Source organism: Schistocerca nitens, chromosome 6, assembly GCF_023898315.1.
Source record: "Schistocerca nitens isolate TAMUIC-IGC-003100 chromosome 6, iqSchNite1.1, whole genome shotgun sequence".
Taxonomy (NCBI): domain Eukaryota; kingdom Metazoa; phylum Arthropoda; class Insecta; order Orthoptera; family Acrididae; genus Schistocerca; species Schistocerca nitens.
The window spans coordinates 671,384,680-671,456,768 of NC_064619.1; positions in this window are offsets into that span (position 1 = coordinate 671,384,680).

Below are 72,089 nucleotides of genomic sequence, written 5' to 3' on the forward strand. Positions count from 1 at the left end.
CATTTTACCACAGTCACATCTACAAGCTTACTCTGGCTAGTTCACCAGAAGCGATACGCCATTATTTGTTGACCTTAAGACTTTCACAGTACTCCTGCTGGGAGCTCCTCGAGTTTGCCGTTGGAATTCGCCTGTTGACGAGGCATTTGGCTACCTTAAGAGAGTCATAGTTACTCCTGCCACTTGCTCCTCGTTTTACCACAGTCGCATCTACAAGCTTACTCTGGCTAGTTCACCAGAAGCGATACGCCATTATTTGTTGATCTTAAGACTTTCACAGTACTCCTTCCGGGAGCTCCTCGAGTTTGCCGTTGGAATTCGCCTTTTGACGAGTCATTTGGCAACCTTAAGGGAGTCATAGTTACTCCTGCCACTTGCTCCCCATTTTACCACAGTCACATCTACAAGCTTACTCTGGCTAGTTCACCAGAAGCGATACGCCATTATTTGTTGACCTTAAGACTTTCACAGTACTCCTGCTGGGAGCTCCTCGAGTTTGCCGTTGGAATTCGCCTGTTGACGAGGCATTTGGCTACCTTAAGAGAGTCATAGTTACTCCTGCCACTTGCTCCTCGTTTTACCACAGTCGCATCTACAAGCTTACTCTGGCTAGTTCACCAGAAGCGATACGCCATTATTTGTTGTCCTTAAGACTTTCACAGTACTCCTGCCGGGAGCTCCTCGAGTTTGCCGTTGGAATTCGCCTGTTGACGAGGCATTTGGCTACCTTAAGAGAGTCATAGTTACTCCTGCCACTTGCTCCTCGTTTTACCACAGTCGCATCTACAAGCTTACTCTGGCCAGTTCACCAGAAGCGATACGCCATTATTTGTTGACCTTAAGACTTTCACAGTACTCCTGCCGGGAGCTCCTCGAGTTTGCCGTTGGAATTCGCCTGTTGACGAGGCATTTGGCTACCTTAAGAGAGTCATAGTTACTCCTGCCACTTGCTCCTCGTTTTACCACAGTCGCATCTACAAGCTTACTCTGGCTAGTTCACCAGAAGCGATACGCCAATATTTGTTGATCTTAAGACTTTCACAGTACTCCTGCCGGGAGCTCCTCGAGTTTCCCGTTGGAATTCGCCTTTTGACGAGTTATTTGGCAACCGTAAGGGAGTCATAGTTACTCCTGCCACTTGCTCCCCATTTTACCACAGTCGCATCTACAAGCTTACTCTGGCCAGTTCACCAGAAGCGATACGCCATTATTTGTTGACCTTAAGACTTTCACAGTACTCCTGCCGGGAGCTCCTCGAGTTTGCCGTTGGAATTCGCCTGTTGACGAGGCATTTGGCTACCTTAAGAGAGTCATAGTTACTCCTGCCACTTGCTCCTCGTTTTACCACAGTCGCATCTACAAGCTTACTCTGGCCAGTTCACCAGAGCGATACGCCATTATTTGTTGACCTTAAGACTTTCACAGTACTCCTTCCGGGAGCTCCTCGGGTTTGCCGATGTAATTCGCCTTTTGACGAGTTATTTGGCAACCCTAAGAGAGTCATAGTTACTCCTGCCACTTGCTCCCCATTTTACCACAGTCGCATCTACAAGCTTACTCTGGCCAGTTCACCAGAAGCGATACGCCATTATTTGTTGACCTTAAGACTTTCACAGTACTCCTGCCGGGAGCTCCTCGAGTTTGCCGTTGGAATTCGCCTGTTGACGAGGCATTTGGCTACCTTAAGAGAGTCATAGTTACTCCTGCCACTTGCTCCTCGTTTTACCACAGTCGCATCTACAAGCTTACTCTGGCCAGTTCACCAGAGCGATACGCCATTATTTGTTGACCTTAAGACTTTCACAGTACTCCTTCCGGGAGCTCCTCGGGTTTGCCGATGTAATTCGCCTTTTGACGAGTTATTTGGCAACCCTAAGAGAGTCATAGTTACTCCTGCCACTTGCTCCCCATTTTACCACAGTCGCATCTACAAGCTTACTCTGGCCAGTTCACCAGAAGCGATACGCCATTATTTGTTGACCTTAAGACTTTCACAGTACTCCTGCCGGGAGCTCCTCGAGTTTGCCGTTGGAATTCGCCTGTTGACGAGGCATTTGGCTACCTTAAGAGAGTCATAGTTACTCCTGCCACTTGCTCCTCGTTTTACCACAGTCGCATCTACAAGCTTACTCTGGCCAGTTCACCAGAGCGATACGCCATTATTTGTTGACCTTAAGACTTTCACAGTACTCCTTCCGGGAGCTCCTCGGTTTTGCCGATGTAATTCGCCTTTTGACGAGTCATTTGGCAACCCTAAGAGAGTCATAGTTTTTCCTGCCACTTGCTCCCCATTTTACCACAGTCACATCTACAAGCTTACTCTGGCTAGTTCACCAGAAGCGATACGCCATTATTTGTTGACCTTAAGGCTTTCACAGTACTCCTTCCGGGAGCTCCTCGAGTTTGCCGTTGGAATTCGCCTGTTGACGAGGCATTTGGCTACCTTAAGAGAGTCATAGTTACTCCTGCCACTTGCTCCTCGTTTTACCACAGTCGCATCTACAAGCTTACTCTGGCTAGTTCACCAGAAGCGATACGCCATTATTTGTTGTCCTTAAGACTTTCACAGTACTTCTGCCGGGAGCTCCTCGAGTTTGCCGTTGGAATTCTCCTGTTGACGAGGCATTTGGCTACCTTAAGAGAGTCATAGTTACTCCTGCCACTTGCTCCCCATTTTACCACAGTCACATCTACAAGCTTACTCTGGCTAGTTCACCAGAAGCGATACGCCATTATTTGTTGACCTTAAGACTTTCACAGTACTCCTGCTGGGAGCTCCTCGAGTTTGCCGTTGGAATTCGCCTGTTGACGAGGCATTTGGCTACCTTAAGAGAGTCATAGTTACTCCTGCCACTTGCTCCTCGTTTTACCACAGTCGCATCTACAAGCTTACTCTGGCTAGTTCACCAGAAGCGATACGCCATTATTTGTTGATCTTAAGACTTTCACAGTACTCCTTCCGGGAGCTCCTCGAGTTTGCCGTTGGAATTCGCCTTTTGACGAGTCATTTGGCAACCTTAAGGGAGTCATAGTTACTCCTGCCACTTGCTCCCCATTTTACCACAGTCACATCTACAAGCTTACTATGGCTAGTTCACCAGAAGCGATACGCCATTATTTGTTGACCTTAAGACTTTCACAGTACTCCTGCTGGGAGCTCCTCGAGTTTGCCGTTGGAATTCGCCTGTTGACGAGGCATTTGGCTACCTTAAGAGAGTCATAGTTACTCCTGCCACTTGCTCCCCATTTTACCACAGTCGCATCTACAAGCTTACTCTGGCCAGTTCACCAGAAGCGATACGCCATTATTTGTTGACCTTAAGACTTTCACAGTACTCCTGCCGGGAGCTCCTCGAGTTTGCCGTTGGAATTCGCCTGTTGACGAGGCATTTGGCTACCTTAAGAGAGTCATAGTTACTCCTGCCACTTGCTCCTCGTTTTACCACAGTCGCATCTACAAGCTTACTCTGGCCAGTTCACCAGAGCGATACGCCATTATTTGTTGACCTTAAGACTTTCACAGTACTCCTTCCGGGAGCTCCTCGGGTTTGCCGATGTAATTCGCCTTTTGACGAGTTATTTGGCAACCCTAAGAGAGTCATAGTTACTCCTGCCACTTGCTCCCCATTTTACCACAGTCGCATCTACAAGCTTACTCTGGCCAGTTCACCAGAAGCGATACGCCATTATTTGTTGACCTTAAGACTTTCACAGTACTCCTGCCGGGAGCTCCTCGAGTTTGCCGTTGGAATTCGCCTGTTGACGAGGCATTTGGCTACCTTAAGAGAGTCATAGTTACTCCTGCCACTTGCTCCTCGTTTTACCACAGTCGCATCTACAAGCTTACTCTGGCCAGTTCACCAGAGCGATACGCCATTATTTGTTGACCTTAAGACTTTCACAGTACTCCTTCCGGGAGCTCCTCGGGTTTGCCGATGTAATTCGCCTTTTGACGAGTTATTTGGCAACCCTAAGAGAGTCATAGTTACTCCTGCCACTTGCTCCCCATTTTACCACAGTCGCATCTACAAGCTTACTCTGGCCAGTTCACCAGAAGCGATACGCCATTATTTGTTGACCTTAAGACTTTCACAGTACTCCTGCCGGGAGCTCCTCGAGTTTGCCGTTGGAATTCGCCTGTTGACGAGGCATTTGGCTACCTTAAGAGAGTCATAGTTACTCCTGCCACTTGCTCCTCGTTTTACCACAGTCGCATCTACAAGCTTACTCTGGCCAGTTCACCAGAGCGATACGCCATTATTTGTTGACCTTAAGACTTTCACAGTACTCCTTCCGGGAGCTCCTCGGTTTTGCCGATGTAATTCGCCTTTTGACGAGTCATTTGGCAACCCTAAGAGAGTCATAGTTTTTCCTGCCACTTGCTCCCCATTTTACCACAGTCACATCTACAAGCTTACTCTGGCTAGTTCACCAGAAGCGATACGCCATTATTTGTTGACCTTAAGGCTTTCACAGTACTCCTTCCGGGAGCTCCTCGAGTTTGCCGTTGGAATTCGCCTGTTGACGAGGCATTTGGCTACCTTAAGAGAGTCATAGTTACTCCTGCCACTTGCTCCTCGTTTTACCACAGTCGCATCTACAAGCTTACTCTGGCTAGTTCACCAGAAGCGATACGCCATTATTTGTTGTCCTTAAGACTTTCACAGTACTTCTGCCGGGAGCTCCTCGAGTTTGCCGTTGGAATTCTCCTGTTGACGAGGCATTTGGCTACCTTAAGAGAGTCATAGTTACTCCTGCCACTTGCTCCCCATTTTACCACAGTCACATCTACAAGCTTACTCTGGCTAGTTCACCAGAAGCGATACGCCATTATTTGTTGACCTTAAGACTTTCACAGTACTCCTGCTGGGAGCTCCTCGAGTTTGCCGTTGGAATTCGCCTGTTGACGAGGCATTTGGCTACCTTAAGAGAGTCATAGTTACTCCTGCCACTTGCTCCTCGTTTTACCACAGTCGCATCTACAAGCTTACTCTGGCTAGTTCACCAGAAGCGATACGCCATTATTTGTTGATCTTAAGACTTTCACAGTACTCCTTCCGGGAGCTCCTCGAGTTTGCCGTTGGAATTCGCCTTTTGACGAGTCATTTGGCAACCTTAAGGGAGTCATAGTTACTCCTGCCACTTGCTCCCCATTTTACCACAGTCACATCTACAAGCTTACTATGGCTAGTTCACCAGAAGCGATACGCCATTATTTGTTGACCTTAAGACTTTCACAGTACTCCTGCTGGGAGCTCCTCGAGTTTGCCGTTGGAATTCGCCTGTTGACGAGGCATTTGGCTACCTTAAGAGAGTCATAGTTACTCCTGCCACTTGCTCCTCGTTTTACCACAGTCGCATCTACAAGCTTACTCTGGCTAGTTCACCAGAAGCGATACGCCATTATTTGTTGACCTTAAGACTTTCACAGTACTCCTGCCGGGAGCTCCTCGAGTTTGCCGTTGGAATTCGCCTGTTGACGAGGCATTTGGCTACCTTAAGAGAGTCATAGTTACTCCTGCCACTTGCTCCTCGTTTTACCACAGTCGCATCTACAAGCTTACTCTGGCCAGTTCACCAGAGCGATACGCCATTATTTGTTGACCTTAAGACTTTCACAGTACTCCTTCCGGGAGCTCCTCGGGTTTGCCGATGTAATTCGCCTTTTGACGAGTTATTTGGCAACCCTAAGAGAGTCATAGTTACTCCTGCCACTTGCTCCCCATTTTACCACAGTCGCATCTACAAGCTTACTCTGGCCAGTTCACCAGAAGCGATACGCCATTATTTGTTGACCTTAAGACTTTCACAGTACTCCTGCCGGGAGCTCCTCGAGTTTGCCGTTGGAATTCGCCTGTTGACGAGGCATTTGGCTACCTTAAGAGAGTCATAGTTACTCCTGCCACTTGCTCCTCGTTTTACCACAGTCGCATCTACAAGCTTACTCTGGCCAGTTCACCAGAGCGATACGCCATTATTTGTTGACCTTAAGACTTTCACAGTACTCCTTCCGGGAGCTCCTCGGGTTTGCCGATGTAATTCGCCTTTTGACGAGTTATTTGGCAACCCTAAGAGAGTCATAGTTACTCCTGCCACTTGCTCCCCATTTTACCACAGTCGCATCTACAAGCTTACTCTGGCCAGTTCACCAGAAGCGATACGCCATTATTTGTTGACCTTAAGACTTTCACAGTACTCCTGCCGGGAGCTCCTCGAGTTTGCCGTTGGAATTCGCCTGTTGACGAGGCATTTGGCTACCTTAAGAGAGTCATAGTTACTCCTGCCACTTGCTCCTCGTTTTACCACAGTCGCATCTACAAGCTTACTCTGGCCAGTTCACCAGAGCGATACGCCATTATTTGTTGACCTTAAGACTTTCACAGTACTCCTTCCGGGAGCTCCTCGGTTTTGCCGATGTAATTCGCCTTTTGACGAGTCATTTGGCAACCCTAAGAGAGTCATAGTTTTTCCTGCCACTTGCTCCCCATTTTACCACAGTCACATCTACAAGCTTACTCTGGCTAGTTCACCAGAAGCGATACGCCATTATTTGTTGACCTTAAGGCTTTCACAGTACTCCTTCCGGGAGCTCCTCGAGTTTGCCGTTGGAATTCGCCTGTTGACGAGGCATTTGGCTACCTTAAGAGAGTCATAGTTACTCCTGCCACTTGCTCCTCGTTTTACCACAGTCGCATCTACAAGCTTACTCTGGCTAGTTCACCAGAAGCGATACGCCATTATTTGTTGTCCTTAAGACTTTCACAGTACTTCTGCCGGGAGCTCCTCGAGTTTGCCGTTGGAATTCTCCTGTTGACGAGGCATTTGGCTACCTTAAGAGAGTCATAGTTACTCCTGCCACTTGCTCCCCATTTTACCACAGTCACATCTACAAGCCTACTCTGGCTAGTTCACCAGAAGCGATACGCCATTATTTGTTGACCTTAAGACTTTCACAGTACTCCTGCTGGGAGCTCCTCGAGTTTGCCGTTGGAATTCGCCTGTTGACGAGGCATTTGGCTACCTTAAGAGAGTCATAGTTACTCCTGCCACTTGCTCCTCGTTTTACCACAGTCGCATCTACAAGCTTACTCTGGCTAGTTCACCAGAAGCGATACGCCATTATTTGTTGATCTTAAGACTTTCACAGTACTCCTTCCGGGAGCTCCTCGAGTTTGCCGTTGGAATTCGCCTTTTGACGAGTCATTTGGCAACCTTAAGGGAGTCATAGTTACTCCTGCCACTTGCTCCCCATTTTACCACAGTCACATCTACAAGCTTACTATGGCTAGTTCACCAGAAGCGATACGCCATTATTTGTTGACCTTAAGACTTTCACAGTACTCCTGCTGGGAGCTCCTCGAGTTTGCCGTTGGAATTCGCCTGTTGACGAGGCATTTGGCTACCTTAAGAGAGTCATAGTTACTCCTGCCACTTGCTCCTCGTTTTACCACAGTCGCATCTACAAGCTTACTCTGGCTAGTTCACCAGAAGCGATACGCCATTATTTGTTGTCCTTAAGACTTTCACAGTACTCCTGCCGGGAGCTCCTCGAGTTTGCCGTTGGAATTCGCCTGTTGACGAGGCATTTGGCTACCTTAAGAGAGTCATAGTTACTCCTGCCACTTGCTCCTCGTTTTACCACAGTCGCATCTACAAGCTTACTCTGGCCAGTTCACCAGAGCGATACGCCATTATTTGTTGACCTTAAGACTTTCACAGTACTCCTTCCGGGAGCTCCTCGGGTTTGCCGATGTAATTCGCCTTTTGACGAGTTATTTGGCAACCCTAAGAGAGTCATAGTTACTCCTGCCACTTGCTCCCCATTTTACCACAGTCGCATCTACAAGCTTACTCTGGCCAGTTCACCAGAAGCGATACGCCATTATTTGTTGACCTTAAGACTTTCACAGTACTCCTGCCGGGAGCTCCTCGAGTTTGCAGTTGGAATTCGCCTGTTGACGAGGCATTTGGCTACCTTAAGAGAGTCATAGTTACTCCTGCCACTTGCTCCTCGTTTTACCACAGTCGCATCTACAAGCTTACTCTGGCCAGTTCACCAGAGCGATACGCCATTATTTGTTGACCTTAAGACTTTCACAGTACTCCTTCCGGGAGCTCCTCGGGTTTGCCGATGTAATTCGCCTTTTGACGAGTTATTTGGCAACCCTAAGAGAGTCATAGTTACTCCTGCCACTTGCTCCCCATTTTACCACAGTCGCATCTACAAGCTTACTCTGGCCAGTTCACCAGAAGCGATACGCCATTATTTGTTGACCTTAAGACTTTCACAGTACTCCTGCCGGGAGCTCCTCGAGTTTGCCGTTGGAATTCGCCTGTTGACGAGGCATTTGGCTACCTTAAGAGAGTCATAGTTACTCCTGCCACTTGCTCCTCGTTTTACCACAGTCGCATCTACAAGCTTACTCTGGCCAGTTCACCAGAGCGATACGCCATTATTTGTTGACCTTAAGACTTTCACAGTACTCCTTCCGGGAGCTCCTCGGGTTTGCCGATGTAATTCGCCTTTTGACGAGTCATTTGGCAACCCTAAGAGAGTCATAGTTACTCCTGCCACTTGCTCCCCATTTTACCACAGTCACATCTACAAGCTTACTCTGGCTAGTTCACCAGAAGCGATACGCCATTATTTGTTGACCTTAAGGCTTTCACAGTACTCCTTCCGGGAGCTCCTCGAGTTTGCCGTTGGAATTCGCCTGTTGACGAGGCATTTGGCTACCTTAAGAGAGTCATAGTTACTCCTGCCACTTGCTCCTCGTTTTACCACAGTCGCATCTACAAGCTTACTCTGGCTAGTTCACCAGAAGCGATACGCCATTATTTGTTGTCCTTAAGACTTTCACAGTACTTCTGCCGGGAGCTCCTCGAGTTTGCCGTTGGAATTCTCCTGTTGACGAGGCATTTGGCTACCTTAAGAGAGTCATAGTTACTCCTGCCACTTGCTCCCCATTTTACCACAGTCACATCTACAAGCTTACTCTGGCTAGTTCACCAGAAGCGATACGCCATTATTTGTTGACCTTAAGACTTTCACAGTACTCCTGCTGGGAGCTCCTCGAGTTTGCCGTTGGAATTCGCCTGTTGACGAGGCATTTGGCTACCTTAAGAGAGTCATAGTTACTCCTGCCACTTGCTCCTCGTTTTACCACAGTCGCATCTACAAGCTTACTCTGGCTAGTTCACCAGAAGCGATACGCCATTATTTGTTGATCTTAAGACTTTCACAGTACTCCTTCCGGGAGCTCCTCGAGTTTGCCGTTGGAATTCGCCTTTTGACGAGTCATTTGGCAACCTTAAGGGAGTCATAGTTACTCCTGCCACTTGCTCCCCATTTTACCACAGTCACATCTACAAGCTTACTATGGCTAGTTCACCAGAAGCGATACGCCATTATTTGTTGACCTTAAGACTTTCACAGTACTCCTGCTGGGAGCTCCTCGAGTTTGCCGTTGGAATTCGCCTGTTGACGAGGCATTTGGCTACCTTAAGAGAGTCATAGTTACTCCTGCCACTTGCTCCTCGTTTTACCACAGTCGCATCTACAAGCTTACTCTGGCTAGTTCACCAGAAGCGATACGCCATTATTTGTTGTCCTTAAGACTTTCACAGTACTCCTGCCGGGAGCTCCTCGAGTTTGCCGTTGGAATTCGCCTGTTGACGAGGCATTTGGCTACCTTAAGAGAGTCATAGTTACTCCTGCCACTTGCTCCTCGTTTTACCACAGTCGCATCTACAAGCTTACTCTGGCCAGTTCACCAGAGCGATACGCCATTATTTGTTGACCTTAAGACTTTCACAGTACTCCTTCCGGGAGCTCCTCGGGTTTGCCGATGTAATTCGCCTTTTGACGAGTTATTTGGCAACCCTAAGAGAGTCATAGTTACTCCTGCCACTTGCTCCCCATTTTACCACAGTCGCATCTACAAGCTTACTCTGGCCAGTTCACCAGAAGCGATACGCCATTATTTGTTGACCTTAAGACTTTCACAGTACTCCTGCCGGGAGCTCCTCGAGTTTGCCGTTGGAATTCGCCTGTTGACGAGGCATTTGGCTACCTTAAGAGAGTCATAGTTACTCCTGCCACTTGCTCCTCGTTTTACCACAGTCGCATCTACAAGCTTACTCTGGCCAGTTCACCAGAGCGATACGCCATTATTTGTTGACCTTAAGACTTTCACAGTACTCCTTCCGGGAGCTCCTCGGGTTTGCCGATGTAATTCGCCTTTTGACGAGTTATTTGGCAACCCTAAGAGAGTCATAGTTACTCCTGCCACTTGCTCCCCATTTTACCACAGTCGCATCTACAAGCTTACTCTGGCCAGTTCACCAGAAGCGATACGCCATTATTTGTTGACCTTAAGACTTTCACAGTACTCCTGCCGGGAGCTCCTCGAGTTTGCCGTTGGAATTCGCCTGTTGACGAGGCATTTGGCTACCTTAAGAGAGTCATAGTTACTCCTGCCACTTGCTCCTCGTTTTACCACAGTCGCATCTACAAGCTTACTCTGGCCAGTTCACCAGAGCGATACGCCATTATTTGTTGACCTTAAGACTTTCACAGTACTCCTTCCGGGAGCTCCTCGGGTTTGCCGATGTAATTCGCCTTTTGACGAGTCATTTGGCAACCCTAAGAGAGTCATAGTTACTCCTGCCACTTGCTCCCCATTTTACCACAGTCACATCTACAAGCTTACTCTGGCTAGTTCACCAGAAGCGATACGCCATTATTTGTTGACCTTAAGGCTTTCACAGTACTCCTTCCGGGAGCTCCTCGAGTTTGCCGTTGGAATTCGCCTGTTGACGAGGCATTTGGCTACCTTAAGAGAGTCATAGTTACTCCTGCCACTTGCTCCTCGTTTTACCACAGTCGCATCTACAAGCTTACTCTGGCTAGTTCACCAGAAGCGATACGCCATTATTTGTTGTCCTTAAGACTTTCACAGTACTTCTGCCGGGAGCTCCTCGAGTTTGCCGTTGGAATTCTCCTGTTGACGAGGCATTTGGCTACCTTAAGAGAGTCATAGTTACTCCTGCCACTTGCTCCCCATTTTACCACAGTCACATCTACAAGCTTACTCTGGCTAGTTCACCAGAAGCGATACGCCATTATTTGTTGACCTTAAGACTTTCACAGTACTCCTGCTGGGAGCTCCTCGAGTTTGCCGTTGGAATTCGCCTGTTGACGAGGCATTTGGCTACCTTAAGAGAGTCATAGTTACTCCTGCCACTTGCTCCTCGTTTTACCACAGTCGCATCTACAAGCTTACTCTGGCTAGTTCACCAGAAGCGATACGCCATTATTTGTTGATCTTAAGACTTTCACAGTACTCCTTCCGGGAGCTCCTCGAGTTTGCCGTTGGAATTCGCCTGTTGACGAGGCATTTGGCAACCTTAAGGGAGTCATAGTTACTCCTGCCACTTGCTCCCCATTTTACCACAGTCACATCTACAAGCTTACTATGGCTAGTTCACCAGAAGCGATACGCCATTATTTGTTGATCTTAAGACTTTCACAGTACTCCTTCCGGGAGCTCCTCGAGTTTGCCGTTGGAATTCGCCTTTTGACGAGTCATTTGGCAACCTTAAGGGAGTCATAGTTACTCCTGCCACTTGCTCCCCATTTTACCACAGTCACATCTACAAGCTTACTATGGCTAGTTCACCAGAAGCGATACGCCATTATTTGTTGACCTTAAGACTTTCACAGTACTCCTGCTGGGAGCTCCTCGAGTTTGCCGTTGGAATTCGCCTGTTGACGAGGCATTTGGCTACCTTAAGAGAGTCATAGTTACTCCTGCCACTTGCTCCTCGTTTTACCACAGTCGCATCTACAAGCTTACTCTGGCTAGTTCACCAGAAGCGATACGCCATTATTTGTTGTCCTTAAGACTTTCACAGTACTCCTGCCGGGAGCTCCTCGAGTTTGCCGTTGGAATTCGCCTGTTGACGAGGCATTTGGCTACCTTAAGAGAGTCATAGTTACTCCTGCCACTTGCTCCTCGTTTTACCACAGTCGCATCTACAAGCTTACTCTGGCCAGTTCACCAGAGCGATACGCCATTATTTGTTGACCTTAAGACTTTCACAGTACTCCTTCCGGGAGCTCCTCGGGTTTGCCGATGTAATTCGCCTTTTGACGAGTTATTTGGCAACCCTAAGAGAGTCATAGTTACTCCTGCCACTTGCTCCCCATTTTACCACAGTCGCATCTACAAGCTTACTCTGGCCAGTTCACCAGAAGCGATACGCCATTATTTGTTGACCTTAAGACTTTCACAGTACTCCTGCCGGGAGCTCCTCGAGTTTGCCGTTGGAATTCGCCTGTTGACGAGGCATTTGGCTACCTTAAGAGAGTCATAGTTACTCCTGCCACTTGCTCCTCGTTTTACCACAGTCGCATCTACAAGCTTACTCTGGCCAGTTCACCAGAGCGATACGCCATTATTTGTTGACCTTAAGACTTTCACAGTACTCCTTCCGGGAGCTCCTCGGGTTTGCCGATGTAATTCGCCTTTTGACGAGTTATTTGGCAACCCTAAGAGAGTCATAGTTACTCCTGCCACTTGCTCCCCATTTTACCACAGTCGCATCTACAAGCTTACTCTGGCCAGTTCACCAGAAGCGATACGCCATTATTTGTTGACCTTAAGACTTTCACAGTACTCCTGCCGGGAGCTCCTCGAGTTTGCCGTTGGAATTCGCCTGTTGACGAGGCATTTGGCTACCTTAAGAGAGTCATAGTTACTCCTGCCACTTGCTCCTCGTTTTACCACAGTCGCATCTACAAGCTTACTCTGGCCAGTTCACCAGAGCGATACGCCATTATTTGTTGACCTTAAGACTTTCACAGTACTCCTTCCGGGAGCTCCTCGGGTTTGCCGATGTAATTCGCCTTTTGACGAGTCATTTGGCAACCCTAAGAGAGTCATAGTTACTCCCGCCACTTGCTCCCCATTTTACCACAGTCACATCTACAAGCTTACTCTGGCTAGTTCACCAGAAGCGATACGCCATTATTTGTTGACCTTAAGGCTTTCACAGTACTCCTTCCGGGAGCTCCTCGAGTTTGCCGTTGGAATTCGCCTGTTGACGAGGCATTTGGCTACCTTAAGAGAGTCATAGTTACTCCTGCCACTTGCTCCTCGTTTTACCACAGTCGCATCTACAAGCTTACTCTGGCTAGTTCACCAGAAGCGATACGCCATTATTTGTTGTCCTTAAGACTTTCACAGTACTTCTGCCGGGAGCTCCTCGAGTTTGCCGTTGGAATTCTCCTGTTGACGAGGCATTTGGCTACCTTAAGAGAGTCATAGTTACTCCTGCCACTTGCTCCCCATTTTACCACAGTCACATCTACAAGCTTACTCTGGCTAGTTCACCAGAAGCGATACGCCATTATTTGTTGACCTTAAGACTTTCACAGTACTCCTGCTGGGAGCTCCTCGAGTTTGCCGTTGGAATTCGCCTGTTGACGAGGCATTTGGCTACCTTAAGAGAGTCATAGTTACTCCTGCCACTTGCTCCTCGTTTTACCACAGTCGCATCTACAAGCTTACTCTGGCTAGTTCACCAGAAGCGATACGCCATTATTTGTTGATCTTAAGACTTTCACAGTACTCCTTCCGGGAGCTCCTCGAGTTTGCCGTTGGAATTCGCCTTTTGACGAGTCATTTGGCAACCTTAAGGGAGTCATAGTTACTCCTGCCACTTGCTCCCCATTTTACCACAGTCACATCTACAAGCTTACTATGGCTAGTTCACCAGAAGCGATACGCCATTATTTGTTGACCTTAAGACTTTCACAGTACTCCTGCTGGGAGCTCCTCGAGTTTGCCGTTGGAATTCGCCTGTTGACGAGGCATTTGGCTACCTTAAGAGAGTCATAGTTACTCCTGCCACTTGCTCCTCGTTTTACCACAGTCGCATCTACAAGCTTACTCTGGCTAGTTCACCAGAAGCGATACGCCATTATTTGTTGTCCTTAAGACTTTCACAGTACTCCTGCCGGGAGCTCCTCGAGTTTGCCGTTGGAATTCGCCTGTTGACGAGGCATTTGGCTACCTTAAGAGAGTCATAGTTACTCCTGCCACTTGCTCCTCGTTTTACCACAGTCGCATCTACAAGCTTACTCTGGCCAGTTCACCAGAAGCGATACGCCATTATTTGTTGACCTTAAGACTTTCACAGTACTCCTGCCGGGAGCTCCTCGAGTTTGCCGTTGGAATTCGCCTGTTGACGAGGCATTTGGCTACCTTAAGAGAGTCATAGTTACTCCTGCCACTTGCTCCTCGTTTTACCACAGTCGCATCTACAAGCTTACTCTGGCCAGTTCACCAGAGCGATACGCCATTATTTGTTGACCTTAAGACTTTCACAGTACTCCTTCCGGGAGCTCCTCGGGTTTGCCGATGTAATTCGCCTTTTGACGAGTTATTTGGCAACCCTAAGAGAGTCATAGTTACTCCTGCCACTTGCTCCCCATTTTACCACAGTCGCATCTACAAGCTTACTCTGGCCAGTTCACCAGAAGCGATACGCCATTATTTGTTGACCTTAAGACTTTCACAGTACTCCTGCCGGGAGCTCCTCGAGTTTGCCGTTGGAATTCGCCTGTTGACGAGGCATTTGGCTACCTTAAGAGAGTCATAGTTACTCCTGCCACTTGCTCCTCGTTTTACCACAGTCGCATCTACAAGCTTACTCTGGCCAGTTCACCAGAGCGATACGCCATTATTTGTTGACCTTAAGACTTTCACAGTACTCCTTCCGGGAGCTCCTCGGGTTTGCCGATGTAATTCGCCTTTTGACGAGTCATTTGGCAACCCTAAGAGAGTCATAGTTACTCCTGCCACTTGCTCCCCATTTTACCACAGTCACATCTACAAGCTTACTCTGGCTAGTTCACCAGAAGCGATACGCCATTATTTGTTGACCTTAAGGCTTTCACAGTACTCCTTCCGGGAGCTCCTCGAGTTTGCCGTTGGAATTCGCCTGTTGACGAGGCATTTGGCTACCTTAAGAGAGTCATAGTTACTCCTGCCACTTGCTCCTCGTTTTACCACAGTCGCATCTACAAGCTTACTCTGGCTAGTTCACCAGAAGCGATACGCCATTATTTGTTGTCCTTAAGACTTTCACAGTACTTCTGCCGGGAGCTCCTCGAGTTTGCCGTTGGAATTCTCCTGTTGACGAGGCATTTGGCTACCTTAAGAGAGTCATAGTTACTCCTGCCACTTGCTCCCCATTTTACCACAGTCACATCTACAAGCTTACTCTGGCTAGTTCACCAGAAGCGATACGCCATTATTTGTTGACCTTAAGACTTTCACAATACTCCTGCTGGGAGCTCCTCGAGTTTGCCGTTGGAATTCGCCTGTTGACGAGGCATTTGGCTACCTTAAGAGAGTCATAGTTACTCCTGCCACTTGCTCCTCGTTTTACCACAGTCGCATCTACAAGCTTACTCTGGCTAGTTCACCAGAAGCGATACGCCATTATTTGTTGATCTTAAGACTTTCACAGTACTCCTTCCGGGAGCTCCTCGAGTTTGCCGTTGGAATTCGCCTTTTGACGAGTCATTTGGCAACCTTAAGGGAGTCATAGTTACTCCTGCCACTTGCTCCCCATTTTACCACAGTCACATCTACAAGCTTACTATGGCTAGTTCACCAGAAGCGATACGCCATTATTTGTTGACCTTAAGACTTTCACAGTACTCCTGCTGGGAGCTCCTCGAGTTTGCCGTTGGAATTCGCCTGTTGACGAGGCATTTGGCTACCTTAAGAGAGTCATAGTTACTCCTGCCACTTGCTCCTCGTTTTACCACAGTCGCATCTACAAGCTTACTCTGGCTAGTTCACCAGAAGCGATACGCCATTATTTGTTGTCCTTAAGACTTTCACAGTACTCCTGCCGGGAGCTCCTCGAGTTTGCCGTTGGAATTCGCCTGTTGACGAGGCATTTGGCTACCTTAAGAGAGTCATAGTTACTCCTGCCACTTGCTCCTCGTTTTACCACAGTCGCATCTACAAGCTTACTCTGGCCAGTTCACCAGAGCGATACGCCATTATTTGTTGACCTTAAGACTTTCACAGTACTCCTTCCGGGAGCTCCTCGGGTTTGCCGATGTAATTCGCCTTTTGACGAGTTATTTGGCAACCCTAAGAGAGTCATAGTTACTCCTGCCACTTGCTCCCCATTTTACCACAGTCGCATCTACAAGCTTACTCTGGCCAGTTCACCAGAAGCGATACGCCATTATTTGTTGACCTTAAGACTTTCACAGTACTCCTGCCGGGAGCTCCTCGAGTTTGCCGTTGGAATTCGCCTGTTGACGAGGCATTTGGCTACCTTAAGAGAGTCATAGTTACTCCTGCCACTTGCTCCTCGTTTTACCACAGTCGCATCTACAAGCTTACTCTGGCCAGTTCACCAGAGCGATACGCCATTATTTGTTGACCTTAAGACTTTCACAGTACTCCTTCCGGGAGCTCCTCGGGTTTGCCGATGTAATTCGCCTTTTGACGAGTTATTTGGCAACCCTAAGAGAGTCATAGTTACTCCTGCCACTTGCTCCCCATTTTACCACAGTCACATCTACAAGCTTACTCTGGCTAGTTCACCAGAAGCGATACGCCATTATTTGTTGACCTTAAGACTTTCACAGTACTCCTGCTGGGAGCTCCTCGAGTTTGCCGTTGGAATTCGCCTGTTGACGAGGCATTTGGCTACCTTAAGAGAGTCATAGTTACTCCTGCCACTTGCTCCTCGTTTTACCACAGTCGCATCTACAAGCTTACTCTGGCTAGTTCACCAGAAGCGATACGCCATTATTTGTTGATCTTAAGACTTTCACAGTACTCCTTCCGGGAGCTCCTCGAGTTTGCCGTTGGAATTCGCCTTTTGACGAGTCATTTGGCAACCTTAAGGGAGTCATAGTTACTCCTGCCACTTGCTCCCCATTTTACCACAGTCACATCTACAAGCTTACTATGGCTAGTTCACCAGAAGCGATACGCCATTATTTGTTGACCTTAAGACTTTCACAGTACTCCTGCTGGGAGCTCCTCGAGTTTGCCGTTGGAATTCGCCTGTTGACGAGGCATTTGGCTACCTTAAGAGAGTCATAGTTACTCCTGCCACTTGCTCCTCGTTTTACCACAGTCGCATCTACAAGCTTACTCTGGCTAGTTCACCAGAAGCGATACGCCATTATTTGTTGTCCTTAAGACTTTCACAGTACTCCTGCCGGGAGCTCCTCGAGTTTGCCGTTGGAATTCGCCTGTTGACGAGGCATTTGGCTACCTTAAGAGAGTCATAGTTACTCCTGCCACTTGCTCCTCGTTTTACCACAGTCGCATCTACAAGCTTACTCTGGCCAGTTCACCAGAGCGATACCCCATTATTTGTTGACCTTAAGACTTTCACAGTACTCCTTCCGGGAGCTCCTCGGGTTTGCCGATGTAATTCGCCTTTTGACGAGTTATTTGGCAACCCTAAGAGAGTCATAGTTACTCCTGCCACTTGCTCCCCATTTTACCACAGTCGCATCTACAAGCTTACTCTGGCCAGTTCACCAGAAGCGATACGCCATTATTTGTTGACCTTAAGACTTTCACAGTACTCCTGCCGGGAGCTCCTCGAGTTTGCCGTTGGAATTCGCCTGTTGACGAGGCATTTGGCTACCTTAAGAGAGTCATAGTTACTCCTGCCACTTGCTCCTCGTTTTACCACAGTCGCATCTACAAGCTTACTCTGGCCAGTTCACCAGAGCGATACGCCATTATTTGTTGACCTTAAGACTTTCACAGTACTCCTTCCGGGAGCTCCTCGGGTTTGCCGATGTAATTCGCCTTTTGACGAGTTATTTGGCAACCCTAAGAGAGTCATAGTTACTCCTGCCACTTGCTCCCCATTTTACCACAGTCGCATCTACAAGCTTACTCTGGCCAGTTCACCAGAAGCGATACGCCATTATTTGTTGACCTTAAGACTTTCACAGTACTCCTGCCGGGAGCTCCTCGAGTTTGCCGTTGGAATTCGCCTGTTGACGAGGCATTTGGCTACCTTAAGAGAGTCATAGTTACTCCTGCCACTTGCTCCTCGTTTTACCACAGTCGCATCTACAAGCTTACTCTGGCCAGTTCACCAGAGCGATACGCCATTATTTGTTGACCTTAAGACTTTCACAGTACTCCTTCCGGGAGCTCCTCGGGTTTGCCGATGTAATTCGCCTTTTGACGAGTCATTTGGCAACCCTAAGAGAGTCATAGTTACTCCTGCCACTTGCTCCCCATTTTACCACAGTCACATCTACAAGCTTACTCTGGCTAGTTCACCAGAAGCGATACGCCATTATTTGTTGACCTTAAGGCTTTCACAGTACTCCTTCCGGGAGCTCCTCGAGTTTGCCGTTGGAATTCGCCTGTTGACGAGGCATTTGGCTACCTTAAGAGAGTCATAGTTACTCCTGCCACTTGCTCCTCGTTTTACCACAGTCGCATCTACAAGCTTACTCTGGCTAGTTCACCAGAAGCGATACGCCATTATTTGTTGTCCTTAAGACTTTCACAGTACTTCTGCCGGGAGCTCCTCGAGTTTGCCGTTGGAATTCTCCTGTTGACGAGGCATTTGGCTACCTTAAGAGAGTCATAGTTACTCCTGCCACTTGCTCCTCGTTTTACCACAGTCGCATCTACAAGCTTACTCTGGCCAGTTCACCAGAGCGATACGCCATTATTTGTTGACCTTAAGACTTTCACAGTACTCCTTCCGGGAGCTCCTCGGGTTTGCCGATGTAATTCGCCTTTTGACGAGTTATTTGGCAACCCTAAGAGAGTCATAGTTACTCCTGCCACTTGCTCCCCATTTTACCACAGTCGCATCTACAAGCTTACTCTGGCCAGTTCACCAGAAGCGATACGCCATTATTTGTTGACCTTAAGACTTTCACAGTACTCCTGCCGGGAGCTCCTCGAGTTTGCCGTTGGAATTCGCCTGTTGACGAGGCATTTGGCTACCTTAAGAGAGTCATAGTTACTCCTGCCACTTGCTCCTCGTTTTACCACAGTCGCATCTACAAGCTTACTCTGGCCAGTTCACCAGAGCGATACGCCATTATTTGTTGACCTTAAGACTTTCACAGTACTCCTTCCGGGAGCTCCTCGGGTTTGCCGATGTAATTCGCCTTTTGACGAGTCATTTGGCAACCCTAAGAGAGTCATAGTTACTCCTGCCACTTGCTCCCCATTTTACCACAGTCACATCTACAAGCTTACTCTGGCTAGTTCACCAGAAGCGATACGCCATTATTTGTTGACCTTAAGGCTTTCACAGTACTCCTTCCGGGAGCTCCTCGAGTTTGCCGTTGGAATTCGCCTGTTGACGAGGCATTTGGCTACCTTAAGAGAGTCATAGTTACTCCTGCCACTTGCTCCTCGTTTTACCACAGTCGCATCTACAAGCTTACTCTGGCCAGTTCACCAGAGCGATACGCCATTATTTGTTGACCTTAAGACTTTCACAGTACTCCTTCCGGGAGCTCCTCGGGTTTGCCGATGTAATTCGCCTTTTGACGAGTTATTTGGCAACCCTAAGAGAGTCATAGTTACTCCTGCCACTTGCTCCCCATTTTACCACAGTCGCATCTACAAGCTTACTCTGGCCAGTTCACCAGAAGCGATACGCCATTATTTGTTGACCTTAAGACTTTCACAGTACTCCTGCCGGGAGCTCCTCGAGTTTGCCGTTGGAATTCGCCTGTTGACGAGGCATTTGGCTACCTTAAGAGAGTCATAGTTACTCCTGCCACTTGCTCCTCGTTTTACCACAGTCGCATCTACAAGCTTACTCTGGCCAGTTCACCAGAGCGATACGCCATTATTTGTTGACCTTAAGACTTTCACAGTACTCCTTCCGGGAGCTCCTCGGGTTTGCCGATGTAATTCGCCTTTTGACGAGTCATTTGGCAACCCTAAGAGAGTCATAGTTACTCCTGCCACTTGCTCCCCATTTTACCACAGTCACATCTACAAGCTTACTCTGGCTAGTTCACCAGAAGCGATACGCCATTATTTGTTGACCTTAAGGCTTTCACAGTACTCCTTCCGGGAGCTCCTCGAGTTTGCCGTTGGAATTCGCCTGTTGACGAGGCATTTGGCTACCTTAAGAGAGTCATAGTTACTCCTGCCACTTGCTCCTCGTTTTACCACAGTCGCATCTACAAGCTTACTCTGGCTAGTTCACCAGAAGCGATACGCCATTATTTGTTGTCCTTAAGACTTTCACAGTACTTCTGCCGGGAGCTCCTCGAGTTTGCCGTTGGAATTCTCCTGTTGACGAGGCATTTGGCTACCTTAAGAGAGTCATAGTTACTCCTGCCACTTGCTCCCCATTTTACCACAGTCACATCTACAAGCTTACTCTGGCTAGTTCACCAGAAGCGATACGCCATTATTTGTTGACCTTAAGACTTTCACAGTACTCCTGCTGGGAGCTCCTCGAGTTTGCCGTTGGAATTCGCCTGTTGACGAGGCATTTGGCTACCTTAAGAGAGTCATAGTTACTCCTGCCACTTGCTCCTCGTTTTACCACAGTCGCATCTACAAGCTTACTCTGGCTAGTTCACCAGAAGCGATACGCCATTATTTGTTGATCTTAAGACTTTCACAGTACTCCTTCCGGGAGCTCCTCGAGTTTGCCGTTGGAATTCGCCTTTTGACGAGTCATTTGGCAACCTTAAGGGAGTCATAGTTACTCCTGCCACTTGCTCCCCATTTTACCACAGTCACATCTACAAGCTTACTATGGCTAGTTCACCAGAAGCGATACGCCATTATTTGTTGACCTTAAGACTTTCACAGTACTCCTGCCGGGAGCTCCTCGAGTTTGCCGTTGGAATTCGCCTGTTGACGAGGCATTTGGCTACCTTAAGAGAGTCATAGTTACTCCTGCCACTTGCTCCTCGTTTTACCACAGTCGCATCTACAAGCTTACTCTGGCTAGTTCACCAGAAGCGATACGCCATTATTTGTTGTCCTTAAGACATTCACAGTACTCCTGCCGGGAGCTCCTCGAGTTTGCCGTTGGAATTCGCCTGTTGACGAGGCATTTGGCTACCTTAAGAGAGTCATAGTTACTCCTGCCACTTGCTCCTCGTTTTACCACAGTCGCATCTACAAGCTTACTCTGGCCAGTTCACCAGAGCGATACGCCATTATTTGTTGACCTTAAGACTTTCACAGTACTCCTTCCGGGAGCTCCTCGGGTTTGCCGATGTAATTCGCCTTTTGACGAGTTATTTGGCAACCCTAAGAGAGTCATAGTTACTCCTGCCACTTGCTCCCCATTTTACCACAGTCGCATCTACAAGCTTACTCTGGCCAGTTCACCAGAAGCGATACGCCATTATTTGTTGACCTTAAGACTTTCACAGTACTCCTGCCGGGAGCTCCTCGAGTTTGCCGTTGGAATTCGCCTGTTGACGAGGCATTTGGCTACCTTAAGAGAGTCATAGTTACTCCTGCCACTTGCTCCTCGTTTTACCACAGTCGCATCTACAAGCTTACTCTGGCCAGTTCACCAGAGCGATACGCCATTATTTGTTGACCTTAAGACTTTCACAGTACTCCTTCCGGGAGCTCCTCGGGTTTGCCGATGTAATTCGCCTTTTGACGAGTTATTTGGCAACCCTAAGAGAGTCATAGTTACTCCTGCCACTTGCTCCCCATTTTACCACAGTCGCATCTACAAGCTTACTCTGGCCAGTTCACCAGAAGCGATACGCCATTATTTGTTGACCTTAAGACTTTCACAGTACTCCTGCCGGGAGCTCCTCGAGTTTGCCGTTGGAATTCGCCTGTTGACGAGGCATTTGGCTACCTTAAGAGAGTCATAGTTACTCCTGCCACTTGCTCCTCGTTTTACCACAGTCGCATCTACAAGCTTACTCTGGCCAGTTCACCAGAGCGATACGCCATTATTTGTTGACCTTAAGACTTTCACAGTACTCCTTCCGGGAGCTCCTCGGGTTTGCCGATGTAATTCGCCTTTTGACGAGTCATTTGGCAACCCTAAGAGAGTCATAGTTACTCCTGCCACTTGCTCCCCATTTTACCACAGTCACATCTACAAGCTTACTCTGGCTAGTTCACCAGAAGCGATACGCCATTATTTGTTGACCTTAAGGCTTTCACAGTACTCCTTCCGGGAGCTCCTCGAGTTTGCCGTTGGAATTCGCCTGTTGACGAGGCATTTGGCTACCTTAAGAGAGTCATAGTTACTCCTGCCACTTGCTCCTCGTTTTACCACAGTCGCATCTACAAGCTTACTCTGGCTAGTTCACCAGAAGCGATACGCCATTATTTGTTGTCCTTAAGACTTTCACAGTACTTCTGCCGGGAGCTCCTCGAGTTTGCCGTTGGAATTCTCCTGTTGACGAGGCATTTGGCTACCTTAAGAGAGTCATAGTTACTCCTGCCACTTGCTCCCCATTTTACCACAGTCACATCTACAAGCTTACTCTGGCTAGTTCACCAGAAGCGATACGCCATTATTTGTTGACCTTAAGACTTTCACAGTACTCCTGCTGGGAGCTCCTCGAGTTTGCCGTTGGAATTCGCCTGTTGACGAGGCATTTGGCTACCTTAAGAGAGTCATAGTTACTCCTGCCACTTGCTCCTCGTTTTACCACAGTCGCATCTACAAGCTTACTCTGGCCAGTTCACCAGAAGCGATACGCCATTATTTGTTGACCTTAAGACTTTCACAGTACTCCTGCCGGGAGCTCCTCGAGTTTGCCGTTGGAATTCGCCTGTTGACGAGGCATTTGTCTACCTTAAGAGAGTCATAGTTACTCCTGCCACTTGCTCCTCGTTTTACCACAGTCGCATCTACAAGCTTACTCTGGCCAGTTCACCAGAGCGATACGCCATTATTTGTTGACCTTAAGACTTTCACAGTACTCCTTCCGGGAGCTCCTCGGGTTTGCCGATGTAATTCGCCTTTTGACGAGTCATTTGGCAACCCTAAGAGAGTCATAGTTACTCCTGCCACTTGCTCCCCATTTTACCACAGTCACATCTACAAGCTTACTCTGGCTAGTTCACCAGAAGCGATACGCCATTATTTGTTGACCTTAAGGCTTTCACAGTACTCCTTCCGGGAGCTCCTCGAGTTTGCCGTTGGAATTCGCCTGTTGACGAGGCATTTGGCTACCTTAAGAGAGTCATAGTTACTCCTGCCACTTGCTCCTCGTTTTACCACAGTCGCATCTACAAGCTTACTCTGGCTAGTTCACCAGAAGCGATACGCCATTATTTGTTGTCCTTAAGACTTTCACAGTACTTCTGCCGGGAGCTCCTCGAGTTTGCCGTTGGAATTCTCCTGTTGACGAGGCATTTGGCTACCTTAAGAGAGTCATAGTTACTCCTGCCACTTGCTCCCCATTTTACCACAGTCACATCTACAAGCTTACTCTGGCTAGTTCACCAGAAGCGATACGCCATTATTTGTTGACCTTAAGACTTTCACAGTACTCCTGCTGGGAGCTCCTCGAGTTTGCCGTTGGAATTCGCCTGTTGACGAGGCATTTGGCTACCTTAAGAGAGTCATAGTTACTCCTGCCACTTGCTCCTCGTTTTACCACAGTCGCATCTACAAGCTTACTCTGGCTAGTTCACCAGAAGCGATACGCCATTATTTGTTGATCTTAAGACTTTCACAGTACTCCTTCCGGGAGCTCCTCGAGTTTGCCGTTGGAATTCGCCTTTTGACGAGTCATTTGGCAACCTTAAGGGAGTCATAGTTACTCCTGCCACTTGCTCCCCATTTTACCACAGTCACATCTACAAGCTTACTATGGCTAGTTCACCAGAAGCGATACGCCATTATTTGTTGACCTTAAGACTTTCACAGTACTCCTGCTGGGAGCTCCTCGAGTTTGCCGTTGGAATTCGCCTGTTGACGAGGCATTTGGCTACCTTAAGAGAGTCATAGTTACTCCTGCCACTTGCTCCTCGTTTTACCACAGTCGCATCTACAAGCTTACTCTGGCTAGTTCACCAGAAGCGATACGCCATTATTTGTTGTCCTTAAGACTTTCACAGTACTCCTGCCGGGAGCTCCTCGAGTTTGCCGTTGGAATTCGCCTGTTGACGAGGCATTTGGCTACCTTAAGAGAGTCATAGTTACTCCTGCCACTTGCTCCTCGTTTTACCACAGTCGCATCTACAAGCTTACTCTGGCCAGTTCACCAGAAGCGATACGCCATTATTTGTTGACCTTAAGACTTTCACAGTACTCCTGCCGGGAGCTCCTCGAGTTTGCCGTTGGAATTCGCCTGTTGACGAGGCATTTGGCTACCTTAAGAGAGTCATAGTTACTCCTGCCACTTGCTCCTCGTTTTACCACAGTCGCATCTACAAGCTTACTCTGGCTAGTTCACCAGAAGCGATACGCCAATATTTGTTGATCTTAAGACTTTCACAGTACTCCTGCCGGGAGCTCCTCGAGTTTCCCGTTGGAATTCGCCTTTTGACGAGTTATTTGGCAACCGTAAGAGAGTCATAGTTACTCCTGCCACTTGCTCCCCATTTTACCACAGTCGCATCTACAAGCTTACTCTGGCCAGTTCACCAGAGGCGATACGCCATTATTTGTTGACCTTAAGACTTTCACAGTACTCCTGCCGGGAGCTCCTCGAGTTTGCCGTTGGAATTCGCCTGTTGACGAGGCATTTGGCTACCTTAAGAGAGTCATAGTTACTCCTGCCACTTGCTCCTCGTTTTACCACAGTCGCATCTACAAGCTTACTCTGGCCAGTTCACCAGAGCGATACGCCATTATTTGTTGACCTTAAGACTTTCACAGTACTCCTTCGGGAGCTCCTCGGGTTTGCCGATGTAATTCGCCTTTTGACGAGTCATTTGGCAACCCTAAGAGAGTCATAGTTACTCCTGCCACTTGCTCCCCATTTTACCACAGTCACATCTACAAGCTTACTCTGGCTAGTTCACCAGAAGCGATACGCCATTATTTGTTGTCCTTAAGACTTTCACAGTACTCCTGCCGGGAGCTCCTCGAGTTTGCCGTTGGAATTCTCCTGTTGACGAGGCATTTGGCTACCTTAAGAGAGTCATAGTTACTCCTGCCACTTGCTCCTCGTTTTACCACAGTCGCATCTACAAGCTTACTCTGGCTAGTTCACCAGAAGCGATACGCCATTATTTGTTGTCCTTAAGACTTTCACAGTACTCCTGCCGGGAGCTCCTCGAGTTTGCCGTTGGAATTCGCCTGTTGACGAGGCATTTGGCTACCTTAAGAGAGTCATAGTTACTCCTGCCACTTGCTCCTCGTTTTACCACAGTCGCATCTACAAGCTTACTCTGGCTAGTTCACCAGAAGCGATACGCCATTATTTGTTGATCTTAAGACTTTCACAGTACTCCTTCCGGGAGCTCCTCGAGTTTGCCGTTGGAATTCGCCTTTTGACGAGTCATTTGGCAACCTTAAGGGAGTCATAGTTACTCCTGCCTCTTGCTCCCCATTTTACCACAGTCACATCTACAAGCTTACTCTGGCTAGTTCACCAGAAGCGATACGCCATTATTTGTTGACCTTAAGACTTCCACAGTACTCCTGCTGGGAGCTCCTCGAGTTTGCCGTTGGAATTCGCCTGTTGACGAGGCATTTGGCTACCTTAAGAGAGTCATAGTTACTCCTGCCACTTGCTCCTCGTTTTACCACAGTCGCATCTACAAGCTTACTCTGGCTAGTTCACCAGAAGCGATACGCCATTATTTGTTGTCCTTAAGACTTTCACAGTACTTCTGCCGGGAGCTCCTCGAGTTTGCCGTTGGAATTCTCCTGTTGACGAGGCATTTGGCTACCTTAAGAGAGTCATAGTTACTCCTGCCACTTGCTCCCCATTTTACCACAGTCACATCTACAAGCTTACTCTGGCTAGTTCACCAGAAGCGATACGCCATTATTTGTTGACCTTAAGACTTTCACAGTACTCCTGCTGGGAGCTCCTCGAGTTTGCCGTTGGAATTCGCCTGTTGACGAGGCATTTGGCTACCTTAAGAGAGTCATAGTTACTCCTGCCACTTGCTCCTCGTTTTACCACAGTCACATCTACAAGCTTACTCTGGCTAGTTCACCAGAAGCGATACGCCATTATTTGTTGACCTTAAGACTTTCACAGTACTCCTGCTGGGAGCTCCTCGAGTTTGCCGTTGGAATTCGCCTGTTGACGAGGCATTTGGCTACCTTAAGAGAGTCATTGTTACTCCTGCCACTTGCTCCTCGTTTTACCACAGTCGCATCTACAAGCTTACTCTGGCTAGTTCACCAGAAGCGATACGCCATTATTTGTTGATCTTAAGACTTTCACAGTACTCCTTCCGGGAGCTCCTCGGGTTTGCCGATGTAATTCGCCTTTTGACGAGTTATTTGGCAACCCTAAGAGAGTCATAGTTACTCCTGCCACTTGCTCCCCATTTTACCACAGTCGCATCTACAAGCTTACTCTGGCCAGTTCACCAGAAGCGATACGCCATTATTTGTTGACCTTAAGACTTTCACAGTACTCCTGCCGGGAGCTCCTCGAGTTTGCCGTTGGAATTCGCCTGTTGACGAGGCATTTGGCTACCTTAAGAGAGTCATAGTTACTCCTGCCACTTGCTCCTCGTTTTACCACAGTCGCATCTACAAGCTTACTCTGGCCAGTTCACCAGAGCGATACGCCATTATTTGTTGACCTTAAGACTTTCACAGTACTCCTTCCGGGAGCTCCTCGGGTTTGCCGATGTAATTCGCCTTTTGACGAGTCATTTGGCAACCCTAAGAGAGTCATAGTTACTCCTGCCACTTGCTCCCCATTTTACCACAGTCACATCTACAAGCTTACTCTGGCTAGTTCACCAGAAGCGATACGCCATTATTTGTTGACCTTAAGACTTTCACAGTACTCCTGCTGGGAGCTCCTCGAGTTTGCCGTTGGAATTCGCCTTTTGACGAGTCATTTGGCAACCTTAAGGGAGTCATAGTTACTCCTGCCACTTGCTCCCCATTTTACCACAGTCACATCTACAAGCTTACTATGGCTAGTTCACCAGAAGCGATACGCCATTATTTGTTGACCTTAAGACTTTCACAGTACTCCTGCTGGGAGCTCCTCGAGTTTGCCGTTGGAATTCACCTGTTGACGAGGCATTTGGCTACCTTAAGAGAGTCATAGTTACTCCTGCCACTTGCTCCTCGTTTTACCACAGTCGCATCTACAAGCTTACTCTGGCTAGTTCACCAGAAGCGATACGCCATTATTTGTTGTCCTTAAGACTTTCACAGTACTCCTGCCGGGAGCTCCTCGAGTTTGCCGTTGGAATTCGCCTGTTGACGAGGCATTTGGCTACCTTAAGAGAGTCATAGTTACTCCTGCCACTTGCTCCTCGTTTTACCACAGTCGCATCTACAAGCTTACTCTGGCCAGTTCACCAGAAGCGTTACGCCATTATTTGTTGACCTTAAGACTTTCACAGTACTCCTGCCGGGAGCTCCTCGAGTTTGCCGTTGGAATTCGCCTGTTGACGAGGCATTTGGCTACCTTAAGAGAGTCATAGTTACTCCTGCCACTTGCTCCTCGTTTTACCACAGTCGCATCTACAAGCTTACTCTGGCTAGTTCACCAGAAGCGATACGCCAATATTTGTTGATCTTAAGACTTTCACAGTACTCCTGCCGGGAGCTCCTCGAGTTTCCCGTTGGAATTCGCCTTTTGACGAGTTATTTGGCAACCGTAAGAGAGTCATAGTTACTCCTGCCACTTGCTCCCCATTTTACCACAGTCGCATCTACAAGCTTACTCTGGCCAGTTCACCAGAAGCGATACGCCATTATTTGTTGACCTTAAGACTTTCACAGTACTCCTGCCGGGAGCTCCTCGAGTTTGCCGTTGGAATTCGCCTGTTGACGAGGCATTTGGCTACCTTAAGAGAGTCATAGTTACTCCTGCCACTTGCTCCTCGTTTTACCACAGTCGCATCTACAAGCTTACTCTGGCCAGTTCACCAGAGCGATACGCCATTATTTGTTGACCTTAAGACTTTCACAGTACTCCTTCCGGGAGCTCCTCGGGTTTGCCGATGTAATTCGCCTTTTGACGAGTCATTTGGCAACCCTAAGAGAGTCATAGTTACTCCTGCCACTTGCTCCCCATTTTACCACAGTCACATCTACAAGCTTACTCTGGCTAGTTCACCAGAAGCGATACGCCATTATTTGTTGTCCTTAAGACTTTCACAGTACTCCTGCCGGGAGCTCCTCGAGTTTGCCGTTGGAATTCTCCTGTTGACGAGGCATTTGGCTACCTTAAGAGAGTCATAGTTACTCCTGCCACTTGCTCCTCGTTTTACCACAGTCGCATCTACAAGCTTACTCTGGCTAGTTCACCAGAAGCGATACGCCATTATTTGTTGTCCTTAAGACTTTCACAGTACTCCTGCCGGGAGCTCCTCGAGTTTGCCGTTGGAATTCGCCTGTTGACGAGGCATTTGGCTACCTTAAGAGAGTCATAGTTACTCCTGCCACTTGCTCCTCGTTTTACCACAGTCGCATCTACAAGCTTACTCTGGCCAGTTCACCAGAAGCGATACGCCATTATTTGTTGACCTTAAGACTTTCACAGTACTCCTGCCGGGAGCTCCTCGAGTTTGCCGTTGGAATTCGCCTGTTGACGAGGCATTTGGCTACCTTAAGAGAGTCATAGTTACTCCTGCCACTTGCTCCTCGTTTTACCACAGTCGCATCTACAAGCTTACTCTGGCTAGTTCACCAGAAGCGATACGCCAATATTTGTTGATCTTAAGACTTTCACAGTACTCCTGCCGGGAGCTCCTCGAGTTTCCCGTTGGAATTCGCCTTTTGACGAGTTATTTGGCAACCGTAAGAGAGTCATAGTTACTCCTGCCACTTGCTCCCCATTTTACCACAGTCGCATCTACAAGCTTACTCTGGCCAGTTCACCAGAAGCGATACGCCATTATTTGTTGACCTTAAGACTTTCACAGTACTCCTGCCGGGAGCTCCTCGAGTTTGCCGTTGGAATTCGCCTGTTGACGAGGCATTTGGCTACCTTAAGAGAGTCATAGTTACTCCTGCCACTTGCTCCTCGTTTTACCACAGTCGCATCTACAAGCTTAATCTGGCCAGTTCACCAGAGCGATACGCCATTATTTGTTGACCTTAAGACTTTCACAGTACTCTTTCCGGGAGCTCCTCGGGTTTGCCGATGTAATTCGCCTTTTGACGAGTCATTTGGCAACCCTAAGAGAGTCATAGTTACTCCTGCCACTTGCTCCCCATTTTACCACAGTCACATCTACAAGCTTACTCTGGCTAGTTCACCAGAAGCGATATGCCATTATTTGTTGTCCTTAAGACTTTCACAGTACTCCTGCCGGGAGCTCCTCGAGTTTGCCGTTGGAATTCTCCTGTTGACGAGGCATTTGGCTACCTTAAGAGAGTCATAGTTACTCCTGCCACTTGCTCCTCGTTTTACCACAGTCGCATCTACAAGCTTACTCTGGCTAGTTCACCAGAAGCGATACGCCATTATTTGTTGATCTTAAGACTTTCACAGTACTCCTTCCGGGAGCTCCTCGAGTTTGCCGTTGGAATTCGCCTGTTGACGAGGCATTTGGCTACCTTAAGAGAGTCATAGTTACTCCTGCCACTTGCTCCTCGTTTTACCACAGTCGCATCTACAAGCTTACTCTGGCTAGTTCACCAGAAGCGATACGCCAATATTTGTTGATCTTAAGACTTTCACAGTACTCCTGCCGGGAGCTCCTCGAGTTTCCCGTTGGAATTCGCCTTTTGACGAGTTATTTGGCAACCGTAAGAGAGTCATAGTTACTCCTGCCACTTGCTCCCCATTTTACCACAGTCGCATCTACAAGCTTACTCTGGCCAGTTCACCAGAAGCGATACGCCATTATTTGTTGACCTTAAGACTTTCACAGTACTCCTGCCGGGAGCTCCTCGAGTTTGCCGTTGGAATTCGCCTGTTGACGAGGCATTTGGCTACCTTAAGAGAGTCATAGTTACTCCTGCCACTTGCTCCTCGTTTTACCACAGTCGCATCTACAAGCTTACTCTGGCCAGTTCACCAGAGCGATACGCCATTATTTGTTGACCTTAAGACTTTCACAGTACTCCTTCCGGGAGCTCCTCGGGTTTGCCGATGTAATTCGCCTTTTGACGAGTTATTTGGCAACCCTAAGAGAGTCATAGTTACTCCTGCCACTTGCTCCCCATTTTACCACAGTCGCATCTACAAGCTTACTCTGGCCAGTTCACCAGAAGCGATACGCCATTATTTGTTGACCTTAAGACTTTCACAGTACTCCTGCCGGGAGCTCCTCGAGTTTGCCGTTGGAATTCGCCTGTTGACGAGGCATTTGGCTACCTTAAGAGAGTCATAGTTACTCCTGCCACTTGCTCCTCGTTTTACCACAGTCGCATCTACAAGCTTACTCTGGCCAGTTCACCAGAGCGATACGCCATTATTTGTTGACCTTAAGACTTTCACAGTACTCCTTCCGGGAGCTCCTCGGGTTTGCCGATGTAATTCGCCTTTTGACGAGTCATTTGGCAACCCTAAGAGAGTCATAGTTACTCCTGCCACTTGCTCCCCATTTTACCACAGTCGCATCTACAAGCTTACTCTGGCCAGTTCACCAGAAGCGATACGCCATTATTTGTTGACCTTAAGACTTTCACAGTACTCCTGCCGGGAGCTCCTCGAGTTTGCCGTTGGAATTCGCCTGTTGACGAGGCATTTGGCTACCTTAAGAGAGTCATAGTTACTCCTGCCACTTGCTCCTCGTTTTACCACAGTCGCATCTACAAGCTTACTCTGGCTAGTTCACCAGAAGCGATACGCCATTATTTGTTGTCCTTAAGACTTTCACAGTACTTCTGCCGGGAGCTCCTCGAGTTTGCCGTTGGAATTCTCCTGTTGACGAGGCATTTGGCTACCTTAAGAGAGTCATAGTTACTCCTGCCACTTGCTCCCCATTTTACCACAGTCACATCTACAAGCTTACTCTGGCTAGTTCACCAGAAGCGATACGCCATTATTTGTTGACATTAAGACTTTCACAGTACTCCTGCTGGGAGCTCCTCGAGTTTGCCGTTGGAATTCGCCTGTTGACGAGGCATTTGGCTACCTTAAGAGAGTCATAGTTACTCCTGCCACTTGCTCCTCGTTTTACCACAGTCGCATCTACAAGCTTACTCTGGCTAGTTCACCAGAAGCGATACGCCATTATTTGTTGATCTTAAGACTTTCACAGTACTCCTTCCGGGAGCTCCTCGAGTTTGCCGTTGGAATTCGCCTTTTGACGAGTCATTTGGCAACCTTAAGGGAGTCATAGTTACTCCTGCCACTTGCTCCCCATTTTACCACAGTCACATCTACAAGCTTACTATGGCTAGTTCACCAGAAGCGATACGCCATTATTTGTTGACCTTAAGACTTTCACAGTACTCCTGCTGGGAGCTCCTCGAGTTTGCCGTTGGAATTCACCTGTTGACGAGGCATTTGGCTACCTTAAGAGAGTCATAGTTACTCCTGCCACTTGCTCCTCGTTTTACCACAGTCGCATCTACAAGCTTACTCTGGCCAGTTCACCAGAGCGATACGCCATTATTTGTTGACCTTAAGACTTTCACAGTACTCCTTCCGGGAGCTCCTCGGGTTTGCCGATGTAATTCGCCTTTTGACGAGTCATTTGGCAACCCTAAGAGAGTCATAGTTACTCCTGCCACTTGCTCCCCATTTTACCACAGTCACATCTACAAGCTTACTCTGGCTAGTTCACCAGAAGCGATACGCCATTATTTGTTGTCCTTAAGACTTTCACAGTACTCCTGCCGGGAGCTCCTCGAGTTTGCCGTTGGAATTCTCCTGTTGACGAGGCATTTGGCTACCTTAAGAGAGTCATAGTTACTCCTGCCACTTGCTCCTCGTTTTACCACAGTCGCATCTACAAGCTTACTCTGGCTAGTTCACCAGAAGCGATACGCCATTATTTGTTGTCCTTAAGACTTTCACAGTACTCCTGCCGGGAGCTCCTCGAGTTTGCCGTTGGAATTCGCCTGTTGACGAGGCATTTGGCTACCTTAAGAGAGTCATAGTTACTCCTGCCACTTGCTCCTCGTTTTACCACAGTCGCATCTACAAGCTTACTCTGGCCAGTTCACCAGAAGCGATACGCCATTATTTGTTGACCTTAAGACTTTCACAGTACTCCTGCCGGGAGCTCCTCGAGTTTGCCGTTGGAATTCGCCTGTTGACGAGGCATTTGGCTACCTTAAGAGAGTCATAGTTACTCCTGCCACTTGCTCCTCGTTTTACCACAGTCGCATCTACAAGCTTACTCTGGCTAGTTCACCAGAAGCGATACGCCAATATTTGTTGATCTTAAGACTTTCACAGTACTCCTGCCGGGAGCTCCTCGAGTTTCCCGTTGGAATTCGCCTTTTGACGAGTTATTTGGCAACCGTAAGAGAGTCATAGTTACTCCTGCCACTTGCTCCCCATTTTACCACAGTCGCATCTACAAGCTTACTCTGGCCAGTTCACCAGAAGCGATACGCCATTATTTGTTGACCTTAAGACTTTCACAGTACTCCTGCCGGGAGCTCCTCGAGTTTGCCGTTGGAATTCGCCTGTTGACGAGGCATTTGGCTACCTTAAGAGAGTCATAGTTACTCCTGCCACTTGCTCCTCGTTTTACCACAGTCGCATCTACAAGCTTAATCTGGCCAGTTCACCAGAGCGATACGCCATTATTTGTTGACCTTAAGACTTTCACAGTACTCTTTCCGGGAGCTCCTCGGGTTTGCCGATGTAATTCGCCTTTTGACGAGTCATTTGGCAACCCTAAGAGAGTCATAGTTACTCCTGCCACTTGCTCCCCATTTTACCACAGTCACATCTACAAGCTTACTCTGGCTAGTTCACCAGAAGCGATATGCCATTATTTGTTGTCCTTAAGACTTTCACAGTACTCCTGCCGGGAGCTCCTCGAGTTTGCCGTTGGAATTCTCCTGTTGACGAGGCATTTGGCTACCTTAAGAGAGTCATAGTTACTCCTGCCACTTGCTCCTCGTTTTACCACAGTCGCATCTACAAGCTTACTCTGGCTAGTTCACCAGAAGCGATACGCCATTATTTGTTGATCTTAAGACTTTCACAGTACTCCTTCCGGGAGCTCCTCGAGTTTGCCGTTGGAATTCGCCTGTTGACGAGGCATTTGGCTACCTTAAGAGAGTCATAGTTACTCCTGCCACTTGCTCCTCGTTTTACCACAGTCGCATCTACAAGCTTACTCTGGCTAGTTCACCAGAAGCGATACGCCAATATTTGTTGATCTTAAGACTTTCACAGTACTCCTGCCGGGAGCTCCTCGAGTTTCCCGTTGGAATTCGCCTTTTGACGAGTTATTTGGCAACCGTAAGAGAGTCATAGTTACTCCTGCCACTTGCTCCCCATTTTACCACAGTCGCATCTACAAGCTTACTCTGGCCAGTTCACCAGAAGCGATACGCCATTATTTGTTGACCTTAAGACTTTCACAGTACTCCTGCCGGGAGCTCCTCGAGTTTGCCGTTGGAATTCGCCTGTTGACGAGGCATTTGGCTACCTTAAGAGAGTCATAGTTACTCCTGCCACTTGCTCCTCGTTTTACCACAGTCGCATCTACAAGCTTACTCTGGCCAGTTCACCAGAGCGATACGCCATTATTTGTTGACCTTAAGACTTTCACAGTACTCCTTCCGGGAGCTCCTCGGGTTTGCCGATGTAATTCGCCTTTTGACGAGTTATTTGGCAACCCTAAGAGAGTCATAGTTACTCCTGCCACTTGCTCCCCATTTTACCACAGTCGCATCTACAAGCTTACTCTGGCCAGTTCACCAGAAGCGATACGCCATTATTTGTTGACCTTAAGACTTTCACAGTACTCCTGCCGGGAGCTCCTCGAGTTTGCCGTTGGAATTCGCCTGTTGACGAGGCATTTGGCTACCTTAAGAGAGTCATAGTTACTCCTGCCACTTGCTCCTCGTTTTACCACAGTCGCATCTACAAGCTTACTCTGGCCAGTTCACCAGAGCGATACGCCATTATTTGTTGACCTTAAGACTTTCACAGTACTCCTTCCGGGAGCTCCTCGGGTTTGCCGATGTAATTCGCCTTTTGACGAGTCATTTGGCAACCCTAAGAGAGTCATAGTTACTCCTGCCACTTGCTCCCCATTTTACCACAGTCGCATCTACAAGCTTACTCTGGCCAGTTCACCAGAAGCGATACGCCATTATTTGTTGACCTTAAGACTTTCACAGTACTCCTGCCGGGAGCTCCTCGAGTTTGCCGTTGGAATTCGCCTGTTGACGAGGCATTTGGCTACCTTAAGAGAGTCATAGTTACTCCTGCCACTTGCTCCTCGTTTTACCACAGTCGCATCTACAAGCTTACTCTGGCTAGTTCACCAGAAGCGATACGCCATTATTTGTTGTCCTTAAGACTTTCACAGTACTTCTGCCGGGAGCTCCTCGAGTTTGCCGTTGGAATTCTCCTGTTGACGAGGCATTTGGCTACCTTAAGAGAGTCATAGTTACTCCTGCCACTTGCTCCCCATTTTACCACAGTCACATCTACAAGCTTACTCTGGCTAGTTCACCAGAAGCGATACGCCATTATTTGTTGACATTAAGACTTTCACAGTACTCCTGCTGGGAGCTCCTCGAGTTTGCCGTTGGAATTCGCCTGTTGACGAGGCATTTGGCTACCTTAAGAGAGTCATAGTTACTCCTGCCACTTGCTCCTCGTTTTACCACAGTCGCATCTACAAGCTTACTCTGGCTAGTTCACCAGAAGCGATACGCCATTATTTGTTGATCTTAAGACTTTCACAGTACTCCTTCCGGGAGCTCCTCGAGTTTGCCGTTGGAATTCGCCTTTTGACGAGTCATTTGGCAACCTTAAGGGAGTCATAGTTACTCCTGCCACTTGCTCCCCATTTTACCACAGTCACATCTACAAGCTTACTATGGCTAGTTCACCAGAAGCGATACGCCATTATTTGTTGACCTTAAGACTTTCACAGTACTCCTGCTGGGAGCTCCTCGAGTTTGCCGTTGGAATTCACCTGTTGACGAGGCATTTGGCTACCTTAAGAGAGTCATAGTTACTCCTGCCACTTGCTCCTCGTTTTACCACAGTCGCATCTACAAGCTTACTCTGGCTAGTTCACCAGAAGCGATACGCCATTATTTGTTGTCCTTAAGACTTTCACAGTACTCCTGCCGGGAGCTCCTCGAGTTTGCCGTTGGAATTCGCCTGTTGACGAGGCATTTGGCTACCTTAAGAGAGTCATAGTTACTCCTGCCACTTGCTCCTCGTTTTACCACAGTCGCATCTACAAGCTTACTCTGGCTAGTTCACCAGAAGCGATACGCCAATATTTGTTGATCTTAAGACTTTCACAGTACTCCTTCCGGGAGCTCCTCGGGTTTGCCGATGTAATTCGCCTTTTGACGAGTCATTTGGCAACCCTAAGAGAGTCATAGTTACTCCTGCCACTTGCTCCCCATTTTACCACAGTCGCATCTACAAGCTTACTCTGGCCAGTTCACCAGAAGCGATACGCCATTATTTGTTGACCTTAAGACTTTCACAGTACTCCTGCCGGGAGCTCCTCGAGTTTGCCGTTGGAATTCGCCTGTTGACGAGGCATTTGGCTACCTTAAGAGAGTCATAGTTACTCCTGCCACTTGCTCCTCGTTTTACCACAGTCGCATCTACAAGCTTACTCTGGCTAGTTCACCAGAAGCGATACGCCATTATTTGTTGTCCTTAAGACTTTCACAGTACTTCTGCCGGGAGCTCCTCGAGTTTGCCGTTGGAATTCTCCTGTTGACGAGGCATTTGGCTACCTTAAGAGAGTCATAGTTACTCCTGCCACTTGCTCCCCATTTTACCACAGTCACATCTACAAGCTTACTCTGGCTAGTTCACCAGAAGCGATACGCCATTATTTGTTGACATTAAGACTTTCACAGTACTCCTGCTGGGAGCTCCTCGAGTTTGCCGTTGGAATTCGCCTGTTGACGAGGCATTTGGCTACCTTAAGAGAGTCATAGTTACTCCTGCCACTTGCTCCTCGTTTTACCACAGTCGCATCTACAAGCTTACTCTGGCTAGTTCACCAGAAGCGATACGCCATTATTTGTTGATCTTAAGACTTTCACAGTACTCCTTCCGGGAGCTCCTCGAGTTTGCCGTTGGAATTCGCCTTTTGACGAGTCATTTGGCAACCTTAAGGGAGTCATAGTTACTCCTGCCACTTGCTCCCCATTTTACCACAGTCACATCTACAAGCTTACTATGGCTAGTTCACCAGAAGCGATACGCCATTATTTGTTGACCTTAAGACTTTCACAGTACTCCTGCTGGGAGCTCCTCGAGTTTGCCGTTGGAATTCACCTGTTGACGAGGCATTTGGCTACCTTAAGAGAGTCATAGTTACTCCTGCCACTTGCTCCTCGTTTTACCACAGTCGCATCTACAAGCTTACTCTGGCTAGTTCACCAGAAGCGATACGCCATTATTTGTTGTCCTTAAGACTTTCACAGTACTCCTGCCGGGAGCTCCTCGAGTTTGCCGTTGGAATTCGCCTGTTGACGAGGCATTTGGCTACCTTAAGAGAGTCATAGTTACTCCTGCCACTTGCTCCTCGTTTTACCACAGTCGCATCTACAAGCTTACTCTGGCTAGTTCACCAGAAGCGATACGCCAATATTTGTTGATCTTAAGACTTTCACAGTACTCCTGCCGGGAGCTCCTCGAGTTTCCCGTTGGAATTCGCCTTTTGACGAGTTATTTGGCAACCGTAAGAGAGTCATAGTTACTCCTGCCACTTGCTCCCCATTTTACCACAGTCGCATCTACAAGCTTACTCTGGCCAGTTCACCAGAAGCGATACGCCATTATTTGTTGACCTTAAGACTTTCACAGTACTCCTGCCGGGAGCTCCTCGAGTTTGCCGTTGGAATTCGCCTGTTGACGAGGCATTTGGCTACCTTAAGAGAGTCATAGTTACTCCTGCCACTTGCTCCTCGTTTTACCACAGTCGCATCTACAAGCTTACTCTGGCCAGTTCACCAGAGCGATACGCCATTATTTGTTGACCTTAAGACTTTCACAGTACTCCTTCCGGGAGCTCCTCGGGTTTGCCGATGTAATTCGCCTTTTGACGAGTCATTTGGCAACCCTAAGAGAGTCATAGTTACTCCTGCCACTTGCTCCCCATTTTACCACAGTCACATCTACAAGCTTACTCTGGCTAGTTCACCAGAAGCGATACGCCATTATTTGTTGTCCTTAAGACTTTCACAGTACTCCTGCCGGGAGCTCCTCGAGTTTGCCGTTGGAATTCTCCTGTTGACGAGGCATTTGGCTACCTTAAGAGAGTCATAGTTACTCCTGCCACTTGCTCCTCGTTTTACCACAGTCGCATCTACAAGCTTACTCTGGCTAGTTCACCAGAAGCGATACGCCATTATTTGTTGTCCTTAAGACTTTCACAGTACTCCTGCCGGGAGCTCCTCGAGTTTGCCGTTGGAATTCGCCTGTTGACGAGGCATTTGGCTACCTTAAGAGAGTCATAGTTACTCCTGCCACTTGCTCCTCGTTTTACCACAGTCGCATCTACAAGCTTACTCTGGCCAGTTCACCAGAGCGATACGCCATTATTTGTTGACCTTAAGACTTTCACAGTACTCCTTCCGGGAGCTCCTCGGGTTTGCCGATGTAATTCGCCTTTTGACGAGTCATTTGGCAACCCTAAGAGAGTCATAGTTACTCCTGCCACTTGCTCCCCATTTTACCACAGTCACATCTACAAGCTTACTCTGGCTAGTTCACCAGAAGCGATACGCCATTATTTGTTGTCCTTAAGACTTTCACAGTACTCCTGCCGGGAGCTCCTCGAGTTTGCCGTTGGAATTCTCCTGTTGACGAGGCATTTGGCTACCTTAAGAGAGTCATAGTTACTCCTGCCACTTGCTCCTCGTTTTACCACAGTCGCATCTACAAGCTTACTCTGGCTAGTTCACCAGAAGCGATACGCCATTATTTGTTGTCCTTAAGACTTTCACAGTACTCCTGCCGGGAGCTCCTCGAGTTTGCCGTTGGAATTCGCCTGTTGACGAGGCATTTGGCTACCTTAAGAGAGTCATAGTTACTCCTGCCACTTGCTCCTCGTTTTACCACAGTCGCATCTACAAGCTTACTCTGGCCAGTTCACCAGAAGCGATACGCCATTATTTGTTGACCTTAAGACTTTCACAGTACTCCTGCCGGGAGCTCCTCGAGTTTGCCGTTGGAATTCGCCTGTTGACGAGGCATTTGGCTACCTTAAGAGAGTCATAGTTACTCCTGCCACTTGCTCCTCGTTTTACCACAGTCGCATCTACAAGCTTACTCTGGCTAGTTCACCAGAAGCGATACGCCAATATTTGTTGATCTTAAGACTTTCACAGTACTCCTGCCGGGAGCTCCTCGAGTTTCCCGTTGGAATTCGCCTTTTGACGAGTTATTTGGCAACCGTAAGAGAGTCATAGTTACTCCTGCCACTTGCTCCCCATTTTACCACAGTCGCATCTACAAGCTTACTCTGGCCAGTTCACCAGAAGCGATACGCCATTATTTGTTGACCTTAAGACTTTCACAGTACTCCTGCCGGGAGCTCCTCGAGTTTGCCGTTGGAATTCGCCTGTTGACGAGGCATTTGGCTACCTTAAGAGAGTCATAGTTACTCCTGCCACTTGCTCCTCGTTTTACCACAGTCGCATCTACAAGCTTACTCTGGCCAGTTCACCAGAGCGATACGCCATTATTTGTTGACCTTAAGACTTTCACAGTACTCTTTCCGGGAGCTCCTCGGGTTTGCCGATGTAATTCGCCTTTTGACGAGTCATTTGGCAACCCTAAGAGAGTCATAGTTACTCCTGCCACTTGCTCCCCATTTTACCACAGTCACATCTACAAGCTTACTCTGGCTAGTTCACCAGAAGCGATACGCCATTATTTGTTGTCCTTAAGACTTTCACAGTACTCCTGCCGGGAGCTCCTCGAGTTTGCCGTTGGAATTCTCCTGTTGACGAGGCATTTGGCTACCTTAAGAGAGTCATAGTTACTCCTGCCACTTGCTCCTCGTTTTACCACAGTCGCATCTACAAGCTTACTCTGGCTAGTTCACCAGAAGCGATACGCCATTATTTGTTGATCTTAAGACTTTCACAGTACTCCTTCCGGGAGCTCCTCGAGTTTGCCGTTGGAATTCGCCTGTTGACGAGGCATTTGGCTACCTTAAGAGAGTCATAGTTACTCCTGCCACTTGCTCCTCGTTTTACCACAGTCGCATCTACAAGCTTACTCTGGCTAGTTCACCAGAAGCGATACGCCAATATTTGTTGATCTTAAGACTTTCACAGTACTCCTGCCGGGAGCTCCTCGAGTTTCCCGTTGGAATTCGCCTTTTGACGAGTTATTTGGCAACCGTAAGAGAGTCATAGTTACTCCTGCCACTTGCTCCCCATTTTACCACAGTCGCATCTACAAGCTTACTCTGGCCAGTTCACCAGAAGCGATACGCCATTATTTGTTGACCTTAAGACTTTCACAGTACTCCTGCCGGGAGCTCCTCGAGTTTGCCGTTGGAATTCGCCTGTTGACGAGGCATTTGGCTACCTTAAGAGAGTCATAGTTACTCCTGCCACTTGCTCCTCGTTTTACCACAGTCGCATCTACAAGCTTACTCTGGCCAGTTCACCAGAGCGATACGCCATTATTTGTTGACCTTAAGACTTTCACAGTACTCCTTCCGGGAGCTCCTCGGGTTTGCCGATGTAATTCGCCTTTTGACGAGTTATTTGGCAACCCTAAGAGAGTCATAGTTACTCCTGCCACTTGCTCCCCATTTTACCACAGTCGCATCTACAAGCTTACTCTGGCCAGTTCACCAGAAGCGATACGCCATTATTTGTTGACCTTAAGACTTTCACAGTACTCCTGCCGGGAGCTCCTCGAGTTTGCCGTTGGAATTCGCCTGTTGACGAGGCATTTGGCTACCTTAAGAGAGTCATAGTTACTCCTGCCACTTGCTCCTCGTTTTACCACAGTCGCATCTACAAGCTTACTCTGGCCAGTTCACCAGAGCGATACGCCATTATTTGTTGACCTTAAGACTTTCACAGTACTCCTTCCGGGAGCTCCTCGGGTTTGCCGATGTAATTCGCCTTTTGACGAGTCATTTGGCAACCCTAAGAGAGTCATAGTTACTCCTGCCACTTGCTCCCCATTTTACCACAGTCACATCTACAAGCTTACTCTGGCTAGTTCACCAGAAGCGATACGCCATTATTTGTTGACCTTAAGGCTTTCACAGTACTCCTTCCGGGAGCTCCTCGAGTTTGCCGTTGGAATTCGCCTGTTGACGAGGCATTTGGCTACCTTAAGAGAGTCATAGTTACTCCTGCCACTTGCTCCTCGTTTTACCACAGTCGCATCTACAAGCTTACTCTGGCTAGTTCACCAGAAGCGATACGCCATTATTTGTTGTCCTTAAGACTTTCACAGTACTTCTGCCGGGAGCTCCTCGAGTTTGCCGTTGGAATTCTCCTGTTGACGAGGCATTTGGCTACCTTAAGAGAGTCATAGTTACTCCTGCCACTTGCTCCCCATTTTACCACAGTCACATCTACAAGCTTACTCTGGCTAGTTCACCAGAAGCGATACGCCATTATTTGTTGACATTAAGACTTTCACAGTACTCCTGCTGGGAGCTCCTCGAGTTTGCCGTTGGAATTCGCCTGTTGACGAGGCATTTGGCTACCTTAAGAGAGTCATAGTTACTCCTGCCACTTGCTCCTCGTTTTACCACAGTCGCATCTACAAGCTTACTCTGGCTAGTTCACCAGAAGCGATACGCCATTATTTGTTGATCTTAAGACTTTCACAGTACTCCTTCCGGGAGCTCCTCGAGTTTGCCGTTGGAATTCGCCTTTTGACGAGTCATTTGGCAACCTTAAGGGAGTCATAGTTACTCCTGCCACTTGCTCCCCATTTTACCACAGTCACATCTACAAGCTTACTATGGCTAGTTCACCAGAAGCGATACGCCATTATTTGTTGACCTTAAGACTTTCACAGTACTCCTGCTGGGAGCTCCTCGAGTTTGCCGTTGGAATTCACCTGTTGACGAGGCATTTGGCTACCTTAAGAGAGTCATAGTTACTCCTGCCACTTGCTCCTCGTTTTACCACAGTCGCATCTACAAGCTTACTCTGGCTAGTTCACCAGAAGCGATACGCCATTATTTGTTGTCCTTAAGACTTTCACAGTACTCCTGCCGGGAGCTCCTCGAGTTTGCCGTTGGAATTCGCCTGTTGACGAGGCATTTGGCTACCTTAAGAGAGTCATAGTTACTCCTGCCACTTGCTCCTCGTTTTACCACAGTCGCATCTACAAGCTTACTCTGGCTAGTTCACCAGAAGCGATACGCCAATATTTGTTGATCTTAAGACTTTCACAGTACTCCTGCCGGGAGCTCCTCGAGTTTCCCGTTGGAATTCGCCTTTTGACGAGGCAGTTGGCTACCTTAAGAGAGTCATAGTTACTCCTGCCACTTGCTCCTCGTTTTACCACAGTCGCATCTACAAGCTTACTCTGGCCAGTTCACCAGAGCGATACGCCATTATTTGTTGACCTTAAGACTTTCACAGTACTCCTTCCGGGAGCTCCTCGGGTTTGCCGATGTAATTCGCCTTTTGACGAGTTATTTGGCAACCCTAAGAGAGTCATAGTTACTCCTGCCACTTGCTCCCCATTTTACCACAGTCACATCTACAAGCTTACTCTGGCTAGTTCACCAGAAGCGATACGCCATTATTTGTTGTCCTTAAGACTTTCACAGTACTCCTGCCGGGAGCTCCTCGAGTTTGCCGTTGGAATTCTCCTGTTGACGAGGCATTTGGCTACCTTAAGAGAGTCATAGTTACTCCTGCCACTTGCTCCTCGTTTTACCACAGTCGCATCTACAAGCTTACTCTGGCTAGTTCACCAGAAGCGATACGCCATTATTTGTTGTCCTTAAGACTTTCACAGTACTCCTGCCGGGAGCTCCTCGAGTTTGCCGTTGGAATTCGCCTGTTGACGAGGCATTTGGCTACCTTAAGAGAGTCATAGTTACTCCTGCCACTTGCTCCTCGTTTTACCACAGTCGCATCTACAAGCTTACTCTGGCCAGTTCACCAGAAGCGATACGCCATTATTTGTTGACCTTAAGACTTTCACAGTACTCCTGCCGGGAGCTCCTCGAGTTTGCCGTTGGAATTCGCCTGTTGACGAGGCATTTGGCTACCTTAAGAGAGTCATAGTTACTCCTGCCACTTGCTCCTCGTTTTACCACAGTCGCATCTACAAGCTTACTCTGGCTAGTTCACCAGAAGCGATACGCCAATATTTGTTGATCTTAAGACTTTCACAGTACTCCTGCCGGGAGCTCCTCGAGTTTCCCGTTGGAATTCGCCTTTTGACGAGTTATTTGGCAACCGTAAGAGAGTCATAGTTACTCCTGCCACTTGCTCCCCATTTTACCACAGTCGCATCTACAAGCTTACTCTGGCCAGTTCACCAGAAGCGATACGCCATTATTTGTTGACCTTAAGACTTTCACAGTACTCCTGCCGGGAGCTCCTCGAGTTTGCCGTTGGAATTCGCCTGTTGACGAGGCATTTGGCTACCTTAAGAGAGTCATAGTTACTCCTGCCACTTGCTCCTCGTTTTACCACAGTCGCATCTACAAGCTTACTCTGGCCAGTTCACCAGAGCGATACGCCATTATTTGTTGACCTTAAGACTTTCACAGTACTCCTTCCGGGAGCTCCTCGGGTTTGCCGATGTAATTCGCCTTTTGACGAGTCATTTGGCAACCCTAAGAGAGTCATAGTTACTCCTGCCACTTGCTCCCCATTTTACCACAGTCACATCTACAAGCTTACTCTGGCTAGTTCACCAGAAGCGATACGCCATTATTTGTTGTCCTTAAGACTTTCACAGTACTCCTGCCGGGAGCTCCTCGAGTTTGCCGTTGGAATTCTCCTGTTGACGAGGCATTTGGCTACCTTAAGAGAGTCATAGTTACTCCTGCCACTTGCTCCTCGTTTTACCACAGTCGCATCTACAAGCTTACTCTGGCTAGTTCACCAGAAGCGATACGCCATTATTTGTTGTCCTTAAGACTTTCACAGTACTTCTGCCGGGAGCTCCTCGAGTTTGCCGTTGGAATTCTCCTGTTGACGAGGCATTTGGCTACCTTAAGAGAGTCATAGTTACTCCTGCCACTTGCTCCCCATTTTACCACAGTCACATCTACAAGCTTACTCTGGCTAGTTCACCAGAAGCGATACGCCATTATTTGTTGACATTAAGACTTTCACAGTACTCCTGCTGGGAGCTCCTCGAGTTTGCCGTTGGAATTCGCCTGTTGACGAGGCATTTGGCTACCTTAAGAGAGTCATAGTTACTCCTGCCACTTGCTCCTCGTTTTACCACAGTCGCATCTACAAGCTTACTCTGGCTAGTTCACCAGAAGCGATACGCCATTATTTGTTGATCTTAAGACTTTCACAGTACTCCTTCCGGGAGCTCCTCGAGTTTGCCGTTGGAATTCGCCTTTTGACGAGTCATTTGGCAACCTTAAGGGAGTCATAGTTACTCCTGCCACTTGCTCCCCATTTTACCACAGTCACATCTACAAGCTTACTATGGCTAGTTCACCAGAAGCGATACGCCATTATTTGTTGACCTTAAGACTTTCACAGTACTCCTGCTGGGAGCTCCTCGAGTTTGCCGTTGGAATTCACCTGTTGACGAGGCATTTGGCTACCTTAAGAGAGTCATAGTTACTCCTGCCACTTGCTCCTCGTTTTACCACAGTCGCATCTACAAGCTTACTCTGGCTAGTTCACCAGAAGCGATACGCCATTATTTGTTGTCCTTAAGACTTTCACAGTACTCCTGCCGGGAGCTCCTCGAGTTTGCCGTTGGAATTCGCCTGTTGACGAGGCATTTGGCTACCTTAAGAGAGTCATAGTTACTCCTGCCACTTGCTCCTCGTTTTACCACAGTCGCATCTACAAGCTTACTCTGGCTAGTTCACCAGAAGCGATACGCCAATATTTGTTGATCTTAAGACTTTCACAGTACTCCTGCCGGGAGCTCCTCGAGTTTCCCGTTGGAATTCGCCTTTTGACGAGGCATTTGGCTACCTTAAGAGAGTCATAGTTACTCCTGCCACTTGCTCCTCGTTTTACCACAGTCGCATCTACAAGCTTACTCTGGCCAGTTCACCAGAGCGATACGCCATTATTTGTTGACCTTAAGACTTTCACAGTACTCCTTCCGGGAGCTCCTCGGGTTTGCCGATGTAATTCGCCTTTTGACGAGTCATTTGGCAACCCTAAGAGAGTCATAGTTACTCCTGCCACTTGCTCCCCATTTTACCACAGTCACATCTACAAGCTTACTCTGGCTAGTTCACCAGAAGCGATACGCCATTATTTGTTGTCCTTAAGACTTTCACAGTACTCCTGCCGGGAGCTCCTCGAGTTTGCCGTTGGAATTCTCCTGTTGACGAGGCATTTGGCTACCTTAAGAGAGTCATAGTTACTCCTGCCACTTGCTCCTCGTTTTACCACAGTCGCATCTACAAGCTTACTCTGGCTAGTTCACCAGAAGCGATACGCCATTATTTGTTGTCCTTAAGACTTTCACAGTACTCCTGCCGGGAGCTCCTCGAGTTTGCCGTTGGAATTCGCCTGTTGACGAGGCATTTGGCTACCTTAAGAGAGTCATAGTTACTCCTGCCACTTGCTCCTCGTTTTACCACAGTCGCATCTACAAGCTTACTCTGGCCAGTTCACCAGAAGCGATACGCCATTATTTGTTGACCTTAAGACTTTCACAGTACTCCTGCCGGGAGCTCCTCGAGTTTGCCGTTGGAATTCGCCTGTTGACGAGGCATTTGGCTACCTTAAGAGAGTCATAGTTACTCCTGCCACTTGCTCCTCGTTTTACCACAGTCGCATCTACAAGCTTACTCTGGCTAGTTCACCAGAAGCGATACGCCAATATTTGTTGATCTTAAGACTTTCACAGTACTCCTGCCGGGAGCTCCTCGAGTTTCCCGTTGGAATTCGCCTTTTGACGAGTTATTTGGCAACCGTAAGAGAGTCATAGTTACTCCTGCCACTTGCTCCCCATTTTACCACAGTCGCATCTACAAGCTTACTCTGGCCAGTTCACCAGAAGCGATACGCCATTATTTGTTGACCTTAAGACTTTCACAGTACTCCTGCCGGGAGCTCCTCGAGTTTGCCGTTGGAATTCGCCTGTTGACGAGGCATTTGGCTACCTTAAGAGAGTCATAGTTACTCCTGCCACTTGCTCCTCGTTTTACCACAGTCGCATCTACAAGCTTACTCTGGCCAGTTCACCAGAGCGATACGCCATTATTTGTTGACCTTAAGACTTTCACAGTACTCCTTCCGGGAGCTCCTCGGGTTTGCCGATGTAATTCGCCTTTTGACGAGTCATTTGGCAACCCTAAGAGAGTCATAGTTACTCCTGCCACTTGCTCCCCATTTTACCACAGTCACATCTACAAGCTTACTCTGGCTAGTTCACCAGAAGCGATACGCCATTATTTGTTGTCCTTAAGACTTTCACAGTACTCCTGCCGGGAGCTCCTCGAGTTTGCCGTTGGAATTCTCCTGTTGACGAGGCATTTGGCTACCTTAAGAGAGTCATAGTTACTCCTGCCACTTGCTCCTCGTTTTACCACAGTCGCATCTACAAGCTTACTCTGGCTAGTTCACCAGAAGCGATACGCCATTATTTGTTGTCCTTAAGACTTTCACAGTACTTCTGCCGGGAGCTCCTCGAGTTTGCCGTTGGAATTCTCCTGTTGACGAGGCATTTGGCTACCTTAAGAGAGTCATAGTTACTCCTGCCACTTGCTCCCCATTTTACCACAGTCACATCTACAAGCTTACTCTGGCTAGTTCACCAGAAGCGATACGCCATTATTTGTTGACATTAAGACTTTCACAGTACTCCTGCTGGGAGCTCCTCGAGTTTGCCGTTGGAATTCGCCTGTTGACGAGGCATTTGGCTACCTTAAGAGAGTCATAGTTACTCCTGCCACTTGCTCCTCGTTTTACCACAGTCGCATCTACAAGCTTACTCTGGCTAGTTCACCAGAAGCGATACGCCAATATTTGTTGATCTTAAGACTTTCACAGTACTCCTGCCGGGAGCTCCTCGAGTTTCCCGTTGGAATTCGCCTTTTGACGAGGCATTTGGCTACCTTAAGAGAGTCATAGTTACTCCTGCCACTTGCTCCTCGTTTTACCACAGTCGCATCTACAAGCTTACTCTGGCCAGTTCACCAGAGCGATACGCCATTATTTGTTGACCTTAAGACTTTCACAGTACTCCTTCCGGGAGCTCCTCGGGTTTGCCGATGTAATTCGCCTTTTGACGAGGCATTTGGCTACCTTAAGAGAGTCATAGTTACTCCTGCCACTTGCTCCTCGTTTTACCACAGTCGCATCTACAAGCTTACTCTGGCCAGTTCACCAGAGCGATACGCCATTATTTGTTGACCTTAAGACTTTCACAGTACTCCTTCCGGGAGCTCCTCGGGTTTGCCGATGTAATTCGCCTTTTGACGAGTCATTTGGCAACCCTAAGAGAGTCATAGTTACTCCTGCCACTTGCTCCCCATTTTACCACAGTCACATCTACAAGCTTACTCTGGCTAGTTCACCAGAAGCGATACGCCATTATTTGTTGTCCTTAAGACTTTCACAGTACTCCTGCCGGGAGCTCCTCGAGTTTGCCGTTGGAATTCTCCTGTTGACGAGGCATTTGGCTACCTTAAGAGAGTCATAGTTACTCCTGCCACTTGCTCCTCGTTTTACCACAGTCGCATCTACAAGCTTACTCTGGCTAGTTCACCAGAAGCGATACGCCATTATTTGTTGATCTTAAGACTTTCACAGTACTCCTTCCGGGAGCTCCTCGGGTTTGCCGATGTAATTCGCCTTTTGACGAGTTATTTGGCAACCCTAAGAGAGTCATAGTTACTCCTGCCACTTGCTCCCCATTTTACCACAGTCGCATCTACAAGCTTACTCTGGCCAGTTCACCAGAAGCGATACGCCATTATTTGTTGACCTTAAGACTTTCACAGTACTCCTGCCGGGAGCTCCTCGAGTTTGCCGTTGGAATTCGCCTGTTGACGAGGCATTTGGCTACCTTAAGAGAGTCATAGTTACTCCTGCCACTTGCTCCTCGTTTTACCACAGTCGCATCTACAAGCTTACTCTGGCCAGTTCACCAGAGCGATACGCCATTATTTGTTGACCTTAAGACTTTCACAGTACCCCTTCCGGGAGCTCCTCGGGTTTGCCTATGTAATTCGCCTTTTGACGAGTCATTTGGCAACCCTAAGAGAGTCATAGTTACTCCTGCCACTTGCTCCCCATTTTACCACAGTCACATCTACAAGCTTACTCTGGCTAGTTCACCAGAAGCGATACGCCATTATTTGTTGACCTTAAGGCTTTCACAGTACTCCTTCCGGGAGCTCCTCGAGTTTGCCGTTGGAATTCGCCTGTTGACGAGGCATTTGGCTACCTTAAGAGAGTCATAGTTACTCCTGCCACTTGCTCCTCGTTTTACCACAGTCGCATCTACAAGCTTACTCTGGCTAGTTCACCAGAAGCGATACGCCATTATTTGTTGATCTTAAGACTTTCACAGTACTCCTTCCGGGAGCTCCTCGGGTTTGCCGATGTAATTCGCCTTTTGACGAGTTATTTGGCAACCCTAAGAGAGTCATAGTTACTCCTGCCACTTGCTCCCCATTTTACCACAGTCGCATCTACAAGCTTACTCTGGCCAGTTCACCAGAAGCGATACGCCATTATTTGTTGACCTTAAGACTTTCACAGTACTCCTGCCGGGAGCTCCTCGAGTTTGCCGTTGGAATTCGCCTGTTGACGAGGTATTTGGCTACCTTAAGAGAGTCATAGTTACTCCTGCCACTTGCTCCTCGTTTTACCACAGTCGCATCTACAAGCTTACTCTGGCCAGTTCACCAGAGCGATACGCCATTATTTGTTGACCTTAAGACTTTCACAGTACTCCTTCCGGTAGCTCCTCGGGTTTGCCGATGTAATTCGCCTTTTGACGAGTCATTTGGCAACCCTAAGAGAGTCATAGTTACTCCTGCCACTTGCTCCCCATTTTACCACAGTCACATCTACAAGCTTACTCTGGCTAGTTCACCAGAAGCGATACGCCATTATTTGTTGATCTTAAGACTTTCACAGTACTCCTTCCGGGAGCTCCTCGAGTTTGCCGTTGGAATTCTGCTGTTGACGAGGCATTTGGCTACCTTAAGAGAGTCATAGTTACTCCTGCCACTTGCTCCCCATTTTACCACAGTCACATCTACAAGCTTACTCTGGCTAGTTCACCAGAGCGATACGCCATTATTTGTTGACCTTAAGACTTTCACAGTACTCCTTCCGGGAGCTCCTCGGGTTTGCCGATGTAATTCGCCTTTTGACGAGTCATTTGGCAACCCTAAGAGAGTCATAGTTACTCCTGCCACTTGCTCCCCATTTTACCACAGTCACATCTACAAGCTTACTCTGGCTAGTTCACCAGAAGCGATACGCCAATATTTGTTGATCTTAAGACTTCCACAGTACTCCTGCCGGGAGCTCCTCGAGTTTCCCGTTGGAATTCGCCTTTTGACGAGTTATTTGGCAACCGTAAGAGAGTCATAGTTACTCCTGCCACTTGCTCCCCATTTTACCACAGTCGCATCTACAAGCTTACTCTGGCCAGTTCACCAGAAGCGATACGCCATTATTTGTTGACCTTAAGACTTTCACAGTACTCCTGCCGGGAGCTCCTCGAGTTTGCCGTTGGAATTCGCCTGTTGACGAGGCATTTGGCTACCTTAAGAGAGTCATAGTTACTCCTGCCACTTGCTCCTCGTTTTACCACAGTCGCATCTACAAGCTTACTCTGGCCAGTTCACCAGAGCGATACGCCATTATTTGTTGACCTTAAGACTTTCACAGTACTCCTTCCGGGAGCTCCTCGGGTTTGCCGATGTAAATCGCCTTTTGACGAGTCATTTGGCAACCCTAAGAGAGTCATAGTTACTCCTGCCACTTGCTCCCCATTTTACCACAGTCACATCTACAAGCTTACTCTGGCTAGTTCACCAGAAGCGATACGCCATTATTTGTTGTCCTTAAGACTTTCACAGTACTCCTGCCGGGAGCTCCTCGAGTTTGCCGTTGGAATTCGCCTGTTGACGAGGTATTTGGCTACCTTAAGAGAGTCATAGTTACTCCTGCCACTTGCTCCTCGTTTTACCACAGTCGCATCTACAAGCTTACTCTGGCCAGTTCACCAGAGCGATACGCCATTATTTGTTGACCTTAAGACTTTCACAGTACTCCTTCCGGGAGCTCCTCGGGTTTGCCGATGTAATTCGCCTTTTGACGAGTCATTTGGCAACCCTAAGAGAGTCATAGTTACTCCTGCCACTTGCTCCCCATTTTACCACAGTCACATCTACAAGCTTACTCTGGCTAGTTCACCAGAAGCGATACGCCATTATTTGTTGATCTTAAGACTTTCACAGTACTCCTTCCGGGAGCTCCTCGAGTTTGCCGTTGGAATTCTGCTGTTGACGAGGCATTTGGCTACCTTAAGAGAGTCATAGTTACTCCTGCCACTTGCTCCCCATTTTACCACAGTCGCATCTACAAGCTTACTCTGGCTAGTTCACCAGAGCGATACGCCATTATTTGTTGACCTTAAGACTTTCACAGTACTCCTTCCGGGAGCTCCTCGGGTTTGCCGATGTAATTCGCCTTTTGACGAGTCATTTGGCAACCCTAAGAGAGTCATAGTTACTCCTGCCACTTGCTCCCCATTTTACCACAGTCACATCTACAAGCTTACTCTGGCTAGTTCACCAGAAGCGATACGCCAATATTTGTTGATCTTAAGACTTCCACAGTACTCCTGCCGGGAGCTCCTCGAGTTTCCCGTTGGAATTCGCCTTTTGACGAGTTATTTGGCAACCGTAAGAGAGTCATAGTTACTCCTGCCACTTGCTCCCCATTTTACCACAGTCGCATCTACAAGCTTACTCTGGCCAGTTCACCAGAAGCGATACGCCATTATTTGTTGACCTTAAGACTTTCACAGTACTCCTGCCGGGAGCTCCTCGAGTTTGCCGTTGGAATTCGCCTGTTGACGAGGCATTTGGCTACCTTAAGAGAGTCATAGTTACTCCTGCCACTTGCTCCTCGTTTTACCACAGTCGCATCTACAAGCTTACTCTGGCCAGTTCACCAGAGCGATACGCCATTATTTGTTGACCTTAAGACTTTCACAGTACTCCTTCCGGGAGCTCCTCGGGTTTGCCGATGTAATTCGCCTTTTGACGAGTCATTTGGCAACCCTAAGAGAGTCATAGTTACTCCTGCCACTTGCTCCCCATTTTACCACAGTCACATCTACAAGCTTACTCTGGCTAGTTCACCAGAAGCGATACGCCATTATTTGTTGTCCTTAAGACTTTCACAGTACTCCTGCCGGGAGCTCCTCGAGTTTGCCGTTGGAATTCTCCTGTTGACGAGGCATTTGGCTACCTTAAGAGAGTCATAGTTACTCCTGCCACTTGCTCCTCGTTTTACCACAGTCGCATCTACAAGCTTACTCTGGCTAGTTCACCAGAAGCGATACGCCATTATTTGTTGATCTTAAGACTTTCACAGTACTCCTTCCGGGAGCTCCTCGGGTTTGCCGATGTAATTCGCCTTTTGACGAGTTATTTGGCAACCCTAAGAGAGTCATAGTTACTCCTGCCACTTGCTCCCCATTTTACCACAGTCGCATCTACAAGCTTACTCTGGCCAGTTCACCAGAAGCGATACGCCATTATTTGTTGACCTTAAGACTTTCACAGTACTCCTGCCGGGAGCTCCTCGAGTTTGCCGTTGGAATTCGCCTGTTGACGAGGCATTTGGCTACCTTAAGAGAGTCATAGTTACTCCTGCCACTTGCTCCTCGTTTTACCACAGTCGCATCTACAAGCTTACTCTGGCCAGTTCACCAGAGCGATACGCCATTATTTGTTGACCTTAAGACTTTCACAGTACTCCTTCCGGGAGCTCCTCGGGTTTGCCGATGTAATTCGCCTTTTGACGAGTCATTTGGCAACCCTAAGAGAGTCATAGTTACTCCTGCCACTTGCTCCCCATTTTACCACAGTCACATCTACAAGCTTACTCTGGCTAGTTCACCAGAAGCGATACGCCATTATTTGTTGACCTTAAGGCTTTCACAGTACTCCTTCCGGGAGCTCCTCGAGTTTGCCGTTGGAATTCGCCTGTTGACGAGGCATTTGGCTACCTTAAGAGAGTCATAGTTACTCCTGCCACTTGCTCCTCGTTTTACCACAGTCGCATCTACAAGCTTACTCTGGCTAGTTCACCAGAAGCGATACGCCATTATTTGTTGATCTTAAGACTTTCACAGTACTCCTTCCGGGAGCTCCTCGGGTTTGCCGATGTAATTCGCCTTTTGACGAGTTATTTGGCAACCCTAAGAGAGTCATAGTTACTCCTGCCACTTGCTCCCCATTTTACCACAGTCGCATCTACAAGCTTACTCTGGCCAGTTCACCAGAAGCGATACGCCATTATTTGTTGACCTTAAGACTTTCACAGTACTCCTGCCGGGAGCTCCTCGAGTTTGCCGTTGGAATTCGCCTGTTGACGAGGCATTTGGCTACCTTAAGAGAGTCATAGTTACTCCTGCCACTTGCTCCTCGTTTTACCACAGTCGCATCTACAAGCTTACTCTGGCCAGTTCACCAGAGCGATACGCCATTATTTGTTGACCTTAAGACTTTCACAGTACTCCTTCCGGGAGCTCCTCGGGTTTGCCGATGTAATTCGCCTTTTGACGAGTCATTTGGCAACCCTAAGAGAGTCATAGTTACTCCTGCCACTTGCTCCCCATTTTACCACAGTCACATCTACAAGCTTACTCTGGCTAGTTCACCAGAAGCGATACGCCATTATTTGTTGACCTTAAGACTTTCACAGTACTCCTGCCGGGAGCTCCTCGAGTTTGCCGTTGGAATTCGCCTGTTGACGAGGCATTTGGCTACCTTAAGAGAGTCATAGTTACTCCTGCCACTTGCTCCTCGTTTTACCACAGTCGCATCTACAAGCTTACTCTGGCCAGTTCACCAGAGCGATACGCCATTATTTGTTGACCTTAAGACTTTCACAGTACTCCTTCCGGGAGCTCCTCGGGTTTGCCGATGTAATTCGCCTTTTGACGAGTCATTTGGCAACCCTAAGAGAGTCATAGTTACTCCTGCCACTTGCTCCCCATTTTACCACAGTCACATCTACAAGCTTACTCTGGCTAGTTCACCAGAAGCGATACGCCATTATTTGTTGACCTTAAGGCTTTCACAGTACTCCTTCCGGGAGCTCCTCGAGTTTGCCGTTGGAATTCGCCTGTTGACGAGGCATTTGGCTACCTTAAGAGAGTCATAGTTACTCCTGCCACTTGCTCCTCGTTTTACCACAGTCGCATCTACAAGCTTACTCTGGCTAGTTCACCAGAAGCGATACGCCATTATTTGTTGATCTTAAGACTTTCACAGTACTCCTTCCGGGAGCTCCTCGGGTTTGCCGATGTAATTCGCCTTTTGACGAGTTATTTGGCAACCCTAAGAGAGTCATAGTTACTCCTGCCACTTGCTCCCCATTTTACCACAGTCGCATCTACAAGCTTACTCTGGCCAGTTCACCAGAAGCGATACGCCATTATTTGTTGACCTTAAGACTTTCACAGTACTCCTGCCGGGAGCTCCTCGAGTTTGCCGTTGGAATTCGCCTGTTGACGAGGTATTTGGCTACCTTAAGAGAGTCATAGTTACTCCTGCCACTTGCTCCTCGTTTTACCACAGTCGCATCTACAAGCTTACTCTGGCCAGTTCACCAGAGCGATACGCCATTATTTGTTGACCTTAAGACTTTCACAGTACTCCTTCCGGGAGCTCCTCGGGTTTGCCGATGTAATTCGCCTTTTGACGAGTCATTTGGCAACCCTAAGAGAGTCATAGTTACTCCTGCCACTTGCTCCCCATTTTACCACAGTCACATCTACAAGCTTACTCTGGCTAGTTCACCAGAAGCGATACGCCATTATTTGTTGATCTTAAGACTTTCACAGTACTCCTTCCGGGAGCTCCTCGAGTTTGCCGTTGGAATTCTGCTGTTGACGAGGCATTTGGCTACCTTAAGAGAGTCATAGTTACTCCTGCCACTTGCTCCCCATTTTACCACAGTCACATCTACAAGCTTACTCTGGCTAGTTCACCAGAGCGATACGCCATTATTTGTTGACCTTAAGACTTTCACAGTACTCCTTCCGGGAGCTCCTCGGGTTTGCCGATGTAATTCGCCTTTTGACGAGTCATTTGGCAACCCTAAGAGAGTCATAGTTACTCCTGCCACTTGCTCCCCATTTTACCACAGTCACATCTACAAGCTTACTCTGGCTAGTTCACCAGAAGCGATACGCCAATATTTGTTGATCTTAAGACTTCCACAGTACTCCTGCCGGGAGCTCCTCGAGTTTCCCGTTGGAATTCGCCTTTTGACGAGTTATTTGGCAACCGTAAGAGAGTCATAGTTACTCCTGCCACTTGCTCCCCATTTTACCACAGTCGCATCTACAAGCTTACTCTGGCCAGTTCACCAGAAGCGATACGCCATTATTTGTTGACCTTAAGACTTTCACAGTACTCCTGCCGGGAGCTCCTCGAGTTTGCCGTTGGAATTCGCCTGTTGACGAGGCATTTGGCTACCTTAAGAGAGTCATAGTTACTCCTGCCACTTGCTCCTCGTTTTACCACAGTCGCATCTACAAGCTTACTCTGGCCAGTTCACCAGAGCGATACGCCATTATTTGTTGACCTTAAGACTTTCACAGTACTCCTTCCGGGAGCTCCTCGGGTTTGCCGATGTAATTCGCCTTTTGACGAGTCATTTGGCAACCCTAAGAGAGTCATAGTTACTCCTGCCACTTGCTCCCCATTTTACCACAGTCACATCTACAAGCTTACTCTGGCTAGTTCACCAGAAGCGATACGCCATTATTTGTTGTCCTTAAGACTTTCACAGTACTCCTGCCGGGAGCTCCTCGAGTTTGCCGTTGGAATTCTCCTGTTGACGAGGCATTTGGCTACCTTAAGAGAGTCATAGTTACTCCTGCCACTTGCTCCTCGTTTTACCACAGTCGCATCTACAAGATTACTCTGGCTAGTTCACCAGAAGCGATACGCCATTATTTGTTGATCTTAAGACTTTCATAGTACTCCTTCCGGGAGCTCCTCGGGTTTGCCGATGTAATTCGCCTTTTGACGAGTTATTTGGCAACCCTAAGAGAGTCATAGTTACTCCTGCCACTTGCTCCCCATTTTACCACAGTCGCATCTACAAGCTTACTCTGGCCAGTTCACCAGAAGCGATACGCCATTATTTGTTGACCTTAAGACTTTCACAGTACTCCTGCCGGGAGCTCCTCGAGTTTGCCGTTGGAATTCGCCTGTTGACGAGGCATTTGGCTACCTTAAGAGAGTCATAGTTACTCCTGCCACTTGCTCCTCGTTTTACCACAGTCGCATCTACAAGCTTACTCTGGCCAGTTCACCAGAGCGATACGCCATTATTTGTTGACCTTAAGACTTTCACAGTACTCCTTCCGGGAGCTCCTCGGGTTTGCCGATGTAATTCGCCTTTTGACGAGTCATTTGGCAACCCTAAGAGAGTCATAGTTACTCCTGCCACTTGCTCCCCATTTTACCACAGTCACATCTACAAGCTTACTCTGGCTAGTTCACCAGAAGCGATACGCCATTATTTGTTGACCTTAAGGCTTTCACAGTACTCCTTCCGGGAGCTCCTCGAGTTTGCCGTTGGAATTCGCCTGTTGACGAGGCATTTGGCTACCTTAAGAGAGTCATAGTTACTCCTGCCACTTGCTCCTCGTTTTACCACAGTCGCATCTACAAGCTTACTCTGGCTAGTTCACCAGAAGCGATACGCCATTATTTGTTGATCTTAAGACTTTCACAGTACTCCTTCCGGGAGCTCCTCGGGTTTGCCGATGTAATTCGCCTTTTGACGAGTTATTTGGCAACCCTAAGAGAGTCATAGTTACTCCTGCCACTTGCTCCCCATTTTACCACAGTCGCATCTACAAGCTTACTCTGGCCAGTTCACCAGAAGCGATACGCCATTATTTGTTGACCTTAAGACTTTCACAGTACTCCTGCCGGGAGCTCCTCGAGTTTGCCGTTGGAATTCGCCTGTTGACGAGGTATTTGGCTACCTTAAGAGAGTCATAGTTACTCCTGCCACTTGCTCCTCGTTTTACCACAGTCGCATCTACAAGCTTACTCTGGCCAGTTCACCAGAGCGATACGCCATTATTTGTTGACCTTAAGACTTTCACAGTACTCCTTCCGGGAGCTCCTCGGGTTTGCCGATGTAATTCGCCTTTTGACGAGTCATTTGGCAACCCTAAGAGAGTCATAGTTACTCCTGCCACTTGCTCCCCATTTTACCACAGTCACATCTACAAGCTTACTCTGGCTAGTTCACCAGAAGCGATACGCCATTATTTGTTGATCTTAAGACTTTCACAGTACTCCTTCCGGGAGCTCCTCGAGTTTGCCGTTGGAATTCTGCTGTTGACGAGGCATTTGGCTACCTTAAGAGAGTCATAGTTACTCCTGCCACTTGCTCCCCATTTTACCACAGTCACATCTACAAGCTTACTCTGGCTAGTTCACCATAGCGATACGCCATTATTTGTTGACCTTAAGACCTTCACAGTACTCCTTCCGGGAGCTCCTCGGGTTTGCCGATGTAATTCGCCTTTTGACGAGTCATTTGGCAACCCTAAGAGAGTCATAGTTACTCCTGCCACTTGCTCCCCATTTTACCACAGTCACATCTACAAGCTTACTCTGGCTAGTTCACCAGAAGCGATACGCCAATATTTGTTGATCTTAAGACTTCCACAGTACTCCTGCCGGGAGCTCCTCGAGTTTCCCGTTGGAATTCGCCTTTTGACGAGTTATTTGGCAACCGTAAGAGAGTCATAGTTACTCCTGCCACTTGCTCCCCATTTTACCACAGTCGCATCTACAAGCTTACTCTGGCCAGTTCACCAGAAGCGATACGCCATTATTTGTTGACCTTAAGACTTTCACAGTACTCCTGCCGGGAGCTCCTCGAGTTTGCCGTTGGAATTCGCCTGTTGACGAGGCATTTGGCTACCTTAAGAGAGTCATAGTTACTCCTGCCACTTGCTCCTCGTTTTACCACAGTCGCATCTACAAGCTTACTCTGGCCAGTTCACCAGAGCGATACGCCATTATTTGTTGACCTTAAGACTTTCACAGTACTCCTTCCGGGAGCTCCTCGGGTTTGCCGATGTAATTCGCCTTTTGACGAGTCATTTGGCAACCCTAAGAGAGTCATAGTTACTCCTGCCACTTGCTCCCCATTTTACCACAGTCACATCTACAAGCTTACTCTGGCTAGTTCACCAGAAGCGATACGCCATTATTTGTTGTCCTTAAGACTTTCACAGTACTCCTGCCGGGAGCTCCTCGAGTTTGCCGTTGGAATTCTCCTGTTGACGAGGCATTTGGCTACCTTAAGAGAGTCATCGTTACTCCTGCCACTTGCTCCTCGTTTTACCACAGTCGCATCTACAAGCTTACTCTGGCTAGTTCACCAGAAGCGATACGCCATTATTTGTTGATCTTAAGACTTTCACAGTACTCCTTCCGGGAGCTCCTCGGGTTTGCCGATGTAATTCGCCTTTTGACGAGTTATTTGGCAACCCTAAGAGAGTCATAGTTACTCCTGCCACTTGCTCCCCATTTTACCACAGTCGCATCTACAAGCTTACTCTGGCCAGTTCACCAGAAGCGATACGCCATTATTTGTTGACCTTAAGACTTTCACAGTACTCCTGCCGGGAGCTCCTCGAGTTTGCCGTTGGAATTCGCCTGTTGACGAGGCATTTGGCTACCTTAAGAGAGTCATAGTTACTCCTGCCACTTGCTCCTCGTTTTACCACAGTCGCATCTACAAGCTTACTCTGGCCAGTTCACCAGAGCGATACGCCATTATTTGTTGACCTTAAGTCTTTCACAGTACTCCTTCCGGGAGCTCCTCGGGTTTGCCGATGTAATTCGCCTTTTGACGAGTCATTTGGCAACCCTAAGAGAGTCATAGTTACTCCTGCCACTTGCTCCCCATTTTACCACAGTCACATCTACAAGCTTACTCTGGCTAGTTCACCAGAAGCGATACGCCATTATTTGTTGACCTTAAGGCTTTCACAGTACTCCTTCCGGGAGCTCCTCGAGTTTGCCGTTGGAATTCGCCTGTTGACGAGGCATTTGGCTACCTTAAGAGAGTCATAGTTACTCCTGCCACTTGCTCCTCGTTTTACCACAGTCGCATCTACAAGCTTACTCTGGCTAGTTCACCAGAAGCGATACGCCATTATTTGTTGATCTTAAGACTTTCACAGTACTCCTTCCGGGAGCTCCTCGGGTTTGCCGATGTAATTCGCCTTTTGACGAGTTATTTGGCAACCCTAAGAGAGTCATAGTTACTCCTGCCACTTGCTCCCCATTTTACCACAGTCGCATCTACAAGCTTACTCTGGCCAGTTCACCAGAAGCGATACGCCATTATTTGTTGACCTTAAGACTTTCACAGTACTCCTGCCGGGAGCTCCTCGAGTTTGCCGTTGGAATTCGCCTGTTGACGAGGCATTTGGCTACCTTAAGAGAGTCATAGTTACTCCTGCCACTTGCTCCTCGTTTTACCACAGTCGCATCTACAAGCTTACTCTGGCCAGTTCACCAGAGCGATACGCCATTATTTGTTGACCTTAAGACTTTCACAGTACTCCTTCCGGGAGCTCCTCGGGTTTGCCGATGTAATTCGCCTTTTGACGAGTCATTTGGCAACCCTAAGAGAGTCATAGTTACTCCTGCCACTTGCTCCCCATTTTACCACAGTCACATCTACAAGCTTACTCTGGCTAGTTCACCAGAAGCGATACGCCATTATTTGTTGACCTTAAGACTTTCACAGTACTCCTGCCGGGAGCTCCTCGAGTTTGCCGTTGGAATTCGCCTGTTGACGAGGCATTTGGCTACCTTAAGAGAGTCATAGTTACTCCTGCCACTTGCTCCTCGTTTTACCACAGTCGCATCTACAAGCTTACTCTGGCCAGTTCACCAGAGCGATACGCCATTATTTGTTGACCTTAAGACTTTCACAGTACTCCTTCCGGGAGCTCCTCGGGTTTGCCGATGTAATTCGCCTTTTGACGAGTCATTTGGCAACCCTAAGAGAGTCATAGTTACTCCTGCCACTTGCTCCCCATTTTACCACAGTCACATCTACAAGCTTACTCTGGCTAGTTCACCAGAAGCGATATGCCATTATTTGTTGTCCTTAAGACTTTCACAGTACTCCTGCCGGGAGCTCCTCGAGTTTGCCGTTGGAATTCTCCTGTTGACGAGGCATTTGGCTACCTTAAGAGAGTCATAGTTACTCCTGCCACTTGCTCCTCGTTTTACCACAGTCGCATCTACAAGCTTACTCTGGCTAGTTCACCAGAAGCGATACGCCATTATTTGTTGATCTTAAGACTTTCACAGTACTCCTTCCGGGAGCTCCTCGAGTTTGCCGTTGGAATTCGCCTGTTGACGAGGCATTTGGCTACCTTAAGAGAGTCATAGTTACTCCTGCCACTTGCTCCTCGTTTTACCACAGTCGCATCTACAAGCTTACTCTGGCTAGTTCACCAGAAGCGATACGCCAATATTTGTTGATCTTAAGACTTTCACAGTACTCCTGCCGGGAGCTCCTCGAGTTTCCCGTTGGAATTCGCCTTTTGACGAGTTATTTGGCAACCGTAAGAGAGTCATAGTTACTCCTGCCACTTGCTCCCCATTTTACCACAGTCGCATCTACAAGCTTACTCTGGCCAGTTCACCAGAAGCGATACGCCATTATTTGTTGACCTTAAGACTTTCACAGTACTCCTGCCGGGAGCTCCTCGAGTTTGCCGTTGGAATTCGCCTGTTGACGAGGCATTTGGCTACCTTAAGAGAGTCATAGTTACTCCTGCCACTTGCTCCTCGTTTTACCACAGTCGCATCTACAAGCTTACTCTGGCCAGTTCACCAGAGCGATACGCCATTATTTGTTGACCTTAAGACTTTCACAGTACTCCTTCCGGGAGCTCCTCGGGTTTGCCGATGTAATTCGCCTTTTGACGAGTTATTTGGCAACCCTAAGAGAGTCATAGTTACTCCTGCCACTTGCTCCCCATTTTACCACAGTCGCATCTACAAGCTTACTCTGGCCAGTTCACCAGAAGCGATACGCCATTATTTGTTGACCTTAAGACTTTCACAGTACTCCTGCCGGGAGCTCCTCGAGTTTGCCGTTGGAATTCGCCTGTTGACGAGGCATTTGGCTACCTTAAGAGAGTCATAGTTACTCCTGCCACTTGCTCCTCGTTTTACCACAGTCGCATCTACAAGCTTACTCTGGCCAGTTCACCAGAGCGATACGCCATTATTTGTTGACCTTAAGACTTTCACAGTACTCCTTCCGGGAGCTCCTCGGGTTTGCCGATGTAATTCGCCTTTTGACGAGTCATTTGGCAACCCTAAGAGAGTCATAGTTACTCCTGCCACTTGCTCCCCATTTTACCACAGTCGCATCTACAAGCTTACTCTGGCCAGTTCACCAGAAGCGATACGCCATTATTTGTTGACCTTAAGACTTTCACAGTACTCCTGCCGGGAGCTCCTCGAGTTTGCCGTTGGAATTCGCCTGTTGACGAGGCATTTGGCTACCTTAAGAGAGTCATAGTTACTCCTGCCACTTGCTCCTCGTTTTACCACAGTCGCATCTACAAGCTTACTCTGGCTAGTTCACCAGAAGCGATACGCCATTATTTGTTGTCCTTAAGACTTTCACAGTACTTCTGCCGGGAGCTCCTCGAGTTTGCCGTTGGAATTCTCCTGTTGACGAGGCATTTGGCTACCTTAAGAGAGTCATAGTTACTCCTGCCACTTGCTCCCCATTTTACCACAGTCACATCTACAAGCTTACTCTGGCCAGTTCACCAGAAGCGATACGCCATTATTTGTTGACATTAAGACTTTCACAGTACTCCTGCTGGGAGCTCCTCGAGTTTGCCGTTGGAATTCGCCTGTTGACGAGGCATTTGGCTACCTTAAGAGAGTCATAGTTACTCCTGCCACTTGCTCCTCGTTTTACCACAGTCGCATCTACAAGCTTACTCTGGCTAGTTCACCAGAAGCGATACGCCATTATTTGTTGATCTTAAGACTTTCACAGTACTCCTTCCGGGAGCTCCTCGAGTTTGCCGTTGGAATTCGCCTTTTGACGAGTCATTTGGCAACCTTAAGGGAGTCATAGTTACTCCTGCCACTTGCTCCCCATTTTACCACAGTCACATCTACAAGCTTACTATGGCTAGTTCACCAGAAGCGATACGCCATTATTTGTTGACCTTAAGACTTTCACAGTACTCCTGCTGGGAGCTCCTCGAGTTTGCCGTTGGAATTCACCTGTTGACGAGGCATTTGGCTACCTTAAGAGAGTCATAGTTACTCCTGCCACTTGCTCCTCGTTTTACCACAGTCGCATCTACAAGCTTACTCTGGCTAGTTCACCAGAAGCGATACGCCATTATTTGTTGTCCTTAAGACTTTCACAGTACTCCTGCCGGGAGCTCCTCGAGTTTGCCGTTGGAATTCGCCTGTTGACGAGGCATTTGGCTACCTTAAGAGAGTCATAGTTACTCCTGCCACTTGCTCCTCGTTTTACCACAGTCGCATCTACAAGCTTACTCTGGCTAGTTCACCAGAAGCGATACGCCAATATTTGTTGATCTTAAGACTTTCACAGTACTCCTTCCGGGAGCTCCTCGGGTTTGCCGATGTAATTCGCCTTTTGACGAGTCATTTGGCAACCCTAAGAGAGTCATAGTTACTCCTGCCACTTGCTCCCCATTTTACCACAGTCGCATCTACAAGCTTACTCTGGCCAGTTCACCAGAAGCGATACGCCATTATTTGTTGACCTTAAGACTTTCACAGTACTCCTGCCGGGAGCTCCTCGAGTTTGCCGTTGGAATTCGCCTGTTGACGAGGCATTTGGCTACCTTAAGAGAGTCATAGTTACTCCTGCCACTTGCTCCTCGTTTTACCACAGTCGCATCTACAAGCTTACTCTGGCTAGTTCACCAGAAGCGATACGCCATTATTTGTTGTCCTTAAGACTTTCACAGTACTTCTGCCGGGAGCTCCTCGAGTTTGCCGTTGGAATTCTCCTGTTGACGAGGCATTTGGCTACCTTAAGAGAGTCATAGTTACTCCTGCCACTTGCTCCCCATTTTACCACAGTCACATCTACAAGCTTACTCTGGCTAGTTCACCAGAAGCGATACGCCATTATTTGTTGACATTAAGACTTTCACAGTACTCCTGCTGGGAGCTCCTCGAGTTTGCCGTTGGAATTCGCCTGTTGACGAGGCATTTGGCTACCTTAAGAGAGTCATAGTTACTCCTGCCACTTGCTCCTCGTTTTACCACAGTCGCATCTACAAGCTTACTCTGGCTAGTTCACCAGAAGCGATACGCCATTATTTGTTGATCTTAAGACTTTCACAGTACTCCTTCCGGGAGCTCCTCGAGTTTGCCGTTGGAATTCGCCTTTTGACGAGTCATTTGGCAACCTTAAGGGAGTCATAGTTACTCCTGCCACTTGCTCCCCATTTTACCACAGTCACATCTACAAGCTTACTATGGCTAGTTCACCAGAAGCGATACGCCTTTATTTGTTGACCTTAAGACTTTCACAGTACTCCTGCTGGGAGCTCCTCGAGTTTGCCGTTGGAATTCACCTGTTGACGAGGCATTTGGCTACCTTAAGAGAGTCATAGTTACTCCTGCCACTTGCTCCTCGTTTTACCACAGTCGCATCTACAAGCTTACTCTGGCTAGTTCACCAGAAGCGATACGCCATTATTTGTTGTCCTTAAGACTTTCACAGTACTCCTGCCGGGAGCTCCTCGAGTTTGCCGTTGGAATTCGCCTGTTGACGAGGCATTTGGCTACCTTAAGAGAGTCATAGTTACTCCTGCCACTTGCTCCTCGTTTTACCACAGTCGCATCTACAAGCTTACTCTGGCTAGTTCACCAGAAGCGATACGCCAATATTTGTTGATCTTAAGACTTTCACAGTACTCCTGCCGGGAGCTCCTCGAGTTTCCCGTTGGAATTCGCCTTTTGACGAGTTATTTGGCAACCGTAAGAGAGTCATAGTTACTCCTGCCACTTGCTCCCCATTTTACCACAGTCGCATCTACAAGCTTACTCTGGCCAGTTCACCAGAAGCGATACGCCATTATTTGTTGACCTTAAGACTTTCACAGTACTCCTGCCGGGAGCTCCTCGAGTTTGCCGTTGGAATTCGCCTGTTGACGAGGCATTTGGCTACCTTAAGAGAGTCATAGTTACTCCTGCCACTTGCTCCTCGTTTTACCACAGTCGCATCTACAAGCTTACTCTGGCCAGTTCACCAGAGCGATACGCCATTATTTGTTGACCTTAAGACTTTCACAGTACTCCTTCCGGGAGCTCCTCGGGTTTGCCGATGTAATTCGCCTTTTGACGAGTCATTTGGCAACCCTAAGAGAGTCATAGTTACTCCTGCCACTTGCTCCCCATTTTACCACAGTCACATCTACAAGCTTACTCTGGCTAGTTCACCAGAAGCGATACGCCATTATTTGTTGTCCTTAAGACTTTCACAGTACTCCTGCCGGGAGCTCCTCGAGTTTGCCGTTGGAATTCTCCTGTTGACGAGGCATTTGGCTACCTTAAGAGAGTCATAGTTACTCCTGCCACTTGCTCCTCGTTTTACCACAGTCGCATCTACAAGCTTACTCTGGCTAGTTCACCAGAAGCGATACGCCATTATTTGTTGTCCTTAAGACTTTCACAGTACTCCTGCCGGGAGCTCCTCGAGTTTGCCGTTGGAATTCGCCTGTTGACGAGGCATTTGGCTACCTTAAGAGAGTCATAGTTACTCCTGCCACTTGCTCCTCGTTTTACCACAGTCGCATCTACAAGCTTACTCTGGCCAGTTCACCAGAGCGATACGCCATTATTTGTTGACCTTAAGACTTTCACAGTACTCCTTCCGGGAGCTCCTCGGGTTTGCCGATGTAATTCGCCTTTTGACGAGTCATTTGGCAACCCTAAGAGAGTCATAGTTACTCCTGCCACTTGCTCCCCATTTTACCACAGTCACATCTACAAGCTTACTCTGGCTAGTTCACCAGAAGCGATACGCCATTATTTGTTGTCCTTAAGACTTTCACAGTACTCCTGCCGGGAGCTCCTCGAGTTTGCCGTTGGAATTCTCCTGTTGACGAGGCATTTGGCTACCTTAAGAGAGTCATAGTTACTCCTGCCACTTGCTCCTCGTTTTACCACAGTCGCATCTACAAGCTTACTCTGGCTAGTTCACCAGAAGCGATACGCCATTATTTGTTGTCCTTAAGACTTTCACAGTACTCCTGCCGGGAGCTCCTCGAGTTTGCCGTTGGAATTCGCCTGTTGACGAGGCATTTGGCTACCTTAAGAGAGTCATAGTTACTCCTGCCACTTGCTCCTCGTTTTACCACAGTCGCATCTACAAGCTTACTCTGGCCAGTTCACCAGAAGCGATACGCCATTATTTGTTGACCTTAAGACTTTCACAGTACTCCTGCCGGGAGCTCCTCGAGTTTGCCGTTGGAATTCGCCTGTTGACGAGGCATTTGGCTACCTTAAGAGAGTCATAGTTACTCCTGCCACTTGCTCCTCGTTTTACCACAGTCGCATCTACAAGCTTACTCTGGCTAGTTCACCAGAAGCGATACGCCAATATTTGTTGATCTTAAGACTTTCACAGTACTCCTGCCGGGAGCTCCTCGAGTTTCCCGTTGGAATTCGCCTTTTGACGAGTTATTTGGCAACCGTAAGAGAGTCATAGTTACTCCTGCCACTTGCTCCCCATTTTACCACAGTCGCATCTACAAGCTTACTCTGGCCAGTTCACCAGAAGCGATACGCCATTATTTGTTGACCTTAAGACTTTCACAGTACTCCTGCCGGGAGCTCCTCGAGTTTGCCGTTGGAATTCGCCTGTTGACGAGGCATTTGGCTACCTTAAGAGAGTCATAGTTACTCCTGCCACTTGCTCCTCGTTTTACCACAGTCGCATCTACAAGCTTACTCTGGCCAGTTCACCAGAGCGATACGCCATTATTTGTTGACCTTAAGACTTTCACAGTACTCTTTCCGGGAGCTCCTCGGGTTTGCCGATGTAATTCGCCTTTTGACGAGTCATTTGGCAACCCTAAGAGAGTCATAGTTACTCCTGCCACTTGCTCCCCATTTTACCACAGTCACATCTACAAGCTTACTCTGGCTAGTTCACCAGAAGCGATACGCCATTATTTGTTGTCCTTAAGACTTTCACAGTACTCCTGCCGGGAGCTCCTCGAGTTTGCCGTTGGAATTCTCCTGTTGACGAGGCATTTGGCTACCTTAAGAGAGTCATAGTTACTCCTGCCACTTGCTCCTCGTTTTACCACAGTCGCATCTACAAGCTTACTCTGGCTAGTTCACCAGAAGCGATACGCCATTATTTGTTGATCTTAAGACTTTCACAGTACTCCTTCCGGGAGCTCCTCGAGTTTGCCGTTGGAATTCGCCTGTTGACGAGGCATTTGGCTACCTTAAGAGAGTCATAGTTACTCCTGCCACTTGCTCCTCGTTTTACCACAGTCGCATCTACAAGCTTACTCTGGCTAGTTCACCAGAAGCGATACGCCAATATTTGTTGATCTTAAGACTTTCACAGTACTCCTGCCGGGAGCTCCTCGAGTTTCCCGTTGGAATTCGCCTTTTGACGAGTTATTTGGCAACCGTAAGAGAGTCATAGTTACTCCTGCCACTTGCTCCCCATTTTACCACAGTCGCATCTACAAGCTTACTCTGGCCAGTTCACCAGAAGCGATACGCCATTATTTGTTGACCTTAAGACTTTCACAGTACTCCTGCCGGGAGCTCCTCGAGTTTGCCGTTGGAATTCGCCTGTTGACGAGGCATTTGGCTACCTTAAGAGAGTCATAGTTACTCCTGCCACTTGCTCCTCGTTTTACCACAGTCGCATCTACAAGCTTACTCTGGCCAGTTCACCAGAGCGATACGCCATTATTTGTTGACCTTAAGACTTTCACAGTACTCCTTCCGGGAGCTCCTCGGGTTTGCCGATGTAATTCGCCTTTTGACGAGTTATTTGGCAACCCTAAGAGAGTCATAGTTACTCCTGCCACTTGCTCCCCATTTTACCACAGTCGCATCTACAAGCTTACTCTGGCCAGTTCACCAGAAGCGATACGCCATTATTTGTTGACCTTAAGACTTTCACAGTACTCCTGCCGGGAGCTCCTCGAGTTTGCCGTTGGAATTCGCCTGTTGACGAGGCATTTGGCTACCTTAAGAGAGTCATAGTTACTCCTGCCACTTGCTCCTCGTTTTACCACAGTCGCATCTACAAGCTTACTCTGGCCAGTTCACCAGAGCGATACGCCATTATTTGTTGACCTTAAGACTTTCACAGTACTCCTTCCGGGAGCTCCTCGGGTTTGCCGATGTAATTCGCCTTTTGACGAGTCATTTGGCAACCCTAAGAGAGTCATAGTTACTCCTGCCACTTGCTCCCCATTTTACCACAGTCACATCTACAAGCTTACTCTGGCTAGTTCACCAGAAGCGATACGCCATTATTTGTTGACCTTAAGGCTTTCACAGTACTCCTTCCGGGAGCTCCTCGAGTTTGCCGTTGGAATTCGCCTGTTGACGAGGCATTTGGCTACCTTAAGAGAGTCATAGTTACTCCTGCCACTTGCTCCTCGTTTTACCACAGTCGCATCTACAAGCTTACTCTGGCTAGTTCACCAGAAGCGATACGCCATTATTTGTTGTCCTTAAGACTTTCACAGTACTTCTGCCGGGAGCTCCTCGAGTTTGCCGTTGGAATTCTCCTGTTGACGAGGCATTTGGCTACCTTAAGAGAGTCATAGTTACTCCTGCCACTTGCTCCCCATTTTACCACAGTCACATCTACAAGCTTACTCTGGCTAGTTCACCAGAAGCGATACGCCATTATTTGTTGACATTAAGACTTTCACAGTACTCCTGCTGGGAGCTCCTCGAGTTTGCCGTTGGAATTCGCCTGTTGACGAGGCATTTGGCTACCTTAAGAGAGTCATAGTTACTCCTGCCACTTGCTCCTCGTTTTACCACAGTCGCATCTACAAGCTTACTCTGGCTAGTTCACCAGAAGCGATACGCCATTATTTGTTGATCTTAAGACTTTCACAGTACTCCTTCCGGGAGCTCCTCGAGTTTGCCGTTGGAATTCGCCTTTTGACGAGTCATTTGGCAACCTTAAGGGAGTCATAGTTACTCCTGCCACTTGCTCCCCATTTTACCACAGTCACATCTACAAGCTTACTATGGCTAGTTCACCAGAAGCGATACGCCATTATTTGTTGACCTTAAGACTTTCACAGTACTCCTGCTGGGAGCTCCTCGAGTTTGCCGTTGGAATTCACCTGTTGACGAGGCATTTGGCTACCTTAAGAGAGTCATAGTTACTCCTGCCACTTGCTCCTCGTTTTACCACAGTCGCATCTACAAGCTTACTCTGGCTAGTTCACCAGAAGCGATACGCCATTATTTGTTGTCCTTAAGACTTTCACAGTACTCCTGCCGGGAGCTCCTCGAGTTTGCCGTTGGAATTCGCCTGTTGACGAGGCATTTGGCTACCTTAAGAGAGTCATAGTTACTCCTGCCACTTGCTCCTCGTTTTACCACAGTCGCATCTACAAGCTTACTCTGGCTAGTTCACCAGAAGCGATACGCCAATATTTGTTGATCTTAAGACTTTCACAGTACTCCTGCCGGGAGCTCCTCGAGTTTCCCGTTGGAATTCGCCTTTTGACGAGGCAGTTGGCTACCTTAAGAGAGTCATAGTTACTCCTGCCACTTGCTCCTCGTTTTACCACAGTCGCATCTACAAGCTTACTCTGGCCAGTTCACCAGAGCGATACGCCATTATTTGTTGACCTTAAGACTTTCACAGTACTCCTTCCGGGAGCTCCTCGGGTTTGCCGATGTAATTCGCCTTTTGACGAGTTATTTGGCAACCCTAAGAGAGTCATAGTTACTCCTGCCACTTGCTCCCCATTTTACCACAGTCACATCTACAAGCTTACTCTGGCTAGTTCACCAGAAGCGATACGCCATTATTTGTTGTCCTTAAGACTTTCACAGTACTCCTGCCGGGAGCTCCTCGAGTTTGCCGTTGGAATTCTCCTGTTGACGAGGCATTTGGCTACCTTAAGAGAGTCATAGTTACTCCTGCCACTTGCTCCTCGTTTTACCACAGTCGCATCTACAAGCTTACTCTGGCTAGTTCACCAGAAGCGATACGCCATTATTTGTTGTCCTTAAGACTTTCACAGTACTCCTGCCGGGAGCTCCTCGAGTTTGCCGTTGGAATTCCCCTGTTGACGAGGCATTTGGCTACCTTAAGAGAGTCATAGTTACTCCTGCCACTTGCTCCTCGTTTTACCACAGTCGCATCTACAAGCTTACTCTGGCCAGTTCACCAGAAGCGATACGCCATTATTTGTTGACCTTAAGACTTTCACAGTACTCCTGCCGGGAGCTCCTCGAGTTTGCCGTTGGAATTCGCCTGTTGACGAGGCATTTGGCTACCTTAAGAGAGTCATAGTTACTCCTGCCACTTGCTCCTCGTTTTACCACAGTCGCATCTACAAGCTTACTCTGGCTAGTTCACCAGAAGCGATACGCCAATATTTGTTGATCTTAAGACTTTCACAGTACTCCTGCCGGGAGCTCCTCGAGTTTCCCGTTGGAATTCGCCTTTTGACGAGTTATTTGGCAACCGTAAGAGAGTCATAGTTACTCCTGCCACTTGCTCCCCATTTTACCACAGTCGCATCTACAAGCTTACTCTGGCCAGTTCACCAGAAGCGATACGCCATTATTTGTTGACCTTAAGACTTTCACAGTACTCCTGCCGGGAGCTCCTCGAGTTTGCCGTTGGAATTCGCCTGTTGACGAGGCATTTGGCTACCTTAAGAGAGTCATAGTTACTCCTGCCACTTGCTCCTCGTTTTACCACAGTCGCATCTACAAGCTTACTCTGGCCAGTTCACCAGAGCGATACGCCATTATTTGTTGACCTTAAGACTTTCACAGTACTCCTTCCGGGAGCTCCTCGGGTTTGCCGATGTAATTCGCCTTTTGACGAGTCATTTGGCAACCCTAAGAGAGTCATAGTTACTCCTGCCACTTGCTCCCCATTTTACCACAGTCACATCTACAAGCTTACTCTGGCTAGTTCACCAGAAGCGATACGCCATTATTTGTTGTCCTTAAGACTTTCACAGTACTCCTGCCGGGAGCTCCTCGAGTTTGCCGTTGGAATTCTCCTGTTGACGAGGCATTTGGCTACCTTAAGAGAGTCATAGTTACTCCTGCCACTTGCTCCTCGTTTTACCACAGTCGCATCTACAAGCTTACTCTGGCTAGTTCACCAGAAGCGATACGCCATTATTTGTTGTCCTTAAGACTTTCACAGTACTTCTGCCGGGAGCTCCTCGAGTTTGCCGTTGGAATTCTCCTGTTGACGAGGCATTTGGCTACCTTAAGAGAGTCATAGTTACTCCTGCCACTTGCTCCCCATTTTACCACAGTCACATCTACAAGCTTACTCTGGCTAGTTCACCAGAAGCGATACGCCATTATTTGTTGACATTAAGACTTTCACAGTACTCCTGCTGGGAGCTCCTCGAGTTTGCCGTTGGAATTCGCCTGTTGACGAGGCATTTGGCTACCTTAAGAGAGTCATAGTTACTCCTGCCACTTGCTCCTCGTTTTACCACAGTCGCATCTACAAGCTTACTCTGGCTAGTTCACCAGAAGCGATACGCCATTATTTGTTGATCTTAAGACTTTCACAGTACTCCTTCCGGGAGCTCCTCGAGTTTGCCGTTGGAATTCGCCTTTTGACGAGTCATTTGGCAACCTTAAGGGAGTCATAGTTACTCCTGCCACTTGCTCCCCATTTTACCACAGTCACATCTACAAGCTTACTATGGCTAGTTCACCAGAAGCGATACGCCATTATTTGTTGACCTTAAGACTTTCACAGTACTCCTGCTGGGAGCTCCTCGAGTTTGCCGTTGGAATTCACCTGTTGACGAGGCATTTGGCTACCTTAAGAGAGTCATAGTTACTCCTGCCACTTGCTCCTCGTTTTACCACAGTCGCATCTACAAGCTTACTCTGGCTAGTTCACCAGAAGCGATACGCCATTATTTGTTGTCCTTAAGACTTTCACAGTACTCCTGCCGGGAGCTCCTCGAGTTTGCCGTTGGAATTCGCCTGTTGACGAGGCATTTGGCTACCTTAAGAGAGTCATAGTTACTCCTGCCACTTGCTCCTCGTTTTACCACAGTCGCATCTACAAGCTTACTCTGGCTAGTTCACCAGAAGCGATACGCCAATATTTGTTGATCTTAAGACTTTCACAGTACTCCTGCCGGGAGCTCCTCGAGTTTCCCGTTGGAATTCGCCTTTTGACGAGGCATTTGGCTACCTTAAGAGAGTCATAGTTACTCCTGCCACTTGCTCCTCGTTTTACCACAGTCGCATCTACAAGCTTACTCTGGCCAGTTCACCAGAGCGATACGCCATTATTTGTTGACCTTAAGACTTTCACAGTACTCCTTCCGGGAGCTCCTCGGGTTTGCCGATGTAATTCGCCTTTTGACGAGTCATTTGGCAACCCTAAGAGAGTCATAGTTACTCCTGCCACTTGCTCCCCATTTTACCACAGTCACATCTACAAGCTTACTCTGGCTAGTTCACCAGAAGCGATACGCCATTATTTGTTGTCCTTAAGACTTTCACAGTACTCCTGCCGGGAGCTCCTCGAGTTTGCCGTTGGAATTCTCCTGTTGACGAGGCATTTGGCTACCTTAAGAGAGTCATAGTTACTCCTGCCACTTGCTCCTCGTTTTACCACAGTCGCATCTACAAGCTTACTCTGGCTAGTTCACCAGAAGCGATACGCCATTATTTGTTGTCCTTAAGACTTTCACAGTACTCCTGCCGGGAGCTCCTCGAGTTTGCCGTTGGAATTCGCCTGTTGACGAGGCATTTGGCTACCTTAAGAGAGTCATAGTTACTCCTGCCACTTGCTCCTCGTTTTACCACAGTCGCATCTACAAGCTTACTCTGGCCAGTTCACCAGAAGCGATACGCCATTATTTGTTGACCTTAAGACTTTCACAGTACTCCTGCCGGGAGCTCCTCGAGTTTGCCGTTGGAATTCGCCTGTTGACGAGGCATTTGGCTACCTTAAGAGAGTCATAGTTACTCCTGCCACTTGCTCCTCGTTTTACCACAGTCGCATCTACAAGCTTACTCTGGCTAGTTCACCAGAAGCGATACGCCAATATTTGTTGATCTTAAGACTTTCACAGTACTCCTGCCGGGAGCTCCTCGAGTTTCCCGTTGGAATTCGCCTTTTGACGAGTTATTTGGCAACCGTAAGAGAGTCATAGTTACTCCTGCCACTTGCTCCCCATTTTACCACAGTCGCATCTACAAGCTTACTCTGGCCAGTTCACCAGAAGCGATACGCCATTATTTGTTGACCTTAAGACTTTCACAGTACTCCTGCCGGGAGCTCCTCGAGTTTGCCGTTGGAATTCGCCTGTTGACGAGGCATTTGGCTACCTTAAGAGAGTCATAGTTACTCCTGCCACTTGCTCCTCGTTTTACCACAGTCGCATCTACAAGCTTACTCTGGCCAGTTCACCAGAGCGATACGCCATTATTTGTTGACCTTAAGACTTTCACAGTACTCCTTCCGGGAGCTCCTCGGGTTTGCCGATGTAATTCGCCTTTTGACGAGTCATTTGGCAACCCTAAGAGAGTCATAGTTACTCCTGCCACTTGCTCCCCATTTTACCACAGTCACATCTACAAGCTTACTCTGGCTAGTTCACCAGAAGCGATACGCCATTATTTGTTGTCCTTAAGACTTTCACAGTACTCCTGCCGGGAGCTCCTCGAGTTTGCCGTTGGAATTCTCCTGTTGACGAGGCATTTGGCTACCTTAAGAGAGTCATAGTTACTCCTGCCACTTGCTCCTCGTTTTACCACAGTCGCATCTACAAGCTTACTCTGGCTAGTTCACCAGAAGCGATACGCCATTATTTGTTGTCCTTAAGACTTTCACAGTACTTCTGCCGGGAGCTCCTCGAGTTTGCCGTTGGAATTCTCCTGTTGACGAGGCATTTGGCTACCTTAAGAGAGTCATAGTTACTCCTGCCACTTGCTCCCCATTTTACCACAGTCACATCTACAAGCTTACTCTGGCTAGTTCACCAGAAGCGATACGCCATTATTTGTTGACATTAAGACTTTCACAGTACTCCTGCTGGGAGCTCCTCGAGTTTGCCGTTGGAATTCGCCTGTTGACGAGGCATTTGGCTACCTTAAGAGAGTCAT